The sequence below is a fragment of the Aquarana catesbeiana genome, linkage group LG02 (assembly GCF_042186555.1).
Source record: "Aquarana catesbeiana isolate 2022-GZ linkage group LG02, ASM4218655v1, whole genome shotgun sequence".
Classification (NCBI taxonomy): Eukaryota; Metazoa; Chordata; class Amphibia; order Anura; family Ranidae; genus Aquarana; species Aquarana catesbeiana.
In genome coordinates, this window is record NC_133325.1 from 696312943 (window position 1) to 696385031 (window position 72089).

A 72089-nucleotide genomic window follows, 5' to 3' on the forward strand; every position below is an offset into this window, starting at 1 on the left:
GCTCCCTTCATTAATCGGCTGCATTAGGTCACACGCATGAATTTATATTGGACCAGCTTATTATTATTATTACTGGTTAGCCATGCTGTACACAGTTTTATCTATAATACAAAGATATCTTTAATAAATAATGCTAAATACCCATACCCGATGAATTATGCTTTTTATATAGGAAATTCAGTTGGATTTAAAACCAGCATTCTACCACTTTTCAGTATGATTTTGCCCCAAGGGTCAATTTGCCTAACAAATCCTACAATTTAAAAAAGCTATGCCTAAAGTTCAGCCACACCTTTTTGGAAATTTCAGAAAATCTGCTGAAATAAATGGTGCATGGTCCATGTAAGTATAATTGGTGCTCCACAAGCAATATTATAATGTAATGAATAGAATAAAGTCATCCTTCATTGACAGGTGATTAGACTAATCTAAGCATCTATTGTGATATTTGGCAATACTGAATTTTCCATGTGAGAGATACATCATACTACCAAAAGTTTTGGAACGCAAGCCTTTACACATGCACATGAACGTTAATAGCATCCCATTCTTAGTCCATAGGGTTCAATATTGAGTTGGCCCACCCTTTGCAGATATAACAGCTTCAACTCTTCTTGGAAGGCTGTCCACCAGGTTTAGGAGTGGTGTCTATGGGAATGTTTGACCATTCTTCCAGAAGCGTATTTGTGAAGACAGGCACTGATGTTGGAAGGCCTGGCTCGAAGTCTCCGCTCTAATTCATCCCAAAGGTGTTCTATTGGGTCAAGGTCAGGACTCTGCAGGCCAGTCAAGTTCCTCCACACCAAACTCGCTCATCCATGTCTTTATGGACCTTGCTTTGTGCACTGGTTCCAATCATTTGGTGGAAGGGGGATTATGGCGTGGGGTTGTTTTTCAGGAGTTTGGCTTAGCCCCTTAGTTCCAGTGAAGGGAACTCTTAAGGTGTCAGCATACCAAGACTTTTTGGACAATTTCATGCTCCCAACTCTGTAGGAACCGTTTGGGAATGGCGCCTTCCTGTTCCAACATGAATGCGCACCAGTGCACAAACAAGTTCCATAAAGACATGGATGAGGAAGTTTGGGGTGAAGGAACTTGACTGGCGTGCACAGAGTCCTGACATCAACCCCCAATAGAACACCTTTGGGATGAATTAGAGCAGACCTGACCTCACAAATGCGCTTCTGGAAGAATGGTGAAACATTCCCATAGACACACTCCTAAACCTTGTGGATAGCCTTCCCAGAAGAGCTGAAGCTGTTATAGCTACAAAGGGTGGGCCAACTCAACTTTGAACCCTACGGACTAATGCCGCATACACGCGATTGGATTTTCCAACAACAAATGATCGATGGGAGCTTGTTGTCGGAAATTCTGACCATGTGTAGGCTCCATCGGACGTTTTCCGTCGGAATTTCCGACAAACAAAATTTGAGATCTGGATCTCAAATTTGCTGACAACAAAATCCGTTCTTGTAAATTCCAATCGTGTGTACACAATTCAGATGCACAAAGTTCCACGCATGCTCTGAATCAATTGCGAGACGGAAGCGCCCAGTCTGGTAAAGCTAGCGTTCATAATGGGGATAGCACATTCGTCACGCTGCAAATTTTTAACGCAGCGCATTCTTTTCTTCTTTATAATGCTAGAATAATGAAGTTGTTTTGCTGCAGATAATCACACAGAGTTCTGAAAAAATGATTTCTTTATTATTTCTCGTGAACTCATGAATAATATTAGTTATTTTTTTCGTCAGATCTCCATAATAATGTTTTGTATTTATTTTTATAGTGATTTTTTTTTTTTTAATCAAGATCTCATGTTTTATTTATTTTTTTCTAGTGATCTCCATATTTTTTTTTCGTTTTGTGTGTCAAGTTACCACAACACAATTATTATCTTGTATTTTTTAAGCTCAAGGAGGTTGGTTGGTGTCCCTTGTTAATTTGACATTGTAGTTTTGAAATCTACCTGCCTACTCACAAACAAACTGTCCTTTTAGAAGTAGAACACATAGGCAAGTATTTGTGAATCCAAAATAGCCATTTATTATGGGTGATAATAAAATAAAGAGGAAGGCAACGCTGGAGAAAATTGTGAAATTGGCGAAGCCTTTGTACCCCAGGGCACACATCAACTATTTTACAGCCAAAATTGGTAGCATGAGGAGTCCATATAATAGTGAGCACAATCCGGTCCCGGACTACAAGAGATCAGGAACAGCAGCAGATTACATATCCCAGGCTGTGGTCATACAACAGCCTGCATCTTTTGTCAAACCATACTGAAACCAGGCCATCACACTCTTGTCTTCCTTCCACTCTTCCTTCCAGGCTTGCTTCCAGGCTGTGGTGTTGGAGTTGTGGCAGGAGGTGGGGGAGGTTGGTCAAACTCACACAGGTGTGTTTTGTTTGTGCGTTGGCCCCTCCACCCCTTATTTAGGGACAGATACATAATTTCCTCACAGATGAGGCGTTGACCCTCCTCCATTTCCTGCATTTTGTATGCAGTCATGGAGGCAAAGGCCTCTTGAAGAGTGGGGGTGGTTGTGAGGGCAGCATTAGCCTCCCGAATCAGCCCAAGCGCTGCCTCCTTCACGTTACTCCCCTTCCTGGGCTTTTTGGTTGGAAGGCAGAGGGGAGAGACCTGGGATTCACACACAATTTTCAGCTCATGAATGTTGCAAATTGAACGTTAACAAATAGAAAAGACTATCATTCTGACCCCATCATTTTTCATTCTTGTCCCAAACATTTTTGGCCACTACTGTCTATTGATATGTAAAACACTTTATTAACCTCCATGGCGGTATGATTATTTCATATTTTTGATGCTGAAAGCGGTACCATTATTTTGCATGGAAATTTGGCGTTTTATATTGTAGGCCTGTAATTCTTAACAGGAATAACTCACTTAAATCTGTCCAAACAAGAGTCTAGTAGACATCTCGGGTATGATAAAGTTTGAAACACGAAATCATAAATTATAATATAATAAATAACTATAAATAATTATACCAAATAATAATATAATAATAATAAAAATTATTCAATAATGTAATCAAATCAAAAACACTGAAATTTGCTCAGTTGCAGAATTGTCGCTGTCATTACTTTTCAGTGTTTGATGACAGATCTCCCCACAAATCACTATCCCTCAATTCTGCGAGTGATTCTAATTTATTATCGCTGTTTTCTAGCTGGTCTAAAAACACTTTTGATGTAAAGGGACAGTTTTGGTTGCTATGGACAATCTCCAGTTTCCAGGCAGAAAGAACAGTTTTTATAATATAAAACTGCATGCAGGCCACTGGAGAAACCACTAGGAACAAAAGGGATGTGAAATAATTTCATACAGTAATGTAATCTGTAAGATTACAGTATACTGTATGTATTGTGTGTGTTTCACTTTTTGAATTTGGCGCTGTTCTCCTTTCCCGAGCATCGCAACGCTCGCAGGGTACGGAGCTCAGCTCCGTGATGAATCGAGCGGAGGACGAGCCGCTCACTCTACGGGGAGACATCGCAAGATCCAGGGGACAAGGTAAGTAAGCTCTGCCTGGATCCTGCGATGCGATCCTGAGTCTGGCTCGGGATTACCGCTTTTGGTTCTGAAATTCCACCCCGAGCCAGACTCGGGAATAACGTCAGGGAGGTTAAATCAGCAATTAGTGATCAATAATAACATCTAGTTAACATTATTAATTTTACGACAAGAAATATGTAGAACAATGCTTAACCCTGCTCAAGCTGGGCTCCTCCACTTCTTCCTGGCTGGAAGGCCCAGGTTGGATGTCGGAAGCCTCAGCTGGGGTGGAAGGAAGCGTGGAAGGAAGGGTTGAGAGTGATTGCCTGACTTCAGTCTGGTCTGACAGAAAATGCAGTCTGTCATAGTACCACAGCCTGGGGACATAAATGTCATCTGCTGCTGCTCCTGATCTCATGGAATCCTGGACCTTATTGTGCTCCCTATTATAAGTGCTCCTCAGCCCACCAATTTTTGCCTTCAAATAGGGGATGGTTGCCGTGGGGATCTGCGGCTTCACCAACTCTAGCAGTTTCTCCAGCGCTGCCTGCCTCTTTTGTTTATGATTATAATGCGGATGTTTCACCTGCCACAGACAGGGCAGCTCCCTGTACTTGTCTATAAATAGGGGGAGGAAGTTGTGATCATTGAAGCCATCCATTTTCTCTGCAAGACACAACACAAGACAAACCCTAATGTCAGGCTAAACTCTCCTATTCTTGTCTCAATATAGGCCTCAATCTAGAGGCAGTATAGGCCACTGATGCACCAAGTTAAACTTGTACCTTCGTTAGAACGATCGGCGCTTTTGCTTTTCCTTCCTCCACTCACAGATCGTACGTACAACGCACGCATGTTACAATTTATATACACTGCGCATGCTTGAAACTCCGCCCACCCCTAACATTCTTTCTAGTCTATTCCCTGCCCCTTGTCTTTCGGCACAGTGGGAGAGCACATGGCGGAGAAAGAGCAAGTGCATGCAGACAGCAGCAGCAACAACGACGAAAGGCCGGAGCCCCAAACGTCCCAATTCTGGAGGAGATTTAAGGCCTCAAATATGTCCTTTATAGAGATGGTGGAGATGGTGGACATCTTGAAGAGGGCCGACTATGATGGGAAGCATGGACCTTACCCAAAACCAAATGTCACAAAAGCCAAGATCATGGCTAAAGTTGTGAGAAGTCTGCACAGGAATGTGGGGTACGACGATCCAAGGATCAATTGAGGGAACGCTGGTCAGACTTGAAATTCAGGAAGCGGAATCAGTACAGAAAGATCAAGAGAGTTCTTCAAAAAAGTAAGTTGTTGTCGTGTGTTTCTATTATTATTACTTGCATGCTGCGCCATGTGCTTTTCTTTAGACCCCTTTCACGCTAAAAAAAGCGCCTGAAAAGCTCACGAAAACCTATTTTCATTAAAATCAATGAATGCTTGAATGCTTTCACACTGGGGCAGTGCGCTGGCAGGGTGGTGAAAAAACGCCCCTCTCCATTGAAATGAATCAAAAGTGCCTGAAAAGCTCTTCAACAGTGCACAGTGTTTTACTGGCAGTTCACAAGCGCCTCAGTGTGAAAGGGGCCTAACTGTTGTACAGTTTAAAATGGCAAGTTTCAGGTTCGTGGGCACAGTAATCGTTCATAGTAAACATCGTTTGTTCGCCCACGAATACGATGTTTGTGGCAGATCCAGGTTAACTACATTTGTTCAGGCCTATTTGTATTAAAAGAAGTTTATGACATTGTTGTCTAGATGGGTTTGTACTAAAATGAAATGCAAACCTGATTCAGTGTAAGGAGAGGACACTCAGCAGCTGTTTACACATCTGGACGCAGGAGCACTAGTGTGGGACACCAGAGCAAACTTTTTAGGGTGTCCCACACATGTGCTCCAGTGGATACTAGGGGTGTCTTCTCCATGTGTGAAAATTATACAAAAAAGGTAAGTATTCCAGCTTTATAAAGGGAAAAAAAATAACTCTGAAAAAAATAATGTAACTCTGCCAAAAAAGACAATTGTACAACACTTCCAAGCAATGTTTCATATTACTATTTCTGGCCTCAAATATCTGTGTGCTAAGTATACCTTTTTTTTATTCACATAGGGGAGAAAAGACTCTGGACATCTGAGAACACCAGGGACCCCCCACCTCCTAAAGAAATGCAAATCCCCACACCACAACCAGAAGATGTGGAGGAAGGAGAGGTTTATGAAGTGGGCGAAATAGTGACCACAACAGGTGAGTGTCTGAGACCACAGCTTCTGGTAATAGATGGATGCCTGCATATTTATAATACATGGTGTGTTTTTTTTTTATTTTAGGTGATGTGGATGTTGTGGAAGAAGAATCTCATTTCACAAGTGCAAGTGCACACGTCCTCATCGGGGAGATCATGATGTGCAATCGTGATTTACAGAAGATCAAGGAAGACATTAATGATGTGGAAAAAAGACTCAAAAACATCATTGATGTTTTAGGCAGAATCTAAAATACCCCAAAAGTCTTCTAGTTTGTTTGTATTTTTATTACTTTCACACATTTTAAATATTTTTTAGAAAGCCAAATTTTGAAGATGCACACAGTGTGTCAACATGTGCTATCTGCCATCACGGGATATCAAGGTGCACATTTGGGGGTGCAATCTCTTCCTCGCAACTAAAGTAGATTAAAAGAAGGGGTTGCACCCCCGAAACACGTCCATTGATCCCCCATGATGGGAGCTAGCACATGTTGACATTAGGCATGGGATCAGGAGGGAAATCCCCATTTTGACTCTCAATTTGTGTGCATCTTCAAAATTTGTCTTTCACAGGGGTGACATCACCCCATCTGATGAAGGCAATATCAACACAGTTTGGACATACTAATGTCTGATATTGCCTTCACTTTGTCAAAGTTGAACTTTGTAAGTTCCTGAATTGTGTATTGTTTTATGGTTTTAAACATGCCATGTTTTAACACAAAAAAGGCTATTTATACTGTCAAAAACAAAGATGTTATAACTAAAATATGTTGGTTTGTTCAAAACCCATTTTCTAACGCACATGTGAATGTGCACAGAGTAAAATGTTTTCTACTCAACAATGTGTGGTTTCTTCTTTCAATGCTCAATATCATTTTTTGGACTAAGTTAGTGTTTACACTGAAATGGGGATTATTTACTAAAGGCAAATCCACTTTGCACTACAAGTGCACTTTCAGTGCAGTTTCAAGTGCACTTTTGCAGTGCACTTGGAGTGCAGAGTGGATTTTCCTTTAGTAAATAACTCCCACAGTGCTTTATAATTTGCCACAATCATGCCATTTTCGTGACTCACCAAAATTCATTCATGGTGCTGAAAATGATGTATATTTTTAACAGTAATGCATTACATACATTAACAAAACAAAAAGGTGTGTGTGTAGCAGACCCACAACATAATAATAGTTCGCTGAAGAAGAGATTGTCACCTCATGTATCAAATTAATTACGTTTGCACTATTGAAGAAAATGCCCCCAAAAAAAGCCCATTGGAGAACCTAGGAGACAGCTAAAAGAAATACAAGCAGTAAATCAAAGGAAATATTATTTCAGTTTAACTAAAAAAATGTATTTTTAAAATGTTTATTAAACATTTTCTGGCATATCAATGGCCCCCCTACCCGCAAAGTACTCCATATACTTTATACGGACCTCGCATGCGTTTTGGGGGGCAAGCACTGAAAACCAGCTACGAACTCACAAGCACAAACTGAAGAGCAGTAACGATCGGAAAAGCATGAGGCTGAAAATCACCAAACTTCTACTAACACGAGATAAACACGAGATTAGCAGAAGGAGCCCAAAGGGTGGCGCACTGGCTATTGAACTTCCCTTTTATAGTGCCGTCGTACGTGTTGTACGTCATCGCGTTCTTGGCGTTCGGAAGTTCCGACAAGATTTGTGTGACCGTGTGATAAATTTGAGCCAACATCCGTCGGAAAAAAAACATGGATTTTGTCGTCGGCAAATCCGATCGTGTGTACGCGGCATAAGACTGGGATGCCATTAAAGTTCATGTGTGTGTAAAGGCAGGCATCCCAATACTTTTGACAAAATAGTGTAGCTTTGAAAGGGCTGATTAGAAAAATCTTTGTGATATTAGAGGATCATTACCGTTTCTGCAAAAAAAAAAGAGTGATCCTCTTAAGCCGTCAATAGATGGATCAAAATTCGACCCATTTCTGCTGAATTGGCCAAATTGAATTCCATCTATGGGCGGGCTTGTACTGAAGTCAATCTATTGATCGACTTCAGTACAGCCAGCTTCTTGTTTTTTTTTTTCGTGTGATTATAGCCAGCAGCAGTAATTAATGTATTCTGGTGGCAGAGGAAATAGAGTGGAGGGATTCCCCCATCAACACTCAATGTGTTTATAGGGAAATCAAGTGATTTTCTTTCCTTCAACCCATGGTTAAAGGAAAGAAAATTGCTTAATGTATGGCCAGCCTTATAGGGCGTACACACGGTCGGACTTTGTTCGGACATTCTGACAACAAAATCCTAGGATTTTTTCCGACGGATGTTGGCTCAAACTTGTTTTGCCTACACACGGTCACACAAAGTTGTCGGAAAATCCGATCGTTTTAAACGCGGTGACGTAAAACATGTACGTCAGGACTATAAACGGGGCAGTGGCCAATAGCTTTCATCTCTTTATTTATTCTGAGCATGCGTGGCACTTTGTCCGTCGGATTTGTGTACACACGATCGGAATTTCCGACAACGGATTTTGTTGTCGGAAAATTTTATCTCCTGCTGTCCAACTTTGTGTGTCGGAAAATCCAATGGAAAATGTCCGATGGAGCCCACACACGGTCGGAATTTCCGACAACACGCTCAGATCGGACATTTTCCATCGGAAAATCCGACTGTGTGTACGGGGCATTACTGTATTTGCTCAGTTTTTAGACAACAAATTTACTGTATATCTTGGTACATGTATTCAGTACCGTAATGATCAATATATATGAATTCATCCACTATTGATGGTGGTATGTTACCTTTGTTATTAAGAACTCTATCTCACTAGGTGTTGCAGGTGTTAAAGTTCAAATATCTTAACTCCATATAGAACAAAGAAGTACCGGTGTATTTCTGCAAGATGGAACAAGCACATTTATTCAGGCACCACAGCCATAAAACACAATCCCTGGAAATCAGACACTCTTTAGAATTATGTCATGCCTTTGCACGATGCCTGCGATAGAGCCATGTACCTATCAGAAGTAGGTACAGTTGTGCTCATAAGTTTACATACCCTGGCAGAATTTATGATTTCTTGGCCATTTTTCAGAGAATATGAATGATAACACAAAAACGTTTCTTTCACTCATATTTAGTGTTTGGCAGAAGCAATTTATTATCAATCAACTAAAATAGAAAGACAATCCTGCGAGCCACCAATTCCTAGTTGCTAAAACGTAAATAAAAATACCTAAAGCTGCTAGCGTTACACATGTCACATATATCGTGCAAAAACAGTTATAAATATATATACACTGCGCTAAAAGGCATGTGTAAGAAATGCACAGTAAATAATGGATCTCAAATTAAATCATAAATAATGAACCAGTGAATTATAAATGTTAATACACATATATCATACTATGGATATAGTTAAGTGCCTAGTGCATAACTGTGTATTACAAGCCAAAAAATATATATATATATAAAAAACAGCAATTTATCAAAGTGCTTCTGTGCTTTCATATAGTGTCCAAATAAGTCAATAATGACCGTGCTGAAAAATGATGCTGTAAGGGATTTAAATCATATAACAAAGTGCTCATGTGAATGTAAGTAGCGACCTATTGCGTCACTAATCCAGTATTGATAAAGGTCTGTGTAATCCAAAAGCTGTGATCCAAGCCGTGCTAAGGTGTCATCACTCAGGTGGCCCTCCTTAGGTAATAAATGCTCACCTTGCAGCGTGCAACTTTGCGATTAAGCTAAGTCAAAACACGCATGTGAACCACCTCTGGGCTCTATGATGGTATTGGCCTCCTGGATTCCTCAGCATACATCAACCGGGATATGAAACCGGAAAAGCTTGATAGTGCAAGTACAGTTTGAACCGTTTATTAAATAAAGCAAAAAAGATCCCCTTCAGGTGTACTCACACAGATTAGGTGCGTCAGTGCACCGCTCTATAGTAAGCCTATACTGGTGTATACCAATGGTGGTATCGGGATGATGCGGGCAACCTCCTCAGTGCACAAGATGCCTGCCCTGCTGTCCTGACCCCTCCCCAATGTGTATTGATGCAGGGATTACGCATCTACTTCCCACTGAATGATAGGTCGACTTGGCCTTGTGTTTGGATCATTGTCATGTTGGAATGTCCAAGTACATCCCATGAGCAGCTTCCTGGCCGATGAATGCAAATGTTCCTCCAGTATTTTTTGATAACATACTGCATTCATCTTGCCATCAATTTTGACAAAATTTCCTGTGCCTTTGTAGCTCACACATCTCCAAAACATCAGCGATCCACCTTCATGTTTCACAGTAGGAATGCTGTACCTTTCATTATAGGCCTTGTTGACTCCTCTCCAAATGTAGCGTTTATGGTTGTGGTCAAAAAGCTCCATTTTGGTCTCATCACTCCAAATGTCTTTGTGCCAGAAGGTTTGAGGCTTGTCTCTGTGCTGTTTGGTGTATTGTAAGCGGGATACTTTGTGGCATTTGCGTAGTAATGGCTTTCTTCTGGCGACTCGACCATGCAGCCAATCTTTCTTTAAGTGCCTGCTTATTGTGCATCTTGAAACAGCCACCCCACATGTTTTCAGAGAGTCCTGTATTTCACCTGAAGTTATTTGTGGGTTTTTATTTGCATCCCGAACAATTTTCCTGGCAGTTGTGGTTGAAATTTTAGTTGGTCTACTTGACGGTGGTTTGGTTTCAACAGAAGCCCTCATTTTCCACTTCTTGATTAGAGTTTGAACACTGCTGATTGGCATTCTCAATTCCTTGGATATCTTTGTATATCCCTTTCCTGTTTTATACTGTTCAACTACCTTTTCCCGCAGATCCTTTGACAATTCTTTTGCTTTGCACATGACTCAAAATCCAGAAATGTCAGTGCAACACTGGATGAAAGATGCAAGGGTCTGTCAGGGGTCCGGAAACTCATTGACCTTTTATGCACACACACTAATTACAAGCAAACAGATCACAGGTGAGGATGGTTACCTTCAATAGCCATTCAAACCCCTTTGTGTCAACTTGTGTGCATGTTATCAGGCCAAAATCACCAGGGTATGTAAACTTTTGATCAGGGTCATTTGGGTAGTTTCTGTTGTGATTATGATTTAAAGAGTAAACACCGTTGGTTGATAATAAATTGCTTCAGCCAAACACTAACCATGAGTGAAAGAAAAGTTTTTGTGTTATCATTCATATTCTCTGAAAAATGGCCAAGAAATCATAAATTCTGCCAGGGTATGTAAACTTATGAGCACAACTGTATATTCATTCATCACATGGAGGCATGGTGTGGATGGCACTGAGGCTGGAGTGTCCATACCATGGGCATTCCATCCTCACTTCATGTACAGACTTGAGGCCGCACAGTGTCACTAGTTGCCACATGGTGTCCAGGTTGCTAGGATGCTGTTGGCTGTGTAGCTCACAGCGTCCTACTAATGAGTGAGGGGTAGGGGGTGGAGCACACAAGCAAAGTTGTGTACACACCACAGCCCCACTTTGAGCACTCTAGCTTGTCTCAGAATGCGAACATATAGTTGGTCTTAATTACCTCTAGTTTGCTTATCTACAAATGGGAGGTAATTCTGTTTCAGTTTACCGACTGAACTACCTAAATAGCATACAACATTAATGATCACCCTACAATATTTGATCACTGTGACTGCTGATTGAACCAGTATGAAGCCACTTTCTCCATCTACTTGTGGGACCATATTAAATATATGCATGCTTTGTTGCAAGACCAGATCATTTACAGTAGGGATTTTCTGCTATACATTTAAGAGTATAATGGGGCTCCACCAGGTACATTGCCAAGGATATATTACTCAATATAACCCAAAAGAATATATGTGATATCTTGAGGACTCCACTAAGTTGCTTGTTGCGTCATTTAGGAAGGTTATACATTTTTATTCCTTTTTTTTTTTTTGCCAACTGCTTATTTGGGGACAGAACAATGCATTATTGCTTTATTATGTGTTAATTCCATTTAAACGCTGAATGTAGCAATTTCTTGTCGTAGTCTTTCTGTGCTTCAGCTTTCATGTATGAACCCCTGATAAGATAGGTATGTGGACTGCCATGGCTGGCCTACTTCTTGTTCCATTTGATTTCCATACCTTAAGTCACATATCTGGAACAAGCACGCTGAAAATGGGTGTCAGAATTCCGTATCTTTATGTATGTTGCAAGTCAGTATCTCAGGTAGCATTAGAGCCCCTCTTCAGGCTCCACTAAGCAATATGCTTAGTCAGTGAGCAGCTAATACTGTCTTCACAAACGCCACAACTGTGCCAAATCCAAATGCATCCAATTTATCTTAATATGCACTAAAATATGCAACTAAAGCCAGATTCAGAGGGTTTTTCACAATAAAATTTTGCATCATGCAGATCTTCTTCCAGATAACTACAGAGGCAGGGCTTGAATTAATTGAATACAGCCTGGTTCTTTACAGGTTAACAATAATTTAGCAATTGAGGAGTGTTGTGTTTTTTCTTTGCATTCTAATGTGTATTAGGAAATCTGTTTACTTGCAGATTTGCGTGTTTATATGCCAGACATGTGTTCTTATACATGCCGTCTATGTTCTTGCCAGAATAGCAGAATGCTAGCCTCCATACTTTTTTCAGTATGGATTTCCTTAAAGTGAACTTGGGGCCAAGCTATGAATATTTAAGAATTACATATGCATAACAACAAGTAAATAAGCTTTAAACAAGTCTTCACTGACTTCTGCTTCAGGCATTGTGGAGCAACTCAGCTTAAAAAATGTGTAAGTCTGATTAGCAGATGCAAGAAGTATGGTGGGGATTGTTTACCAGTAAGTTAGATAATATATATTTTTGACCACTTGTAATGGGGATGCTTTTTAAAAAAAATTGAACATCAACATGGGGACAAGGTGCTTTGGGGTGGGGGGGGCAGAGCTTCTCCTGCCCCAAAGCACTCACTCCTCCATGTTGAGGGCATGTGACCTGGTATGGTTCAGGAGGGGGCACGCTCATCCCCCCCTTCCTGACCTGCTGAGCTGCATACTCGGATAAGGGTCTGTCATGGATTTTGGGGGGGTCCGCACGCCTTTTTTTTAAAACATTTTTCTATTGCCAGCAATGGTATTGTATTTTTTTTCTTTAGAAATGTCATTTTTGCTGCAGCATGTTCTATACATGCTATGGATGCGCCACTATACAGACTAAGGGGACCCCCCAGGCACTATATTTAAAGGAATGTTTCATTTTTATTGTTAGTGAATTGTCCACTGTGTACTATCCACTTTAAGTGAAACAATTAAAAAAAGTGGCGTGGGCCCCCCCAAAATCCTTACCAGACTCTTATCCAGGCATGCGGCCTCATCCCCACAACCGTGGCCGGTGTTTATGGGGGTCAGTGGGCAAGGGGGCTTATCAGAATCTGGAAGCCCCCTTTAACAAGAGGGTCCCCTGATCCCGCCCAACCATGTGAATTAGTATTGGGTACATCGTACCCCTACTAATCCTTTATTAAAATAAAAAAAAATAGTGTCCTTCGATTTAAATCCATTGTCAATCACGCCGCCCGCAGACCCGCAAAAAAACCCAACTCCACCTCCTGGGAAGGCCTCCCTCTGAATGCCTCTTCTGCGCTTTGGCATTTCTTATATAGGTAAGGTGTGGGGCCACCTGGCAATGTCACCTGGTGGCCCCGCCTCCTTGTGATGTCACAGGCCCAGCATGCACCAGTCCGTGGCATCAGAAGGGACAGTGCCACTGGGTGACGATGCCAGGTGGCCCTGCCCCTTACCTATATAGGAAATGTCAAAGCGCAGAGCAGGCATTCAGCAGGAGTCCATCCCAGGAGGCTAAGCGTTTTTATTTTTCTTTATTTATCGGTTTGGCAGGCAGCGTGATTGATGATGGATTTACATCAAGGGACACTGTTTTTTAATAAAGGAATTGTCAAAAACTTGTCTCTTGTTTTTATTACTTTTTGACACTGTTTTGGTGAATGGGTATTGGTACTATGTACCCAAAACTCATTCACATCGGGGGCTGTTAAAGGGGGCTACCAGACTCTGATAAGCCCCCCGCCCGCATACCCCCACAGCCATCGGCCATGGTTGTGGGCAGAGCCCCCTGCCTCAAATCGCCCACCCCCCCATGTTGAGGGCATGTGGCCTGGTATGGTTCAGGAGGGGGGCACTCAGATAAAGGTCTGGATTTTGGGGGGCCCACACCATTTTTTTTTTGCCATAGGGATCCCCTTAAAATCCATATAAGACCCGAAGGGCCTGGTATGGACTGGGGGGGGACCCCACGCCATTTTCGTAAGCAATTTTCTATTGCCAGGGAATGCTGGCATTCTTTTTTTTTACATTAATATGTCAGTGGGAAAGCCAGCTGACAGATGATGCCAGCTCCCAGCCCGCTGCTAAACAACCAGCTATTCTTCACAGAATTCGAATCGGTCAATCGTTTTTCGAAACAATCCGAACTGTAATCATTCTGAAAAGTTGGAATTCATTAGAAAACAAATAAACGAAAGGAGTTTTAATGGATTTCAATGAAATTCGTCACTATTCGTTACTACTTACTATTCAAATTTGTATTCGGACCGAAACAAATTGCACATGTCTACAAATTAATATCAGCTGGTTCAGTCTCAACTTATGGCCTATAAAAAGGTGTCTCGTTACCAAGGTGTCACACAAGAAACATCTCATGATGGGTAAAAGCAAAGAGCTCTCTCAAGACATTTGCAACCTTCAGTTAAACATACTGATGGCGTTGGTTACAGAAAGATTTCTAAACTTCTGAATGTTCCAGTGAGCACTGTTGGGGCAATAATCCGAGGTAGAAAGAACATCATTTCACCATAAACTGGCCATGACCAGGTGCTCCTCAGATGATTTCTGATAGAGAAATAAAAAGAATTATCAGAAGTGTTGTCCAAGAGACAAGGACCACTCGTGGAGAGCAATAAGTAACCGCCATGGCCTGTATGCATGCTCACCATTCAAGACACCATTGCTGAAGAAAAAGAATGTTGAAACTCATTTAAAATTTGCTTCACAACATTTAGACAAGCCTGGGAAATACTGGGAGAATATAGTCTGGTCAGATGAGACCAAAATGTAACTCTTTGGATGCCATAATGCACACCATGTTTGGAGGTCAAATGCCACTGCACATCACCCCAAAAACACCCTCATACCAAACGTGAAGTTTGGAGGTGGGAACATCATGGTGTGAGGCTGTTTTTCAGCATACGGTACTGGCAAACCTCATGTTGTCAAAGGAAGAATGAATGGAAAAATGTACCAAGACATTCTTGATAAAAATCTGCTGCCATTTACCAGGATGATAAAGATGAAAGAAGGGTGGACATTTCAGCAAGGACATTATCCCAAACACAAAGCCAAGGCAACTCTCAACTGGTTTCAAAGAAAGAAAATAAATCTGCTAGAATGGCCCAGCCAATCACCTGACTTGAATCCAATAGAAAATCTATGGAAAGAACTAAAGATCAGAGTTATTTTAGTTCAAGCAAGCGCTGCACCAATTGATTAAGTGATTATTTTACACATTGAAAAGGGAATGTGTTGGGTGTTGGCAGCTTTTTTGCTAAAAAGTATTGCACATACTGTAGCTGCTCACAAGAGTGTAATATATATATATCTTAGAAGAGACCCACGGAGCCTTCAAGATTTGAAGACTGTGCGGAAGAATGGGCCAAATCATATCTGAACAATGCATGCGACTAGTTACTCCATACAGGAGGCGTCTTGAAGCTGTCATTACCAAAAAAGGATTTTGTACCGAGTATTAAATACATTTCAGTTACTGTGTTCAATACTTTTTCTCTGTGTTGTTCTATTTTATTACACATAACCTATTTCTGAACTTATTTGTTCTGTTTTCTTTGTATGTATGGATTGCATGGGTTGTTAGCGACATGTGGTGAAAATGTCATGTCAATAGCACCTTTAGAAATATATGGTGATGTATTCAATACTTATTTTACCCACTGTATGTACATGGGGGCTGACAAATTTTCACCCTACATTTGCTGGCTTCTTGATTAGCTGCAGCTGGTTTTTGTTTTTTAGCACAAATCTGTGGGTTACATCTGACAAAAAGTCAGCAGGCCTTAACCACTTGAGAACCACGCTATAGCCGAATGACGGCTACAGCGCGGACCTGCTTTGTCGGGACTACGTCCATTGATGTCGTCCTGTGCACGAGCAGCCTGCGCGCCCCCTGCAGGGCACGCGTGGCGCGCTCTGATCACAGATCGGAGTAAGGGGTCGATCCCGACCCCTTAACACATGATCAGCTGTCAGCCAATGACAGCTGTTTATGTGATGTCAACAGAGCCGGTAATCGGCGGCCGTTAGAGGGACATCAGTCCCGATCACGGAGATCTGCTGCCAGATCACCAGTGCCCACCAGTGCCCCCTGCCAGTGCCACCTAGCAATAGGCAGCAGTGCCACCTACCAGTGCCCACAGTGCCACCCATCAGTGCCCACAATCAGTGCCTCAACAACAGTGCTGCACATCAGTGCCCATCAGTGTCACCTACCAGTGCACATCAGTGCTGCCCATCAGTGCCGCCCATCAGTGCTTTCCATCAGTGGTACCTATCAGTGCCCATCAGTGGCCATCAGTGCCGCCTTATCTGTGCGCATCAGTACCGCCTTATCTGTCCCCATCAGTGCCGTCCTAACTGTGCCTATCAGTGCCGCCTTAACTGTGCCTATCAGTGCCGCCTTAACTGTGCCTATCCGTGCCCATCAGTGCTGCCTCATCAGCGCATATCAATGAAGGACAAAAATTACCTGTTTGCAAAATTTTATAACAAACTATGAAACATGATTTTTTTTTCAAAATGTTCCATCTTTTTTTGTTTGTTTAGCAAAAAACTAAAATCCCAGCTGTGATTAAATACCACCAAAAGAAAGCTCTATTTGTGGGAAAAAATGATAAAAATTTCATTTGGGTACAGTGTTGTATGACCGCGCAATTGTCATTCAAAGTGCGTCAGCGCTGAAAGCTGAAAATTGGTCTGGGCAGGAGGGGGGTTTAAGTGCCCAGTAAGCAAGTGGTTAAAGTGAACTGGTGGCCCAGCTAGGGACATTCAAGTATTCACATATTCTTAACAAGTAGATTGATTTAATTTTAAGTACCATGCTAGTAAAACTGTGAAGATTTGGGGTCATTTTATTTTCAAATAAGTTTTAAAATACCAACTCAAAGTGTGTCTTTACTAAAGATGGGAAGGCATTTTTGTTTTTCTTCTGGAAAAATTGGAAAAAAAGAAGAGCGGAATATGTTCTTTTACAATGATAAGTAATATATCTATGACATGGTATGCAAACTATATTGTTATTCAGGTATAAGACCTTAATGAAAGATTTCTGAGACTTTACTTAAACTTAAATTATTGCAAGTTCTCTCAGCTGAAGCCAAGCAAATCCTGGAATACATTTCAGATGACATTGTACCTCTCAATGCAGTTCCCAAACAAGAGAAATATGCAGTTCTGCCAGTAGGGGAGCACTGCAGGGGAAAGCCTCCAGTTTAGTTTGCTTGTGGGCTCCATCTTCTACCTTCTAAAGCTGGGTGATTGTTGGAATACAGAAGATGATAGTTTCTGTCCTCTCAGGCCTTAATTGACAGGTAAGAGGGTATATTTGTCTGACAAATTAGTTTCTCTTATTTAACCTTTGAATGATTCACTAAAGTCTACTCAGCAAATAGTTTTTTCTTCTCCTCCTCTCAGTAAAATGGTGAGACCAACATTTAAAGCTGCAGTTTCTTCTGAGAGCAAAGCTGCAATTAGCTAATATTGTGACTGAAAAGAAATATTCATTTCCAAATGCTACAAGGATGACAAAACATATCCTTGCATGCCAGAGATGCCCTAAAGACATTAAAAGATACTTTATGGAATTAAATGATGAGGACCAGAATGAAAGTCCGAGTAGCTTTCCATCCAGAGTTCTCATTCTAGAAAGACTCATTCTGCTGCTTCTGGATCATCACAAAGTGTTTCTTCACCCGCAGCATCTTCGAGTAAGGAAGTATTTGCAAACCACTGCCTCCCAAAAATACACAATCCCTTAATTTATAGCTAAAAGAACACCAGGAAATCAGGAAAACATTGGTAAAGCTTTTGCAAGAGCAATACACAATATGCTTCTGGATCCACATTGTCAATAACTGAAAATGCACATTGGCAGGAAGCTTCTAAATTATTATAGGGAAAGGGGGGTAGTTACCTGTTCTCATTTATAGGGGAATTGTTCTTATCATATACAGTCCTTGTTATTCCATTTGTAATAAAATGTTAAAAAGCAAGTTTAGTTTATATAATAAGCTTTACTTTTATTTCAAGCATAATACTTTGCGTATACTGTATTTTTCACATTCCTTTTGTAACAAAATGACTTTCAATTTGTAAAACTACTCCACACTGAATTTTTTTTCAATTTTTCCAAAAATGTACATTTGTTCTGGAAAAAACAGGGAAAAAATGTTTCCTTTTCTTTAAAGAATGTAATAGGATTTGGCTTTCTTCACAAAATTCTATTAGTTTGACTCTCAATCTACAGAACGGAAACTTGCATGCTCCCTACTTTGCTCGGCATCTGCCAGGTTTGGCTACCTGAGGTGCACAGACTAAGCCTTACGAAGGCCAGGTTGATGAATCTTCTCTCTTGGTGAGCACAACCTGCTCCCTGTTTCATCTCATCTTTCACCATTGATATATTGTAAACCTGGCCAACATCCAACGTCTTCCATCCCACTGCACATTCTTTCCTTGAAGCAGCTGCCAAAAGTATCACACAGAAATGCCTAGTAAAGAGAGCGAAACCAGGTCTTTTATTGCTGTCACCTCGGAGGTAAAGGAAAGGATGAGACCAAAGACAAATGTCCCATGCACTGTCAAACTTTATTTCTTTCATGCCAAAATACAAAATGGAATGCATTTAATCCCTCACTTCCTCCCCATATATACTGTTTAATCCTAATAACATGCCCTTGTATTTTGACAGTTGGGATTCAGAGTGGAATGTGCGCATGCTACTGTTGGTAGTCTGAACTGAGTAAGAAGGAGAGACATCACTGTCTAGAGGGAAAGTCAGCTGCATATGCTAAAGAAGGATTGTAGGGAGTGATGCTAATGTTTATTGGCCATGCCACTGCTTAGCAAGGGTTGGACCAGAGCCATGCAACCTCCTTGTCCATGGCACTCTGCCCTGCCTGCATTGCACCTCGTTCTGGCAAAAAATCTGCTCCTATGTCTGCAGTCTATATCTTCTTTGAGTGGTAAATGCTGATTTCCTCATAAACAAGACTATAGACGGTACCAAGTACTGTCCTGTAATAACTAAAGGTGAAAGGTATATATGTTGTAGTCTATATTTGAGTCATTAACATAAACTCACACACAATAATTAAAAAACAAAGTACAATTTTGGCAAAACATTTTTCCATATTAGACATGGCAAGAGAATGTTTAGATTATGGTAAATAGTGTCAACCCTCTGGATTATGCAAACTGAAACTCCAGATCCAAAGGCCCTTTTCTTCCCCCCCTCACTGCTGGTCACTGATGTCACCTGTCTTGGCGCAGGACCAATAGTGCACTCTGCGAGGCAGGAAAGGAGAGGACAAAGTTTCAATGCCAGGAGCTGAAATCATAATGGCCATAAATGTGTGCTACTGGGATTTTCGAGCATTCATAAAAAATTTCAAAAGGGAAGGGCAGGCACCTCTAGGAGCCAGCTTTGCCTCCATTTGACAGTGTAAGAGATTTAAAGTACTTACCATCTGATCTGATATACCTTCTAAAGGTCCTAATTATAACACTCCTTTAGTCCGCAGTGTTTCTGCACCCACCTTAAAATTTGTCTTATTTCACTTATATTTTTTGAAACTGATGCAAGACCTCTCTTGTTGCAACTGACAGTATATATTGATGGGTTTTTAGTTTGTAACTGGCCCCCTTTGTTGTCTGTCAACTGCAATAGCCAAATACAAATTTGAACAGAGTTCTGACAAGTGCATCTACCAAGCAGTTGTCTATGGACAGAAAATGCACATGTTGCAAGAGTCAACTTAACATAATAAACAAGTAAAATCTGTATGTTTTTCCAACGTTACATATAGAGGCAACTTCATTAAGCAATATAAAGCTACCATGTTCTACTGTTAACGTAAATAAAATGTCAAACTAACAACACGTTTTTGCATATCTTAGTTATTGCTCATTGATCAACCAATCAGAAATCTGTAGTTGTTTTTATGAATGGTTGAAATGCCTAAAAGGTAGAATGTGAATCTGATTGATTGTTTTGGATTACCCCTGCTCTAATCACTGTCCTATAAACTATATCAGCTTATGTTTCCTTATACAAAAAATAGCCAAGTTATAGGCTCTCTGATTAGAGCCACTGCACACACTTATTAGGGTGCCCTTACCCAGGCATGAAGATGTGAGATTTTTACACCCACTTTCCTACAATGACATTAACAGCTGCCATTGGCTGTCTGTGGGGCTTCATCTGAATAGCGGGTATTACAGGGCACCTCACAAACCAATGGACCTGAAAAGAAACCACATGTAGTGTGCCCTGTGATAACCTCCTCTCTTCACAGAAATAAAGGAAAAACCACAGACAGCCGATGACTGCCATCAATTTGGTGCAGGAAAGCAGGTATAAAGATCCTTAGTGCATATGGCTGTTTAAAGATGCTCCTAACCTGTAACTCATGTGTGTATAAAAAATAGCACATAAAGGAGTGTGTTTTTTGATCTTCTTATAAAATAGTTATGCTGACTTTCTCCAGATGGGTCCATATGTAGATGTATAATACATTGCCATAAATGTCAGTTTAGCCATTTTTATGAGAACTAAGAGGCATGTTTGTCCTTCATAGAACATTTATGTAATCTTTATTTTTATTGTCTGGGAAAAGCAAAATTCTCAAGAGATTTGATTAGATTTGGACCAGTTAGAACCAGTTCAGAACGTACAAGTTAGGACCAGGCTTTATTTACCATATGCACTGCAAATTATCAATTAAGTAACCATTTCTTAAACAATATCCTACTTAATCCTAATTTTAAAAATATATATATAAAAAAGCCCCTAAGCTGGTAACATAGATGAAAAACTAGACCTACTGACTTCTTGAAGAGCACTCCAGGAGTCCTAAAACCCAGCATACCCTGTTAATGGAAATAGTGATTTCACCTAGGAAGTTAGTGCTTGGCCCAACCCTTCTGACTATTAAACTTATTCATTGGTCCAGCAATGTGATGGGTGGCTTTAAACACCAAGGGACATCCTTGGTAAGTAAAAGGGGCAGGACCAAGAACTGACTTCATAGATAAAGTTGCTGTTTACATCACAGGATACAGAGGTTTTAAGGCTTTCAGGAATTTATAGAAGAAATGTGTAGACACCTTTGTGTACCTGAAGTTAATCTACATTAGCATATACAGTGGGTACCAATATTCGTTAAAGGGAGTTTTCAGTTTGGAATAGCAATTAGAAAAGCTGATGACATTGCACAGTTACTGAATGGTGGGGGTCTCTTTATTTGCAATGCTCATTGATGACCTGTCATTAGTACAAACAAAAGCAATTGTTCCTGAGTGGTAGTTGTGGTGTTCCAAAAAAAAAGCTGAGGTGTGGCAGCCTTGGGTTGCTTTTCTCTGCACTGTATGCAGCTGGCTGGCAGATTTGAAAGCCAACAACATTCTGCATCAGCAGATATGTCACAGGGTTTACAACATAATGCAGGACATCTGTTTAGTATTTCTTTAAGGACTAAGCATCAATAGCTCTGTCATCCTGCTTTATTTTTTAATCAAAATAACAGAATGTGATTGGTTAATCTAGGCAACACTTTTGTTCCAGTAACTATCAAACAGTTCTCATTAATGTTTGTATAAGTCATATTTCATTCCTATGATATGTTAATTTTGTCAATGCCTCTTATAACCACAACCCTAACAGAGCATAAATGTTTAAATACAAACATCTGGATAATACAAATCCCTCATCTACTGTTTATACCTGGGATGTTACCTAAGTGCTTGGTATTCACTTTGCATAAGCAATGCTCCATCAGTGACAGCCTAACATATATGTACAGTAAATTACAGCCTGGACTAGATGCAAAGGAGAAGAGGTGCTTATAGCAGCCAGGACCAGCATCCTTGCAAAATGGTCATTTTTTTTTAAATTTTTTTTTTTGGTTTCTGAGTTTGTGTTAAATTGCCCATCAAAAATACTAAAAAAGAGATTAAAAGTCCTGTTCCATTTTGTCAGCGAGGAAGCAGCATCATCCAAAACAGGGGGAGGTCACATGACATTGCGGCATGTGAGGTTCTTTCCCATTTGCGACCCTATATGTGGCAGTTTTCAGCTATATTATTGATTACAGACAATAGCTTTCATTCCTTTGATACAAAAGCTGGAAATAAAAAAAACGGTTTTGTGCCATCGCCTGAATGCCAGTCCCCAGATGCCACTCCATACATTGTCCATCTGTAGGTATTTCTGTTAGGAGGGCAACCTCAAGGCATCTCTCTGTCTTCCTTTTTAAAAGTCCCTCTCATGTGCTATGCTCCAAAATCTCTTATTTCTCTCAATTCCCAAGGGCGTGTAAAGTGCTGCATGCAATCCCTTGGACTTTGGAAAGAGCTGGGCCTGCTCCTTCCTCCAGCAAGCCTCCAAAGTGGAAGGTTCTCTTGCAGTGAGGAGGTGTCAACAAGTGAAGGAAAGGCAGGCCGCTCCCCGATTTCCCTCTGAGCCCCAGATCTTCGGTGGACTTTATTTGAAAACTGTAAACAAGATAAGTTACAATCATTAGAGCATAGCAATCACTGTTCAAACGACATATAGCATGCACATCTCATTAATATACATTGCTTTTCTGTGATTGGTACAGCTATATAAACTGATTAGATATGTTTATGTTTAGCTGGCATAGAAATGTTGACCTATGTTATGAAAGGCATACTCATCCTCATCATTCAGGCTGCTGCTGTTCTTTATGCTGCAATCTGCTGCTATGGGCTCTGGAGAACGGTGCCCAGCACAAGCTGCATGGAGCCAGGAAGGCGGCGATTTAGGAGGCGGATGCTGCTCCTGCTCACCCAGGGGCATTACTTCTCCTCACGGCCAAACAGGAAGTTGGTCCTATGGCTCCCTGGCCAATCGGGTCTCAGGACTTGCTTCATGATTGGCCGGGAGGAGAAGCAGGAAGACATTGGTGAATATTAATTCGCTGATGTCACACAACTGGGTGGGCTCAGGGCACAGTGCTCTGGCTCTAAACATGTGCTTAAAAAAAAAAAAAAAAACATTCATTGAAATCCATGCATCCGGCACCATGCATATAGATTAGGTGCCGGGCGCATGGATTAGGGGGCGGCACCCCTGCGCCCCTAATAGAGTAGCCACCACTATATAAATTGTTTAATGTTTTTAATGTTGTTTTTAAGGATCTGCAGATAAGCGTTGATGCAAAAGATTTTGTTTTTCCATTTCCTGTGCATCTTATTTTTACTTTTCTAAAAAAAAAAAAAAAAAAAAAAAAAAAGCACATTATGCTGTCCATTTAAAAGTTTGGTGCAATAATATAGAAATTGAATTAAAAGAATAGAGACACTAAGGGGCACTATTCCTAAAACCACACCAAACCAGCAATAGGGCCTTTATACAGCCTCTCTCAACCAGGGTGCTGTGGCACCCTGGAGTGCCCGCCTTGACAAAATGCCTAAAAATTGCCACAAATTGCCCAAAAATTGTCAATAAGCGGATCAAGCCTGCCTTTTTCTTACACAAAGCTATAGGGTTTTATTGTGCAGCATTAAAACCTTTGGCACAATGCAGGCCAGCCACTGGCATTCTAACAACCAGTGACATCATTGGTTAATAAGGAGGACATTGGGTGCCTGCACAGCATCCTTTTTTGTCCCCTCCCCTGCCTCTGTCTGTCAGCACTGGGGTCGCATTAGCAGAGAGCGGGAAAGGAAATGAAGGAGAAGAGAAATTCTAGAATACTAGTCAGTACCAGTGTGCAAAGATGGAGGATTAATTTACCACTATTGTTGGGTGTCCCAAATGTGTAGTTTCTGCTGTAAAACTTTTAATTTAGCTTCTTGCAATTTAGAACGTGGTGCCTGAAGATTGTGTATGATTTTAAAGGGTGCTTGACTGGAAAAAGGTTGAGCAACACTGCTCTATACCAGGATTTTTCAACCAGGGTGCCACAGCAAATATGACACAAAGCCCTGTGCAGTCCAGCCATGACCATCAAATCAGTTTCTTATAGTCTTTGTATATTGTATCAAATGAATTGTGGCAGTCCACATGTTAGCAGGTGCAGTTAGCTTACCAGCCGCAAGATTGCTCTGTTCTAATTATAGTCTAGCAAAAGGAAAGTTGTAATTGGGTGTTAGCTTCCCTTTTAGAGAAAAACCTCTTCTAGGGGAGGAGTTCTGGGAGGAGTTAGTGCCCATATAAATCCCAGCGTGGGAGGGACCGGTTCCCAGACAAGGCATGGAAGCAAGACAACCCAGAGCTGCTAAGATGTAGTCTCCTGCAGAGCTAATCTTAAGGGCCCTGTGCAGGGATAAAGTCCCACGCAAGCTGGAACAGCAATTGTAAATAGTCGTGGAAGCTTGGGAAGATATGCCATCTGGGAGTGTGCCCGGCTGAACACAGCCACGAAGGGATATTGGGAAGAGACTGGTATACCATAGAAGGCACTGTGATCTTGCTCAGTGATGGAAGCTACATGCTGTGGAGTATATATATGTAAGTGGTCCCAAATCTATAGTGCTCTCAAGGAGAGGAGGTGCAAAGGGAAGATGGCTTACAAATGATGTGCTTGTGTTCTGCAAAGAAATGACAACTACAGAATGTCTATTCCTTTGTATGGCGTTCTGGATTTAAGAAGTTTGCTAGTATGTCAAATGTGATGTCAGATGTCACAGAAATCTTTGGGAAGTTACAGTAGAGTGCTGAAATGCATTTTATGTGTGGACATTCCTTTATTCCTGAATATTAAGGCCTATAGTCAGGGATGTGGAGAGTGTGCCTATGGCCAGGAGTATGACAAAATATGACGGAGGGTTTCATTAACAACAGGTGGGTAACTGTGCTATCCAGGAAGAAGCAGGGAGAAGCAGGGAGGGGACTTGCTTGGTTTGGGGCTAACACCTGTCCAATGCTAGTCCCCCTTACCCACTTAGGTTTTGTCAACACTGAGTGATCAAGTAGCTCTGTCTGCTTTCGTCAGAAGGCTATGCCTGCAGGGATTTCATATATTAGGAGATTGTAAAACTTTGACAAAAGAAAATACATTTTTCTAACAATCTCATGTCCTGTAATTCCTGGGAATTAAAGAAAATAAACATCCCTGCTATGTATTGTGTGATTTATCGTGGCTGCCATATATTTTACAGTTATGGTTCACAGATACCATAATGGCTCAGAACACTACGGGATAGATTTGCATCTGTAAGTTGATGGTTCCTCTCAGGCATTTTCTGAAATGAAGTGATGACATGACAGATGAGGGAACAAGGCTTTTCCATCATGAATGACTGAACTGCTTCCTTTATGACATTTCTGTTAGAACTGATTGATACATACAGTATATAATATTTTTATATGTCTAGATAACATGGAGCAAGAGCTGCAGGTCCAGACTGACAGGTAACCTTCATTATTCTGCAGTTAATTCATTATGGAAGACAGCAACAATAGGCGCTGCGGTCCCCTACAGATTATGTAAGTTTGCCCACTTGAAATGGAGGGTCTGTAATTTTTATCACAGGTGTATTTTAAATGATAGAGACTATCAACCGAAAATCGAGAAAAAACACATGATACAAATGTTATAAACTGAGTTACAGTTTAGTGAGTAAAATAAGTATTTGATCCCCAAGCAAAACATGACTTAGTACTTGGTGGAGAAACCCTTGTTGGCAAGCACAGAGGTAAGACGTTTCTTGTAGTTAGTGACCAGGTTTGCACACATCTCAGGAGGGATTTTGGTCCACTCTTTTTTACAGATCTTCTCTAAATCCTTAAAGTTATTGTAAAAGCTCGTTTTTTGTTTTTTTTTAAATTACATACATGTCATACTTCCACTGTGCAGCTCATTTTACACTGAGTGGCCCCGATCCTCGACTTCTGGGGTCCCGCTTCATTGGATTTGATTGACAGTAGCGGAAGCCAATGGCTGCTATCAATCTATCCAATCAAGAGCTGGGACCACGTGCAGAGTGGGACAGCGCGTCTCCGGCGTGGGTATTACTGGGCTCAGGTAAATAAAGCAGGGGGCTGGGGGGCCGGTGACTGCCAGAAGTTTTTACCCCTTAATGCATAGGATGCATTAAGGGGAAAAAACATGAGGGTTTACAACCCCTTTAAGGTTTCTTGGCTGTTGCTTGGCAACTCAAAGTTTCAGCTCCCTCCAAAATTTTCTAAAGGATTAAGGTCTAGAGACTGGCTCGGCCACTCCATGACCTTAATGTGCTTCTTATTGAGCCACTCCTTTGTTGCCTTGGTGTTATGTTTTGGGTCATTGTCATGCTGGAAGACCCATCCATGACCCATCTTTAGTGTTCTGGCTGAGGGAAGAAGGTTCTCATCCAGGTTTTTTTCAATACATGGCCCCATCCATTGGCCCCTCAATGCGGCAAAGTCGGTCTTTGCCTATAGCAGAGAAACAGCCCATATAATGTTTCCACCTCCGTGCTTGACTGTAGGGATGGTGTTCTTAGGGTCATAGTCAGCATTTTTCTTCCTCCAAACACAGTGTGTTCCAATCCTCAAGAAGGCATACATACAGTCATGCTAATGAACATCTAAATGATTCAGAGAAGGATTGGGAGAAAGTGCTGTGGTCAGATGAGATCAAAATTGAGCTTTTTGGCTCAATTAACTTGACCCGCCGTGTTTGGAGGAAGAAAAATGCTGACTATGACCCTAAGAACACCATCCCTACAGTCAAGCATGGAGTTGGAAACATGCTTTGGGGCTTTTTCTCTACTAAAGGTACAGGGCGACTTTGCCGCATTATGGGGCCAATGGACAGGGTCATGTATTGTAAAATCTTGGATGAGAACCTTCTTCCCTCAGCCAGAACACTAAAGATGGGTCGTGGATGGGTCTTCCAGCATGACAATGATCCAAAATATACCGCCAATGCAACAAAGGAGTGGCTCAAGAAGCAGCACATTAAGGTCATGAAGGGACCTAGTCAGTCTCCAGAACTTAATCCTATAGGAAAATTTATTGAGGGAGCTGAAACTTTGAGTTGCCAAACGACAGTCAAGAAAACCTTAAGGAATTTGAGATTTGTAAAGCAGAGTGGACCAAAATCCCTCCTGAGATGTGTGCAAACCTGTTCACTAACTACAAGAAATGTCTTACCTCTGTGCTTGCCAAGAAGGGTTTCTCCACCAAGTACTAAGTCTTGTTTTGCTTGGGGATCAAATACTTATTTTACTTACTGAACTGCAACTTAAGTTATAGCATTTGCTTTACGTGTTTTTCCTGGATTTTTGGTTGATATTGTCTCTATCATTTAAAATACACCTATGATAAACATTATAGACCAGACAACTTAATTTCTTTGTATGTGGGCAAACTTACAAAATCTGCAGGGGATCAAATAATTATTTTCCCCACTGTATATACAGTTGTGCTCATAAGTTTACATACCCTGGCAGAATTTATGATTTCTTGGCCATTTTTCAGAGAATATGAATGATAACACAAAAACTTTTCTTTCACTCATGGTTAGTGTTTGGCTGAAGCCATTTATTATCAGTCAACTGTGTTTACTCTTTTTAAATCATAATAGCAACAGAAACTACCCAAACTACCCTGATCAAAAGTTTACATACCCCAGTTTTTAATACCGTGTATTTCCCCCTTTAACATCAATGACAGCTTGAAGTCTTTTGTGATATTTGAGGATGAGGCTCTTTGTCTTTTCAGATGGTAAAGCTGCCCATTCCTCTTGGAAAAAATCCTCCAGTTCCTGTAAATTCTTGGGCTGTCTTGCATGAAGTGCAGGTTTGAGATCTCCCCAGAGTGGCTCAATGATATTGAGGTCAGGAAACTGAGATGGCCACTCCAGAACCTTCACTTTATTTGCTGTAGCCAATGACAGGTCGACTTGGCCTTGTGTTTTGGATCGTTGTCATGTTGGAATGTCCAAGTATATCCCATGCGCAGCTTCCTGGCTTATGAATGCAAATGTTCCTCCAGTATTTTTGATAACATATTGCATTCATCTTGCCAACAATTTTGACCAAATTTCCTGTGACTTTTGTAGCTCACACATCCCCAAAACATCAGCAATCCACCTCCGTACCATTCATCATAGACCTCGTTGACTCTTCTCCAAATGTAGCATTCATGGTTGTGGCCAAAAAGCTCAATTTTGGTCTCATCACTCCAAATGACTTTGTGCCAGAAGGTTTGAGGCTTGTCTCTGTGCTGTTTGGCGTATTGTAAGCGGGATACTTTGTGGCATCTGTGTAGTAATAGCTTTCTTATGGCGACTCGACCATGCAGCCCATCTTTCTTCAAGTGCTACCTTATTGTGCATCTTGAAACAGCAACACCACATGTTTTCAGAGAATCGTGTATTTCACCTAAAGTTATTTGTGGGTTATTCTTTGCATCCCAAACAATTTTCCTGGCAGCTGTGGCTGAAATTTTAGTTGGTCTACCTGACTGTGGTTTGGTTTCCACAGAACCCCTCATTTTCCACTTCTTGATTAGAGTTTGAACACTGCTGATTGGCATTCTCAATTCCTTGGATATCTTTTTATATCCCTTTCCTGTTTTATACTGTTCAACTACCTTTTCCCGCAGATCCTTTGACAATTCTTTTGCTTTTCCCATGACTCAGAATCCAGAAACGTCAGTGCAGCACTGGATGAAAGATGCAAGGGTCCGTCAGGAGTCCAGAAATGCATTGGCCTTTTATACACACACATTAATTACAAGCAAACAGATCACAGGTGAGGATGGTTACCTTTTAATAGCCATTCAAACCCCTTTGTGTCAACTTGTGTGCATGTTATCAGGCCAAAATCACCAGGGTATGTAAACTTTTGATCAGGGTCATTTGGGTAGTTTCTGTTGCCATTATGATTTAAAAAGAGTAAACACAGTTGATTGATAATAAATGGCTTCCGCCAAACACTAACCATTGGTGAAAGAAAAGTTTTTGTGTTATCATTCATAATCGCTGAAAAATAAACAATAAATCATAAATTCTGCCAGGGTATGTAAACTTATGAGCACAACTGTGTAATATACACACACACGCACACACGCACACACACACACACACACACACACCTATATAGGCTAGTCCTGGCTGAAACTTAAATACTTTTTCTATTGGTCAGCCTTTATAAGGTAAAGAATGGGAGTCTCACTCTTCTTACTAAATACATATATGTAATATAAAATAATAAAATAAAGATAACAATGAGAGCAAAAAGCACTTGTAATAGCCATGTTGAGTGTCTGACGGTGAAAATCTGGTAGAGATGTAGCTTCCAATTTTCCCAATGAAAATAAGACTTCAGATGTGATTCAGTAAAACTAGCATCTGCCCAAGAGTGAAACGTTAGCTTTAGGTGGCTATACCCTTCTAGTAGAGTGCTCATTTAAGTGTGGAAGAAGTGGCTATTTTTCATAAATGTAATTGGCACCTATTTTGCTGAATAAACCACATACTCATGAATGTTGCTGACCCTTGAAAAGGGTTGGCTACATTACATACAGTTGACATATATACCTTTAGGAGATTTTAAGCTCACCGGTGAGACTGAGTACGCAAAGTACGATGATGAGGATCCCCAGCAAGATGGATACCACACTCAGGAGTCTGGCCAGGCGTCCTAATCTTCGAGCTCCATCCATATCTCCCTGCTGTAAGCTGTTTCTTGACTAGAAAGAGACCAAAAAAAGTGAATCAAATGTTTGCTGAAAAAATGTGAATTTAGTCAAAAATAATATTTGCATTTTTAATTTTGTTTTCCTTTTCTCTATTCAGAAACATTAAACATATATTCTTTTTTTTAAAACTTACTTACCATTGGGTGAGGTTCTGTTTGGATTGTTTTCCTTCAGAATATTATCATAGATTAAAATAAGTCATATATATATATATACTCAAGATACAAACCTAAATGCTACGTACATTCATATGTATAGGAAAAATGCCACGAATCCCAGCTGAAAAACAGAACTATAGTAGAACCTGCAGTTACTAGGACCATTATTACAGCAATGTCTGCCAGCATAATCGGTTATCCAGGCAGCAGTAAAATAAATGTATATACAGTATACAGTATTTCACAGTAGTTTAAGAACTGTCATGAACTAAATATTGTAAAGGATTAGTACAAGTCGTGGTTGTCTATTTTTTAAGATGAAGGATAAGGGGGACCTACATTAATTTTGCTATGTCAGTTTTTAAATCTGGCTTGTTATCAGTCTTTTGCAGTCTGCTATACAGTCTGTACAGCAGAGCTGGGAAAGGGAGAAGCAGCACAAGAATCCGGTCAGGTGTTTTGTAATGCAAGGAGCATGCTGCTAAGAAGGGAGTGCATAGTGACAGAGAGATTGGCTCACCGGTGTGCTGCTTCTCCTTTCAATGTCCAGTCATAGGGCGGCATAAAAGTGAATTTGCAGCAGAAAAAGAACAGGTTTCCTCACTTGCTTGAGAGAAAGAGCTGGGAACACAACACTCAAAGCCACCTGTGAGGATCTGATGAGCTGCTGAAGAGATCTGGGTGCCTGCTTGATCCGCAGCCAGGGAAATCCAATGGAAACAAAGAAGAATGGTGGCACATCCAGAAGTAAAATCAAAAGAATTTATTGAAAGTCCATAAAATCAAGCGAACATGACAAACATCAATCCAAAAAAGGTGCTCAGTGGACGCGTTTTACACAGACGTGCTTACTTCCTCACTTGCTTGCCTGGGCTGTGCATTGGGACAGAGCTGTGTAACTCTGAGGACTGGATGAACTGCAATACAAACCCTTTGACAGGTAAAGCAGCTCACATATATGTGGTTCATGTGTGTATTTAGCTGTTTGTCTGGAGTTCAACTTTAATTTTAGACATTAAAGTCAGCATAACCATCTATAAAGAAAAATAATGTGTGCAAGGTATCTATTTTTGTAGATTAAAATGATCAGTTTCTAACATATTCATAATTTCTTTACAGGCATATTCAATAAATTCACTTTTGCTAATTTACCACAACTGCAGAGAATCAAAATGAGCACAGTCATGTCACTAGTGTTATTGGAGGATTTTTTTTTTTTTGGATTGTTCTAACTACATACCTATTTATTTCTGAAAACAGAGGTTAAGCTTTTGATTTGTAATTGGAGTAAGTGGATTTTAAAAAGTTTACCCACAGTTTTAAAAAATTGTTTGGTCGTTATTTTATTTTTTTGTGTGTTCTCTTTTTGTTCCATCCAGTATTGTACAGAACAGAAATACAATTTACACTTGTGCAGACAGCATATGTTCCTACATGTATTGAAGCAGTATAAGACAAAAATTTACTGTCCTGTTTGTTCCCTGTGTGATGTATTGAGCCATTGTACTGAGCGGGGAGGTATTGTTATCTTGCTATTGACTCACCATGTCCAGACTGGATGTTGGTTTAATAGAATTACACTGGGTGATAGAAAGTAGAAATATAGAAAACTCTACTGGTAATCATATCTGTTTGTAAAAGGGGAAGGATGGTAAACAGTAAAGCATGTATCTTTATGTATGAAGGCTAGGCCACATAAATGGTGTTCTTGATCAAGGGAATTATCATCAGCAAATATACAGGTACATCTCAACAAATTAGAATATCATCAAAAAGTTAATTTATTTCAGTAATTCAATTCCAAAAGTGAAACTCATATATTATAAATATTTATTACACACAGAGTGATATATTTCAACCATTCCTTTCTTTTAATTGTGAGGATTATGGCTTACAGCTAGTGAAAAAACAAAATTCATTATCTCAGAAAATTAGAATACTACATAAGACAAATTAAAAAGAAGGATTTTTAATACAGAAATGTTGGCTTGCTGAAAAGTATGTCCATGTACAGTATAGTATGCACTCAATACTTGGTCGGGGCTCCTTTTGCATGAAATACTGCATCAATGTGGCGTGGCATGGAGGCGATCAGCCTGTGGCACTGCTGAGGTGTTATGGAAGCCTAGGCTGCTTTGATAGTGGCCTTCAGCTCATCTGCATGGTCGAGTCTAATGTCTCTCATCTTCCTCTTGACAATACTCCACATATTCTCTATGGGGTTTAGGTCAGGCGAGTTTGCTGGCAATCAAGCACAGTGATACCATGATCATTAAACCAGGTATTGGTACTTTTGGCAGTGTGGGCAGGTGCCAAGTCTTGTTAGAAAATTAAATCAGCATCTCCATAAAGCTGGTCAGCAGAGGGAATCATGAAGTGCTCTAGAATTTCCTGGTAGAGGGCTGCGCTGACTTTGGACTTCAGAAAACACTGTGAACTAACACTAGCAGATGACATGGCTTCCCAAATCATCACTTGACCTGGACTGAAAACTTCACACCTCATGCAACTTGGATTCTGTGCCTCCCCACTCTTCCTCCAGACTCTGGGACCTTGATTTTCAAATGAAATAGAAAATTTACTTTCATCCGAAAAGAAGACTTAGGACCACTGAGCAACAGTCCAGTCCTTTTTCTTCTTAGCTCAGGTAAGAGGCTTCTGACAATGTCTCTGGTTCAGGAGTGGCTTAACACAAGGAATTCAACAGTTGTAGCCCATGTACTGGATACGTCTGTGTGTGGTGGCTCTTGAAGCACTGACACCAGCCATAGTCCACTCCTTGTGAATCTCCACAAAATCTTAAATGGCTTCCCAATACTCTCAAGGCTGCAGTTATCCCTGTTGCTTGTGCACCTTTTTCTACCACAATTTTTCTTCCACTCAACTTTACATTAATATGCTTGGATACAATACTCTGTGAACAGCCAGCTTCTTTAGCAATGACCTTCTTCTGGACAACTGTCAAGACAGCCCCATGATTGCGCAACCTACTGAACCAGACTGAGAGACCATTTAAAGGCTCAGGAAACCTTACAGGTGTTGTCAGTTAATTAGCTGATTAGGGTGTGACACCATAAGTCTACAATATTGAACTTTTTCAAAATATTCTAATTTTCTGAGATACTGAATTTTTGGTTTTCACTAGGGGTAAGCCATAATCATCAAATTTAAAAGAAAAAAATGCTTGAAATATAGCACCCTGTCTGTAATGAATCTATATAATATATGACTTTGACTTTTTGAATTAAATTACTAAAATAAATTTGTGTTTTGATGACATTCTAAATTTTTGAGATACACCTGTAATGGTACATTTGTACTCTGTCATATTTAGTTTTCTCCTTACTCTAAAGCTAGACATATATGATTAGTTTCTTTTAATTCAGACAGCATGCTAAACATAACAAAAAAATAAAAAAACATATTCCTCCAGCCACACAAGTGAGGTGGATGGAGGAATTTCCCCTGCCGGAACATGGATTCTGACAGCGGGGCTCTCTACTGTTAAAAAGATCTGATCAGCGACTGCAGTTGCTGATCACCAAAAGTTTTCCAACATTCCTGTTGACAGAAGTCAATCTAATGATTGACCTCTGTCGAACTGGAACAGCTTAACATGTATCGAAATTTGGCCAGTTCTTTCTGAACCAGCTAAGTTTTGATCCATCTATGGCCAGCTTAAGAATATTGCCTCAAACCAATCCATTTTTTAAACTTATTTTACTCCAGAAAAGTCTTTGGGAAATTCTTGATGAATGTATAGCTGTAATATGGATTTCAATCGCTGAGTTATGATAAACACCAGCTTTTTATAATTTTCCCTGATTATAACACCACAATTATCATTGGCACCCCAATGGCGAAAGTAGGTTATTAGGTGACTTGTTACTTGCTTTCATTTTTTTTTTTCATAGCGATGCAATCTTATATCAGTCTGAAATAAGGCCAAAGTCTTATCTGCGATTTACATGAGAATGAGATAATTTACCAAAATAACATAGATGGGAAAAATACATCCCAAAATATAATTGATGAGGGAGAAGATTCTTGCTGACTTGTTTTTAAAGGGGCAGCTCTGGGACTGTTGCTTCTATCCTTGTTTTACTACTTGGCAAGTTAGTGACCTGGAACAAGAATACAGCTCAGAAGTTTCTGCACTTCAATGGTGGCATACTAAGTCCAGGTCAGTGACTCACTAAATAGTGAAGGAAGAATATCAATGAGTCCTGAACCTTGCACCTTTAAAAACAAGTCAGCAATAGCAGTGGTGTACCTGGCATATTTTTATCTCCCCCTCCCATACATCAAAATCATTTTCAGTAATAATCATGAAATGAAGTGTCATGCACACTGGGGGTGGGAGTAGAATTAGTTGGTGGAGAGCAGATAGCAGCAGCTGTAAGTACAGTTGCAACTTTATGTGCAGTTATTCAAGTTAGCATTGGCCCAACCTGCAAAAGCTCAAAGACTCTATAGCCTGTATTTGAAAATTTCGTTGGGGCTTCTTGAAGGTATGAAGAAGAAAAATGCATTGCATGTAAAGCGTCACCTAAAGAACACCTGGAGGCATAGCAATTAAAGTGAGTGTCATGGTATATGGCTTGTAGTGTGGGAGTTAAATAAGCCTAGACATTGGCGTCATTGGCAGCAATAATAACACCTGCTCTGATGTAAGTGGCTGTAATCATCTTCTGTTTACTGGTGGTCAGTGGTAGTAATGTTAACCCCCAGCGTTGTTGGTCTGTGGCTGGTGGTAAAAATACACCTTCTCAGCATTGGTAATCAGTGGCTGACTAGAACAATAACCACCCCTCCCCCATCATTGTTGGTCAGTGGCTGACTGTAACAATAAATCCTCACCCCCAGTATTGGTGGTAAGTAGCTGGTTGTAAAAATACCCTGCCTCCCCCAGCATTGGTGTCCAGTGGTGGGCTGTAACAATAAACCCTCACCCCTAGCATTGATGATCAGTGGCTGGATGTAAAATTCTCCCCCATCCTCCAGCATTGGTGGACAGTGGCTGGCTGGAACAATACATTCCCCCTAGCATTGGTGGTCACTGGCTGGCTGGAACAATATCTCCCACACACCTCAGTGGTCAGTGGCTAATGCCGCGTATACACGATCGGATTTTCCGACGGGAAATGTTGGATGTGAGCTTGTTGGCAGTAAGTCCGACCGTGTGTATGCTCCATCGGATATTTGTTGTCGGACTTTCAGCCAACAAATGGCTAGCAGGTTCTCAAATTTTCCGCCAACAAATGTGTGTTGTCTGACTTTCCGTCGTGTGTACACAAGTCCGTCGCACAAAAGTCCATGCATGTTTGGAATCAAGTATGAGCCGGAAGCGCTCGGTCTTGTAAAACTAGCGTTCGTAATGGCAATATCACATTGGCTCATCGTACGTCTTGTACATCACTACGTTCCTAATTGTTGGCCAACATTTGTGTGACCGTGTGTATGCAAGACAAGTTGGAGCCAACACCCTTCGAACAAAAATCCATGGTTTTGTTGTCGGAAAGTCATTTCGTGTGTACGGGGCATAAGAGTAACTGGCTGATCCACTTCACATATACATTAGAAATAACAGGATTCCCCAGATCAGAGTAAGAGAATGCAGATCCAATTGAATGTAGGCAGCATAAATGTTTATAAATGGAGTGAGCAGCAACCCAACAGGAAAGTCGCAAACAAACAGTAAAAAGTAGGTGAACAATAACATTTCCTCTCTTCAATCAGATCCTTTAGTATTAATAGTGTTATGAACGCCTTTGGGTTTATTTCACCATTGGATTAGAAACTGCTGGTTTTACAAGCTGACTATTCACTGAGGTTAGTGAATAAAGTGATGCTGTGTTTGCCTCAATCCTTCAATTATGTGAAAACAAAATTCTATTTTTTTTTTGTTTTTCCTAGCCCATTCTTGGGCAAAGTGAACACAGCTTTACCTTATTCAGTTTATGTAAGTGATTCACTTTGCCAAGGTAAAAGTCTCTACTCCTTTAGTAAATCAACCCTGTAGATTCAGTCATCTAAGGGATTCTAAATCAGTATACTGAAAAGGCTTCTTAGCTAAACGATGCTTAGGAAGGGTCTGCTCTGGTAAATGGAATACACCATGGATTTAGCCAACAGTAAATGATACAAAAAATTAAGGATTTGCAATATATTTACAAAACATTTAGCCGCTTTTAAATAAAATAAAAAAAGGACAAAGGACAACACATTTATAAAGCACAGACATGTACATAGCCCTTCATTTTATTTGATTCTTTGAAGTGAGTGGATCGCTAATCAAACTCATTCTAGAAAAAGCTGGGAGAACAGAAGTCTAGTCACATCAGGGACGTGCGGTGAGGTCAGTGGCTGGTGAGGCACTGGTTAGTATCAGAGCCAGATACACACAGGTTACATACGCCGTGATCGTTAGAGTGAAAACGATAATTCTAGCACTGGACCTCCTCTGTAACTCTAAACGTGTAACTCGTAAAAAATGTTAAAGCGTCGCCTATTAAGATTTTTAAGTACTGAAGTTTGGCGCCATTCCACAAGTGTGCGCAACTTTAAAGCATGACATGTTAGGTATCTATTTACTCAGCGCATCATCTTTCATAGTATATAAAAAAAAATCGGCTAACTTTGTTGTTTTTTTTTTTCAAAGTTTCTTTCCAAAAAAAATGCATTTGAAAAATTGCTGCACAAAGCATGTGACATAAAAAGTTGCAACAACCACCATTTTATTCCATAGGGTGTCTGCTAAAACAATATATATAATGTTTGAGGGTTCTGAGTAATTTAGCAAAAAAATTATAATTTTTACATATAGGTGAGAAGTGTCAGAATTGGCCTGGGTGGCAAGGGGTTAATTACCATAAGTAAGTAATACAAATAATTACTATATATTGTTTTTAAGGTAATTTACTATATTTTCAAAAACTGTACTCAAGCAGGTGGCTTAATGGACAAATAACTGAAGTTTGAAGTTATAACTTCAAACCAATAATTTCACAGTAAACAGATAAATAATAAACTATTATCTTATAACATATAGCATAATAATATATGATTTAGCTTGTAATTTTTCAGCAGCAGCAGCAGATTCTCATTTTCCCTCTTAACTGTGTGAGAAAAACATGGGATTGTGGGTAAATCTTTTACCCATAAACCCATGTTTTATCTTGTAAATAAGAGGGCTGGGCTGGAAGGGAGCATTTGTCTTTTAGACACATTCCCCCTTCTATGACACTGCAGTGAGAGGACAGCCTCCACTGTAGCATTTTTATTGGACAGCTTTGGCTATTGGTACTTTGCCATTGGTCCAACACTCCAAGCTGTCCATTGAGCTCAATGCCTCTGACAAGTGAGAGGCACTGTGAGCTCATCCTCTCAGTCTGCTGCAAACAGAGTGTGCCAGCTTGTATTTAAACTGGCCGCTCTGAGTCACGTGACCTGTCAGTTATGTGACTAGTCTCTCCTCCATTCACAGGGTTTTCTCCTCAGCATTACGTGTTAAGCAGAAAGAATTCTGTGGGACATTGCATGCTCTACACCCATGTTTCTCAACCTTTTTTTGCTCAAGGGACCCTTACAAATTATGCATAATCTTGGGGCACCCGATTCTAAAATGTAAAAAAACCAAACTAATAATTTTACATAATGTTGCAACATCCACACAGGTAGGACCCCCAATGTTAGAGCTGATTTATTCTTCCAAATCAAATACACCTTGTCACACTGTTACTGACTAGTGTTCCGATGTTTCTTTTCTCCCTCAGTTTTCCACTCTCATTCAGCTAATGTGACTCCAGTGCTGAATGATAGGGGCAGGGGAGGGCAGTGCAATGCAGACGCCCAACGTTTTCCTTATTAACCAAATGCGTCTTTGGTTGTTAGGACGCCGAGAGCTAGAAGGTTGTAATGATGCACAATGAAAACATGTGGGTTTATGTAATTAAAAGTCAGGCTTGATCCACCAGCTGGCTTGTATACAATTTTTGAGGAATTGTAGGCATTTTGCCAAGGCACCCTTGAAAAACCTGAAGGCACCCAAGGATGCCTGGACACCCTGGTTGAAAAAGACTGCTCTACACCACCTACATTGTGCTGCCCCATCCCATGTAAATTCTGGCAATAGGGCCAATCCTCCCCTTCTTTTACAGAACAAAACTCCCTTTTCCCTCCATTTATCTGCTTTTTAATCCACTTTTATCTTATCCTTCCCCATTCAAAGGAACGGACCTACCATTTTTGCAGACTACCCAACTGTACAATGGCCTACTAAAGATTGGGGGCTACTTATATTTAAAATCTATCTATATATAGTGAATTAGTCTTTATACTTGGGCAACAGTAATACAAGAAAGGGGGGAGAAGCAAAAATTGTCCTTACTTGCCGATTGGTCTTTTGTTGACCTTGTCTGCCACTACCCACATCTCTTCCACTCCTTTGTTCTGCATTACCTACTATTGGCTCTGCATTTTTCCATTCTACTTTTCTTTACTTTGCTGTTTGCTTTAGTTGTAAATACGCCACATTACCAAATCATTGGTTGAAATAAGGCAGAGGGTCTTTTTTCATTGGTCTGGTGACTTCACTGGGATATCTACTGGCATATCTATTAACAATGGATGTTTTTTATATTTTCCTTCTATTCCATTTTGCTCGGTATAGAAGCTCTGATGTTAAATATTTCATAAACAACAGAGTGGTACGGAAGATTGCAGAGGCTCTTTTCTTGTTAAATCTCAAGTTCACCTTTAGAAGCCTTTTTACCTACACTCTATGTCCTACTTATCATGGGTAATCTATCAACACAAGGAGTTTCTTTGATGACCAACAAATTGGCTGCCAGAATCATTTGGCCAGGTCAGGGAACATATTCATGTATATAACCAGCTGGAGACACTGCTGTCTGAGAGATTTAAAGAATGATTAAAAAAAAAAAAAAATAGATCGCTGTTTTTCTTCAGAGATGAGCTAGAGCTGTCTGCCCACACCTTCCTCAACCATTGTTTTATAAACGCAAATTCAGCAAGATGGTCATGTTATACATCAGACTGTCTTCTTAAGTCTGTAGTGAGCTTTGCACTTTAATATGGAGCAGCCCGCTTGCTGGTTTATATGTCACATAGTTACATAGTTAGATTGAAAAAAGAGACAAGTTCATCTAGTTCAACCAATAGGAGCTCTCTCTTATTAGCTAAACCCACAACATTAAAATCAGTCTGTATACAGTATATCTGGAAAGTATTCACAGCGCTTCACTTTTTCCAAATTTTTTGTTGTTACAGCCTTATTCTAAAATGGATTAATTGTATTATTGTCCTCAAAATTCTACAAACAATACCCCATAATGACAACGTGAAAGTCGTTTTTGAAATCTTTGCAAATTTATTAAAAATAAAAAATTAAAAAATCACATGTAATTCACAGCCTTTGCCATGACACTCCAAATTGAGCTCAGGTGCATCCTATTTCCACTGATCATCCTTGAGATGTTTCTACAACTTGATTGGAGTCTACCTGTGGAAAATTCAGATGATTGGACATAATTTGGAAAGGCACACACCTGTCCTATATAAGGTCCCACAGTTAACAGTGCATGCCAGAGCACAAACCAAGCCAAGAGGTCCAAGGAATTGTCTGTAGACCTCTGAGACAGGATTGTATTGAGGCACAGATCTGGGGAAGGGTACAGCAGCATTGGAGGTTCCAATGAGCACAGTGGCCTCCATCATTCATAAATAGAAGAAATTTGGAACCATCAGAACTCTTCCTAGAGCAGGCTGCCTGGCCAAACTGAGCAATCAGGGGAGAAGGGCCTTAGTCAGGGAGTTCCAGCATTTCTCTGTAGGGAGAGTAGAACCTTTCAGAAGAACAACAATCTTGGCAGCACTCCACCAATCAGGCCTGTATGGTAGAGTGGCCAGACGGAAGCCACTCCTCAGTAAAAGGCACATGATAGCCCACCTGGAGTTTGCCAAAAGGCACCTGAAGGACTCTCAGACCATAAAAAAAACTAAATTCTCTGGTCTGATAAAATAAAGATTGCACTCTTTTGTCTGAATGGCAAGCGTCATGTCTGGAGGAAACCAGGCACCGCTCATCACCTGGCCAATACCATCCCTACAGTGAAGCATGGTGGTGGCAGCATCATGCTGTGGGGATGCTTTTCAGAGGTGGGAACTGGGAGACTAATCAGGATCAAGGGAAAGATGAATGCAGCAATGTACAGAGACATCCTCGATTAAAAACCTGCTCCAGAGCACTCTGGACCTCAGACTGGGACGAAGGTTCATCTTCCAACAGGATAACAACCCTAAGAACACAGCCAAGATAACAAAGGAGTGGCTACAGGACAACTCTGTGAATGTCCTTGAGTGCCCTAGCCAGAGACCAGACTTGAACCCAATTGAACATCTCTGGACAGATCTGAAAATGGCTGTGCACAGACGCTCCCCATCCAACCTGATAGAGCTTGAGAGGTCCTGCAAAGAAGAATGGGAGAAACTACCCAAAAATATGTGTGCCAAGCTTGTAGCACCGTACTCAAAAAGACTTGAGGCTGTAATTGGTGCCAAAGGTGCTTCAACAAAGTATTGAGCAAAGGCTGTGAATACTTATGTACCTGGGATTTTTTTCACTTTTTATTTTTAATAAATTTGCAAAGATTTCAAACAAACTTCTTTCACATTGTCATTATGGGGCATTGTTCGTAGAATTGTGAGTAAAATAATATCAAAGTGGAGGTTGAAGATGACAGCCCCTTGGGATACCTCCAACTCTTTTTGACTAATAAGGTCATAGAAAGAATTGTTACGGAGACAAACCGATACCAGGAGCAACAAGCTGCTATTCCTCAGAGGTTTTCAAGGAGCAGAAAATGGGAACCAGTGACCAAGGAGGACATCTGGAAGTTTCTGGGCCTAATTATTCTCCAGGGAGTGGTGGGGAAACCCCTGCAGAAATGGTACTGGACAACCAACAAAATATTAGCCACTCCTTTTTTTGGCACCATCATGTCGGAATACAAATTTTCTCTCATAATGAAATATCTGCATTTTCAAAATAATGACGAATTTGATGAGACTTCTCATCCAGCTCCAAAACTGAAAAAAATTTGGGACTTATATCAAATTATTCAGAAAAATTTCCAGCAGACCTATGTACCAGACAGAGACGTCAGTATCGACGAAAGTCTTATGGCCTACAAAGGAAGACTTAGCTGGATACAGTACATGGCATCTAAGAGAGCGCTATTCGGCATAAAATCATTCATGCTCTGTGAAGCCAGTACTGGTTATATATGGAATTCGGTCCTTTACACCGGGAAAGGGACCAAATTTAACGACAGATTCAGTCAATATGGAATGGCAACCGCTTCTGTTCTCACTTTGATTGAGCCATTGTTGAATCAGCGGTACTGTGTAACCACAGATAATTTTTATACTTCTCCAGAACTCTAATGCCCCGTACACACGGTCGGACTTTGTTCGGACATTCCGACAACAAAATCCTAGGATTTTTTCCGACGGATGTTGGCTCAAACTTGTCTTGCATACACAGGGTCACACAAAGTTGTCGTAAAATCCGATCGTTCTGAACGCGGTGACGTAAAACACGTACGTCGGGACTATAAACGGGGCAGTGGCCAATAGCTTTCATCTCTTTATTTATTCTGAGCATGCGTGGCACTTTGTCCGTCAGATTTGTGTACACACGATCGGAATTTCCGACAACGGATTTTGTTGTCGGAAAATTTTATCTCCTGCTCTCCAACTTTGTGTGTCGGAAAATCCGATGGAAAATGTCCGATGGAGCCCACACACGGTCGGAATTTCCGACAACACGCTCCGATCGGACATTTTCCATCGGAAAATCTGACTGTGTGTACGGGGCATATGAGTTCCTTCTACAACACAAGACGGATGCATACAGGACTGTTAGAGCTAACCGGCGTGACATGCCGCCAACCTTTGCCAATAAAAAGCTCAAGGCAGGAGAAATAGTTGCCTGGCAAAAAGGCAAAATGATGGCACTAAGATGGCGAGATAAAAAAGATGTGTGCCTAATGAGTACCATTCACAACACCTCTACTCTCATGGTACATACAAAAGGTGGAAAAGACGTTATGAAACCTCAACTCGTAATGGACTACAACAACACAATGGGAGGTGTTGACAGAGCTGACAAGGCCATGACTTTTTACCCTGCTATGAGAAAGCAACAAAAAAAATATTACAAAGAAATCTTCAGGCATCTTCTTGAACAGTGCCTGTGGAACGCTTTCATTCTTCTAAAAAAAAAGAGTGACAGGCCTGTGATTCATGCAGACTTCGTTTGGAAAGTTGCAGAACTCATATTTCTGAAGCACCAAACACCAACCACTGTAAATAGATCTGGACGTCGTGCTGCTGGCGTTGTGAACCCGGAACGTCTGACAGGTCGACACTTTATGGACCACATTCCACCAACAGAAAAGAAGGCAGCACCCACAAGGATGTGTGTGGTTTGCTGCTCTAAACGTGACGACACAGGAAGGAAAGTCAGAAAAGAAACCCGGTTCTACTGTCCTGACTGTGACGTCGGACTTTGTGCTGTAACCTGTTTTAAAATTTACCATACCCGAGACGTTTACTAAAGCAATATGACTACTAATATTGCACTCTTGTTTGGCCAAAAAAATTTCAGTGTTTTTGATTTATATTATTTACTAAAATTTATTGAATAAAAAGTATTATTACTATTATATTATTATTTGTTATTATTTATAGTTATTTATTATATTATAATTTATGATTTTGTGTTTCAAACTTTATCATACCCAGGATGTCTACTAGACTCTTGTTTGGACAGATTTCAGTGAGTTATTCCTAAGAATTACAGGCCTACAATATAAAACACCACATTTCCATGCAAAAATAATGGTACCGCTTTCAGCACCTAAAATCTGAAATAATCATACCGCCAGGGAGGTTAAAGGCACTCTGCACATGCTCAGTTTGGTGTGTATCGCTAGAGAGTTTTTTTTTTTTTTTTTGGGAAGGTGCATGTGCTCAGTACAGGGCCAATCAGCACTGCCCAGACAGAGGGTACGGGGTCCTGCAGCCTCAAAGGATAGTCAGAGGAGAATGAAAACTCCTCCTACACGCTTTAACAAGTGCTCGGCTGGACACTGATAGAAGACAAGCCTGCTATATACTGCTGATGAGAAAAGGTATTTAGCAGTTTATATTTACTAAAATTATTGCATTTCCATGTTTTGTGTACTGTGGGAGACCGAATATAGTGAATGCAGGGTCGTGGGTTTAGTAACACTTTAAGATAAGTGATCTTTTTGTTTTCATTGTTAGGCCCAAGCAGCAGTATCACAGATCGTATTATATCAGAACTAAACACTCACAAATACTCATCTCCACCTAACAGTGATGCAGCAGTTACATCCCTCACCGTCTGCTCTCATATTCCTCCCGGACCAATTATGGGTGCTAAGTTTTTGGTCTCTTGGTTGGCGGATGATGTCATCCTGCACATGTGCACGAGGGTCAGTCATTCTGGCACAGCCAGTGTATGCTGTGAATGCACACTGAGCTGAGCATGCCCAGCACAGTGTACATTTAATAGAAGACTGCAAGCAGACAGGTAAGTGTGTGTTTATTACAGATGATACATGAAGCAAAGCTAAAGCGGAACTTTACTATTTCAGTCAACATTGACTATTTTCAAACCTTATGCTGCTAGCATTAGTAAATAGATAGGAAAGTATATCATATTTACTTGTTTTTAACTTTTTTTTTTCCAGGCCTAGGTAAACAATGGCATACATCCCAGTCTTCAGGAGGGGAGGAGAGGTTTTCTCGGCTAAGCACATGCCTAAGCTAACGGCAGACAGATTCCGGGAAGTCAATGCTACATGAATTATCTTCCCTTCTTCAAGATGGCCACAGCCAGAAATGCTAGGGGGGGGGGGGGTTCAATTTGATTTCTCAGCAAAATAAAGCATGGAGACATAAATGGGTGAGTTTATTTTGAATAATAAAAATTATTTAAATAACATTTTCACTTTGTGTTGCTCAGATGCAGTGTAGTTCTGCTTTAAGTTATGTTCTGCTTTAATAAGTGTATAATTTTTTATTTTATTTACAAATGTCTACTGAGTCAGATCGGCAGTTGCTGTTGGGATTCAAAGTTTAAAGGCCAAGGACTTCAATACTGTATTATACCACCCTAGAGAAATGCCTTGTACCTTGATAAACTAGTGAATACAATAACACAGAAAGTCTTAGTGTGCATCTATGCGCGGTGATAAACATTTCATTTTAGATGCATTGAAATGATGCACTTCCATGGAACATTACTGACATTTTCTTGGCCACAAACAAAATCGCAGTAAGTTGTAGAGGACACGAATGAGCTGACTTGTAAATCTCGAAGTAATATTGCCAGTTGGTTGTAGACGCAAGGAAATGGTGCCAGCAGACGAGAGCATTTTTCTACTGCATTCATTTGCAAAGTGGGTAAGCTGGCTTTAACAGCAATGTTAACTCCTTCAATGCCTTAAAAAAAAAATTTCAGGTTTCTACTTTTTATTTAACCATAATAATACTGCTGGTGAGATTCAACAAAAATAGGAGCACCCGTTTTTAAAAGAAAGAGGTGCCCACCTAAAGCCTGGTACAGAGCATGAAAAAAACCTGAAAGCTCTGGTCGGTAGCCACTATACTAACCATGCGAGGTTAGTCCAGTGATCCCCCCCACTGAGCTGTTGTGTCCTGACAGGGGGACGCAGGAGACGCCCCCCCCCCCCCCACTAGAACACTTCAATCAGCTCTCTCTGCTATTGACTGAGAGTGCTGATTGGGAGTCAGTCGGCTGCTGGTTTTCCAGCATGCACGTCCGACAGAAGCTGGCTGAATGGCTGGCTTCTGTCGGACAGACCGACATACACATGGGCACAATGTCGGATGGTATTTTTGTACTGGCAAATGTCTCCCAACATTCTGCCCTTGTGTACAGGGCTTAAGGCTAGGTGGTTGTTCTTCACTTTGCACAAAGCCTAGGCAGAGTTTGGGAGGATAAGAACCCCTGTCACGTTTAGATTGCTCTCTGTGTCCTCATTGGGGAGATTCTGTATTTATTTATCCTGTATTTACCATATTTATCCTTGTGGCCATTGTTACAGGTAGTGGAAGTGAGGAAAAATCCAAAATGTATAGCTGTCATCGAAACAAAAATAGAGGGGAAATCTTCCAATGGGGATAATTGATCTAGTGACAACTCTCTAAATAAAAGCTACCTCACTTTGAAGAGATTGCTAATAGTGACAACAGTGGACAATGCCTGCCCCATGTATGTCAGTTTGGCCACTTGTAGTCTCCACCATGTGACGGAGTGACAATGCAGGAGTACAACTGGAAAACAGTAGACACCCTATAACAGAAAATGCCTTCACAGGGACCCTTGCAGCAGGATCACCATGTAATATTTTGGGGTGCATTTACACCTGCAAATTCACCCTGCCTGCGATTAGATGTGAGAACCCCAGCAGGGGTTCTGGTGGTTAGCTGCATGTAGACTGCCCCATTGAAAGCAATAGGAGGCTGCTGGCTATTGCAGTAATTGCACCCTCTCGCATTAAATTTCTCAAGCAGCAATCACATAGGAGTGATCAGCCCTGGATGCAGGCAGTCTGCATGTAGTGTAAAGTAATTGGATTTTATTCTATTTTTTGGAGTGCATGGGTGGTAGGACCGGAAAGGGTCCACCATGACCGCTTACAAATATTGAATGTAGAGTTTAAGTGGAGACTAAAGCCGGCCGTACATGGACAAAATTCAGCAGGGAACAGCCAAATTATGATCCCTGTATGGGCTAGCTGGTTGTACACAAGTCGATCTATTGATCAACATGTATACAACCAGCCCGTTGTTTTTTTCGTGAACGATCAGTGCCGCCTGTTGGCAACACTGGTCATTATATTCTCCTTGCGGCAGAATACAATAGCTCAGCGGGAGTGATTCCCCCATCCACATTAAATGTGTGGATGAGGGAATCGGTTCTTTTTTGTTGTTGTTCAACCTGAACAAAAAAAAAAATTAATCATGCATCTATTTTCTTTCATTCAAGAAAGAAAGAAAGAAAGTAAATTGACTTCCCTATCCACATGCCCGAGAGATCAACTTCTGTACAACCAGCCTTCCCATAGAGGGATCAAAGTTTAGTCAGTCTTTGCTGAACCAGCTGAATTTTGATCCATCTATGGCCAGTTTAAAGCCTGGAAATACATACATAATACAGCCCATGACAGTTTTTTTTTTATCCAGGTATTGCTGAAAAGCACCAGTCCACCCCTTCAGTAATTGGATGATTGGGAACCTCTTTTGCATATATATTTGTAATGCAGGAGAGGTATTCCTTAACACATAAATAAGCTGATGTACACCTTATTACCAAAAGTATTGTGACAAAGCGCTTCTGGAAGAATGGTCAAACATTCCCATAGACACACTGCTAAACCTTGTGGACAGCCTTCCCAGAAGAGTTGACGCTGTTATAGCTTCAAAGGGTGGGCCAACTCAATATTGAACCCTACAGACTAAGACTGGGATGCTATTAAATTTCATGTGCGTGTAAAGGTGGGCGTCCCAATACTTTTGGTAATATAGTGTATCAAGGTGACAGTACCAAGATGTCTCTCAGCCACCATTTAGATTTAGAATTACCTTTGAAGACTGAATCTGATTGGGAATACATCAAGCAATGAGAAAAAGGAATTTACACATGTAAAGAGCTGTCTGGGATCCTAATAAATTACAGAGTGACATATTGTTCACATTTCACTGATTCACTTAGTTTCACCTTTTGCCATAGCCATTTATTTTACAGTTCCTGCACTATACATAGCTATCATAATATAGACCTACATTGAAAGAAAAGGTTGCAATAAAGTTACTAATATAAAGGTTTAAAAAAATGTGAGCACACAAATGATTCTTATTTCTGGACGATCCATCTATCATTGGTGGATAGTATTCAATGCAGGAAGAATGTGACAACCGCACATAAATGTAGCAGAGACTGAAATTAAAACATATGAAATATGTGACATTGTAAACTGTTACACAGTCAGGAGTGTTCCGGTAACAACAATGAAGGCATTATCCATTCAAACTATAAAGCAGGAAATATTAGAACAATCCTTATAGTGGAACTGAACTTGGGAAATAAAATTGTTAGAAGAACAGACTTTGAATGTCTTTTGTGCCAAGAAAACTCTTTACCTTTTTACTAGCATTTATTTTAATGTACACTGCTTCCAGCACATGTGGGGAAAAAAGTGGGCACTGGATCAGACTACAAGGCGGTGTATGGATGCAGGCAGCCCACTCCTCTGCCCCTTCTACAAAAGAATTAATTGACTGCAACTTCTGAGACATTGCAATTGGAACCACTGCCAATCACTTACCTTAGAGAAGGAGCAAAGGCATGCTTTTTGTATGTAGTACTGGTTGCCTGAGTGGTCCCCTTGTTGGTCAAATTTTTTAAATGCAGGGGCACACATGTGCACTGGTGCAAAGAATGATGGGACATGTAGTCCCTAGATTTGTGACATAAAAAGGGCATGCTTACGCACCCGGAAGTACAAGGAAGTGCACTGGATCCCGGAAGATGCGGCTATACGCACACAAAGAAGTGTTTCTGCACTTTAAATTAATCTATTAAATTAATCTATACCAACGTGTTGCTATTAAAGTGATATTAAGGTTTTTTGTTTAAAAATAACAAACATGTTAAACTTACCTGCTCTGTGCAGCTGCTCTAAGCAGCCCAGATCCTCCTCTTCTCGGGTCCCTTGCCGACTCACCTGACCCCTTCTTCCTGCCGAGTGCCCCCACAGCAATCACCTTGCTATGGGGGCACCCAGACTGAGCCGCTGCTCTGTGTGTCTGTTTGGACACAGATCCCCTGCTTCGCCCTGCCCCCTCTCCTCATTAGCTCATTGACATTGATTGACAGCAGCCGGAGCAAATGGCACCCGCTGCTGTGTCTCAGCTGATCAGGAGGAAGAGTCCCAGACAGCCATGGCTGTTGTGCAACATTGCTGGATTGGGCTCAGGTAAGTATTAGGGGGGCTGGGGGGGGGGGGGGGCTGTTGCACAGTTTTTTTTTTTTTATCTTAATGCATTATTTGCATTAAGATAAAAAAAAAAAAAACCTTCTGCTTCAGTACCACTTTAAAAAAGACGAGGCTTTGGTACGTCTTCGCACCACAACTTCGCCCTTCTGTATGCGTTTTTGCATATGCACTCACATGTGTTTTTGATGCATTTTTTGGCACATTTTCAATGAGATACAGTGCGTTTTTTTCCTCTTTTTTTATTTTGACATATGAAAAATCTTTATTTTCATTAGGGCAATGTGCATTCTGGTGCATTTACAGGCATTTTGATGCATTCCAGATTAAAAAATTGCAGCCCGTTGTAGTTTTGTTGAATACGCTGGAACTGACTGCATTGATGTGAACTAGGGCCATTGGAATACAGGGCAAACTTTGTGCATGCATACTGCATGCAGTTTAAAATACGTTGGAAAGGATCTGGTGCAAACCAGCCCTAAGTATTTTTTGCAGCAACAATGCTAAAATTAATAATTCGCTTATACAGAAAACAACCCCATAAATAAAATGAATATGCCTAATAAATAAAAAAAATATGTTGCAATGCTTAAAAATTACACTCTTATGCCCCGTACACACGGTCGGATTTTCCAATGGAAAATGTCCGATCGGAGCGTGTTGTCGGAAATTCCGACCGTGTGTGGGTTCCATCGGACATTTTCCATCGGATTTTCCGACACACAAAGTTGGAGAGCAGGAGATAAAATTTTCTGACAACAAAATCCGTTGTCGGAAATTCCGATCGTGTGTACACAAATCCGACGGACAAAGTGCCACGCATGCTCAGAATAAATAAAGAGATGAAAGCTATTGGCCACTGCCCTGTTTATAGTCCCGACGTACATGTTTTACGTCACCGCGTTTAAAACCATCGGATTTTCCGACAACTTTGTGTGACCGTGTGTATGCAAGACAAGTTTGAGCCAACATCCGTTGGAAAAAATCCTAGGATTTTGTTGTCGGAATGTCCGATCAATGTCCGACCGTGTGTACGGGGCAATACAGTTAAAGACGTTACAAGCAGTCTTGCATCAATGTTCTAATAGATCACATAGAGATGAACACACTGCTGTCACTTATTCTATATTATGATAGAAAAGGTCCATGGTTTGCAGGGCAGTTTTGTTTTCTGTTTTTGATAAGGACAAGCTGTAAATAGTAATGATCTTGTTGTCTTTTTAACATATTGACCTTTTAATTGAGTCCTTTAGCAGTCGGTGGCCTGGGGTTTTTTCTTTAACTGCTATGCCCTTGAGCTGGCCCTGCGACTAGAATACATGCATGTGTCTGTTTCTCTCTTGATAAATTGGCACTGCTACATGTCACTGGCTTGTGGCCTTCAGGATATTCATTAGGAAAATCTTCTTTAGGTTGACATGAGATTTGAATATGTCAATTTGATCGGATGCAGCGTGCATACAAAAATTTAAATGACAGAATAAAGAAAACTTCATCCTTTGTATACATATATTACTAAATACTACATATAAACAAAATTCAGTAATAAATCCAATTCAATTAAAATATACAAGATAGGAGATAGGAATCGTGAGGAAGGGTATGTAAGCACTTGTTACCCTTGTTATACCCAAAATACTAAAATTAAACAGTCCAACAAAGGATACTTTTGCCTTAAAGCTGAACTACACGCAGATATAAAAGATATATATTATTGTAGGTCAAGGGTGCTCAACCTGTGGCCCGAGGGCCACGTGTTCCTCGACCCCAAACCAGGGAAGTGCACTTCAATTTTATACTGTGCATTTGGTGCGCTTTCTAAAAGCGCACCAAAACTTCTGAATGCAGGAGATCTGGTGCACTTTCAGAAAGTGCACCACACCCGCAAAATATAATAGAATTCAATGGCAAAGTGCAGTTAACTTGCAGAAAAGCTGCAGGTGCACTGCGCTGCACCTGCACTGTGGGTAAACCTCAGTGCATCAGTGTGCAAGCAGCATTATAGGGGGCTTAGGACAGTAACAGTTCATTTACATTTGCAGTCTGGGGGGTGGTAAAACCCCATAGTGGAAACATGTTTTTTCACACCCTCCCAATCACCGGTGTAGCATCAGGTGTCGCAAAGGGGCCCCGACTCCTGTTCCAGGGGGCCTGTGCGGTCTCCCTGTCACGTTCTGTTTTACACTTGGACAGAAGGACCTGTGAGGACACCAAACACTGGAACTGTTGAAAGCCAGCTTCTCATCCTCTCCCCCCCCCCGCCAGCATTCAGTGGCTGCAGGAGAAAATTTTCCATTATGCTATTCAATATGAACATTTCAAACAAAATTCTGAACCATTTAATTTAATTGTGGCTGGTTACCAAATCCCTCAAAGGAGCAGTAAAGCCAAATCTCAATTGGCTGTACTTTTACTATGGATCACAGTAGTGCAGTTTGTTCTCAAGCCTGATGTCGGCTGACGTCACAGAGCCGGTCCAGGCTCGAGGAAGATCGTGACCATATGGTAAGGATCCTCCCACATGCCTGGACCGGCACCCAGAGCCGATGAGAGCCTGAGCTGGCTGCTCCCGCCCCCTCCACAGCTTAGCGCTCCAGTGAGAGAGGAGGTGCAGAGCAGAGAGCGGTGACTGACAGTCATCAGCTCTCTGCTCAGGGAGCTGTGAGAACAGAGCGATCAGTGGTGTTAGATCGCTCGGCTCTCAGTGTTAGAGCCGGTGGGGGACAGATGCAGCAACAGACCGATGCTGCATACAGCTATGTAAGTGAGATTGGAGAAAAAAAATAAAATTCCATACTTCTTTTTTAAGAGGCCATCGCTCTTCAAAAGGTTGCGCACCCCTGTTGTAGGTCTATATTTATTAATAAATCAATACATGTACTTCTATAATGCATGCAGTGTAATTATCTGATTTTGACTTAGTATCAGCCTCATGCAATCCCTGTGCAGCCGAGTATAGACTAGTAGATGGAGGCGCACCACAAGAGGTCAATTCATTGAGAACAAAGCAACACTGAGATGGGCTTCCCATTTCTCTGTCCAGTCACATGTTGGGGCAAGGACAAGATCTAAAATGTTTACTTAACTGCACACTCACACAGAATGCAGGGCTATTTTCCTGCATTGTACATAGAGGTGGCAGGCATCAGACCATGAACAGAAGCACCTTAGAGAGGAGGCGCTTTGCAGGAGTGAAGCCTACAGGAAGGAGGAGTAAAGTAAGTATTGCTCCTTAGCCCCGTACCCCTGGACTGTTGGGGGTGAGGGGGGGCTGCATGGGTAATTTCTTTCTTGTGTCTGGACAAGGGCTTTAAAAAGCAATCAGTAAATACAGAAGTGCCTAGGGAAGCCCATAACCAGCGGGTTGAACAAAAAATAGTACATGGTTCGGCCAGACAATATCAACAATTAAGTTATAAAAGGAAATTTTCATAAATCAAAACACCTGTATGAGAAATCTCAAATAGATCTTCAAACTTCAATAAATCTCAAACTTCTTGACTGTGCTCTAATTTTGTAGCATTGGAACCAATTCAGCTGTTCTGCCCTGGAACTAGTATACAAATGCTTATATATATATATATATATATATATATATATATATATATATATATATATATTCTCTAATGCCTCTCTGTATGTCAGACACTAGAATCAACATTCCAAATAACTGAGGTAATAAAATCAATCACAGCATCAGTCACTTAGAGAGGGAATTGGTTTCAATAAAACCACAGAGTTGAGATAAAAGGGAGCATAAAATTAAAATGACTTTCTTGTTTGGCAAAACAGATAGAGGAACCTGCAAGTGTAAAGAACAAATGCAGTTGTCCTTATGTACACATATACTTAAACCTGATCTTTGGGATAAGTAAATATTGATTAAATATCAGTCATGTATATTCCTACTTGAATCTTAATATGTTTTGTGTATTTCTTTTAGATGTGTAGAGTAATCCAGTGGGAACTTTGCCTCTGTGCAAGAGCTTCCTGTAATAAAGACCGGTCACTGCTGCTGCTCCTCCTTCTCCCTGTGTCGGGTGACTGGTTTTGTCTCCACCCCCTCCTGTAGTTCTCTGCAGGCAGCCTGTATTGGGTGGAGCCTGCAGAGTCCCTCCCACAGCTCTGCTCTCTGAACATGCTATGTACAGTACAGTGATGATGTCACCTATACTTTATGGAGAAATAACTATGTTTGCTTTTGCTCCAAAAATCCTTTGTAGCTATTGAGGAGTATGCTTAAAGTGATACTAGTCTCATATTTTTTCCTGCTAAAGATAACAAACATGTTATACTTACCCTCCTGTTGAGCAGCTTGCTATGAGAGCACCCGAACCGAGCCACAGCTACCTGTGTCCATTCAGACACTGAGCTGCGCCTGGCCTGCCTTCTCTCTCTTCTCATTGGCTCACTGACTTTGATTAACAGCAGCGGGAGCCTTTGGCGCTTCGCTGCTGTCTCAGCCAATGAGTAGGGAGAGTCCTGGACATCTGAGTCTCTCTTGCAACATCACTGGATCGAGATGGGGATCAGGTAGGTAGAAGGGCTGAGGGGGGCTGTTGCACACAGAAGGCTTTTTATTTTAATGCATAGAATGCATTAAAATAAAAAACCTTCTGCCTTTACAACCACTTTAACTGAAAGTTTATGTGCCCAGAGTTCAGCTGTAAATACTTACACCAAAAAAAGTATGAGAACACATATACAGTATGTTCTATACATTATTTACACACAGCTCATCACATTTACATATGTATCTAAAAAATTTATTTAGAGACTATAGATTCTCTGTAGTAGATTGCTCTCTAAAGCTGGATACACACTATGCAATTTTCTTAATTTTTTTTCCTTTAGATTTACCAAAAACATATAATATGAGGTCAAACCTTAAGCGTTTCAATTTGTATGCAATCAGGCAGGCCCTTGCACTACATGGTTTTGGTAAATATAAAAGAAATCAGACAATAAAAGTTGTAAAGTGTGTATGGGGTCTTAAGCATTGACTGGAGAACCTGAAGCTGTGACTAAAATCATAATCCAAAAATGCCTTATTATTATAATTATACAGGATTTATATAGCGCCAACAATTTATGCAGCGCTTTACAATATAAAAAGGAGACAATACAGTTATAATACAATAACATACAAGAGGATTAAGAGGGCCCTGCTCAGAAGAGCTTACAATCTAATAGGGTGGGGCAGGTGGTACAAAAGGTTGTAACTGTGGGGAATAAGCTGATGGAAGTGGTAAAAGATTAGTTGGAGACGTGATAGGCTTCTCTGAAGAGATGAGTTTTCAGGGATTGCCTTATAACTTCTTATGCAGCCTTTATCAACCGTTTTCCCCATAGAAACCCTTGAAATAATTTCCAGGTCTCAGAAAACTCCTGCTAAGACTAGTCCATTGTAGATTATTGGGAAAATGTCCCTTACATTGGTGAACACTAGGAAGAATGTTCCCCCTTACAGTGGTGGTCAAACTGCCACCCTGCAGTCATGCTGATAGCTATGCTAAATGATGTTGAACCTAGAATTATGTAGACACCATCAGATGAGAGATCAGTTAGCAACAGCTCAAGGAACCCCTAGAAACCTCTTCAGAGACCCTAGAGTTCCATAGAACCCTGCTCTACTGTGTTAGGAAGCCTATAGATGTAAGAAATATGTTGGGCCTCCCCCTAACAATGTGGCAATTGTGAGGGAGGGGCTCTCTATCACGGGAGAAGACATTCTCCGATTGGGTGTTGTCCGTGGTGTGCAGGTTATTTCAGGGTAGCCATGCTGTGCAGCGGGGAGTATGCACATGCTGTTTAAGCCAATATCAACAGCGAATGCCTTGTACAGTTGGACAGTAGTGGGTCTGCTTGGTTTTATAGTAGAATCTTCCTTCTAGGTATAGTGCAAGTGCAATGAGTGTGCACAGTGTCTGGTAATGGTGAACTGCAAAGAGATTCCTTTGAGTGGTGACAGACCTACCCCACCGACAGAGCAGTGTATGACTGCCAATTGTAACAGTCAACATAGAGAGTAGTTCTTGGGACTGTCATCTATTATTTTATGAGCTCAGCAGTTTGTGGAACTCTCATATTCCTTATGTGAGTAAAAACTGTAATTCAGAGAACAGACACAAGAGAATTATTTTGTCCTTTTTCAGGGGGTCAAAACCAGTAAGCTGCGTGTCTCTGATCAAAGTCTGTGATTTATTCCTGGGACAAGAAAGGAAGGATCACTTCCATATGCTAGCAGTGGGCATCAGCCAGAGTTACCCAACTACCTCGGAACCTACTCAATATGTAGGCAAGAAGTGCAGCTAATAGTAACTATAACTGGAACTGTACAGATAAGTGCTAAAACAAACCATCAAAGAACAAAGCAGGCTGGTGATTTCAGCAATAATGTGATCTTAAACAAGAAACTTTGGTCTTTCCAGGACCCTCTGCAGTAATGTAATTAGAATCTACACTGTGTGTCAATCTAAGGGTGGTGTGATTAGTGGAGGCCTGGTCATCAAATCTCATTGCAGCGCTCTTAGTGCTTTCATGGTTTTGCGCAGCAGCATAAACCCGGTTAAACTAGGTGCGCAGATTGGTAGTCTGTATTACACTTAAATATTTATGAACCCCTTTTAACAATGAGTCGGGTGATCTAGTCAGGGAGGTGCATCAGAACTAGCCTCACAAGATGAGCATACTGGAAACAGGACCATGGACAGCTCCTCCTGAGACTCCCATATCATCTTTCCCTGCATCTTACGTCATTCTTGTCCCTGTATCTAACTATTCTGATCGTTTCAGTTCAAATTCCTGTAACTTTTTGCTGGCTCTTTTGTTTTTCATTTGCAATTTAACACCCATACTTGGAAGATGTCCCATTTACCCAACACACAGCCACTCTTATGTTGTTTCATCAGATTATGAATATACCAAAAAAGCACAGCTAAGATGAAGAGAGAACTGGACAACACTTTCAGATCCATGAGATCACTTGGAAAACAGATGAAGTTCTTTTGATGCGATCATTTATATTCTATATTCAACTTTTCACATGGCTGTTCTATCGCTTCTATACAATATAAGACAGATTTAAATGTTGCTTGGGTTAATCAGATAGTTTATTACTTACAAACAAGTATAATAAACATGAAAGTCAGTACCTTGCCAGGGGATCAAAGTTATATGAACATGATAAAATGAAGAATAAGGTTTAGAAGAATAAATGGAGACAATTGTAAATTCAGCGCACAATCACAGTAGCTAGTGGTATTGTGCTTAGCAAGAGTACCCTGCGAATCTGAGGTCTATTTTCATACCCGACACTATCTACTTGAAGTTTGTATAGACATGCCAGGTTTTTGCTGGTTTGTTGGCTCTTACCAACAAATCGAAATCATAACAATCGGTTATTTGGTTTATGATCCAATGGGTCTAGTGTGTGGCTGGACTGTATAACTACAGTAGACATCAGATTCTAAGCTTCTTTGAGGCAGCAAAACAATGCACAGTACTAAGTATGAGGGCAGTACACTAAAAATGAGAAATAAATACACATTTATGGTTGTCATGGGTCAATATAGATGTGGTGTGACTACTCTGAGAATAAGTAAAACCTTTGCTGTAATCTTTCAAATAACTGTCTTTGTATGGCTGCCCTAAAATTTGAACATTCCTTGCGGTCACTTTTTTAACATATTGATAAAAACAATCACTTGACAAGTAAAAGCTTTTATGTCTGCTAAGCTTGATCCTAATGCCCTAAGAATGATATATTATTAGATTGTAAGCTCTAACGAGCAGGGCCCTCTGATTCCTCCTGTATTGAATTATATTGTAACTGTACTGTCTGCCCTCATGTTGTAAAGCGCTGCGCAAACTGTTGGCGCTATATAAATCCTGTGTAATAATAATAATATACAAAAAAATTGAGCATAGATATTAGATGGAGCCCAGAAGGTATAAACCCACCCTGACCTCCAACCTATCTTCCTCAAATGTTTATCGGACACAGCAAGCACCAGACTTGGACAAAAAAAATCAAATGGCAGGGAAAATCTTATTCAAGGAACCAATTTTTTGCTTAGAATTGGTTAACCACGGATGTCTGCTCAATTTGAAGATGTCTTTGGACACAGTCTTCAATCATCTAATAACTATAAGCACCAATTATGGATCCTTAAATAATCTTTTCTCTGGGCAGACATTTAAGAGTAAAACATAAACAATATTTAATGCCTGTCTACAAATTCACATCATTAAAAGGCAGCTGAGTCAGCAAGGTTACACCTCAGTCTCCAAAATGGTTTTTCAATAAGACAGCACAAAGAACAATAGTCATCTGCAAGTATGGTAACCCATGGCAAGCAATCAGAAATAAACTTTTAGCGATATGACTACGATAAATTAAAACTGAATTGGTTGCGAGAGGTTTCTGCACTTTGCACTGCCTTATGGAATTAACGCATATATGGCAACTGCCAAAATATCAGATTTTTTCTTTGATTGAACAATCTGCCCTGCCTAAGGTCATTTTATGTTTGACTTTCTGTTTTTTTTTTTTGATCTTTTAAATATTTAATATTTAAATGTAATTCATGCTGTGACTGTTGACAATATTTATAGCTTGCCATAAATGTAGCTAACCTAATTATTGTGAATAGGAAAGAGAATGACTCCAATAGCCCCTGGCACCCTCGCCTAACTAAAATCACTATAGCTGCTGTCAATATGTGCATGATATTATTTTGAGCGCTTGACGTGAAGCTTCCAGTTCATCTGTATAAAGAAGCCATCTACTGTATATTTTTTTCATGCCACAGCAGCAGTAGTGAATGGATGTGAAAATGCAACCCATCCTAGTCTACTGCTCTGATGTAAATCCCAAAGCTCTATGTATTGATCCACATCTTTCTGGCAATCAATAGCAGTGTTTTATGAGGGCATTAAAGGCCCTTTCCACCCTCCAGGCACCGGGCTGGACCTCTGTGCTGTTTAAACAATCAGATCCACGTGACCTCTCAGTAGATTACATGGAATGCCATTATTTTACTAAGGGATTCCCAATTACATAACTTGGGATGTGTTTCTAGTTCTTGGCTATTAAATGCTAAATATATGAATATACTTCATTATTGCTCTATACCTGGTGTAATATGTTAAAAAAGATCATTATTATGTGTGTTGGGTGGGGCTGGAATCCCCAGGGTTACACAGATTTTTACACTGGCTTCCCTTTGCACAACTGTGTAATTTAATGCTTCTGATGAGACAGACACATGTATAAATCACCAAAATGTATGTACTTCTTATTGAATAAAGCAGTAGAGCGATGATAGTGTGCAACTTGCAGTGTATAACAACCATATATCCAGATTTTCTTTAATTAGGATCTGTCAGAATATTGAGAAATAGTTGTTGGTGGGCTACTGTTGACTTTAGTACTTTGCAGCATTAGCCTCATTAAAGCCTGATTGTTTGCAATCTTTCGTCTGGCTTTAAAAGATAAATAAACCATCCATAATAATTTTGTGAAATGATGCATTACACACATGCAGCTTTTTTTTTTTTTCCTGACGACGCTTCCCTTTCAGAAAAATTGAAAGCATGTACTGGGAAGAAATTGACGAAACCAAGCTACTAATTTGGGGCAAACTTAGTCAAAGTCTAAGTGTATCATTAATTCAAAATATCTGGTCATATTATACAAATGAACATAGCACTAAGTTGTGGTTTGCAGATTCAGACTTGGATACTAATAAGCTAATTTAAAGCACTACATACGTTCTTCTAAATTGAACAAACTGACTGACATCCAGCTGACAGGCAATGCTGTCTTCACTAGTTTATATCCTCGAGGGGGTATTATAGACAAATGTCACTGTCATCACTCTAAGGCCAGGACAAAGGCAGCTGAAAGTGCAATTATTGTTCAGGATTAAGAGTGTGTGTTTCCATAGTTGACTGTATGCTAACCTATCACACTGTGTTAATGAAAGTTCCTTCTCATGTGACCGTAGCATGGGTTAAATTGTGCAAATCTGCTAACAATGACACATAAATCTTCATATGCTTGTCAAACACCATCCCTCCCAATTTCCCAGTCTGATTTATAGAACAGACTCAATCTTCAAATGCTGAGATGGTCAAAAAGTATATTGGATGCGGGAAGCAGCAGGGAGGAGTCTGAGCCTTGCCTTATCCCATTAACAGAGGCAGCATTTGTAATGTGCTACGCTGAGCAGCACATGCTCCCAAGCAAAGATGAGGGGGCACCATGCCAAACCCAGCCTTTACCAGGAAGGCAGAGCGCTATAATATATGGAAATGCAAAAAGATTGATAGCAGGCACTCTGCTAATGTGCATCCAATGGCATACCGTACATACACTTTGGTCATGGTTACGCTGGGCTCTTTCTTAAGCATGATATGCAAAGTACAGTAACCTATAATAGCCAATCAGATTTTAGATTATATTATAAAACAATCAGATTAGTGGAATCTGACCTGTGGTGGTCACAACACTTTAATCTTCCCTTTCAATATAAAGCTGACCTGATACGCAGTATTGAAATATGTTTTGCTTGCATGCTCCAAAAAAAAGTGACTGTTTAAATTAACCATTCCTTTGCTAGGTGTGGTTTATGAGGCAGTTGGCATCTTTTCTACTACCTAAGGTTAAGTAGTCGGAAAGGAAAATACCTGTGTGATTAGGCTTTGATGGAAGCAGTCGTTCCCTAAATCATGTGCCGCATACTAGTTCCAGGGCAGTGGCTCACCCAATGGGTTTAGCTTCACTGCCTAAGAACTAGTATGCGGCATAGGTGTCATGGAATGGCTGCTTCCATTAGAGCCTAACTGCACAGGTGTTTTGCTATGGGACAAATTTCATTTAGGTATCATGCACAAGCGGTTAGGTTTGTATACACTGTATCATGCATTTTATAGAGCTCTATGTGTAATTTTATAAAACCACCAAGCGCTTTCTGCTGTGAGTTGTGTGCAGCCACCTAGATGCAAGGCAATTCCCATCCGGGACCCTACTCACCATGATGGAGAAGATCAGTGCCACTATGTTGACTGGCCAGACTGGGCAGAAGCAGGAGAAGATGGCCAGGACCAAATAGTCAGTGGGCCTGCCTTGGTCCTGGGCGGTGGTAGTGGCTGTAGAAGAAGCCCTGGCAAGGCTACCCCTGCTTGGAGAGAGGGGGGCTGACTCCAGCTGCCCTGCGGACACTGACTTGTAGGGCAGGCTGTGCCCATTCTGGTCTAGGTCTCCTATGGACTTCTCGCTGGACATGGTGACTGAGAAAGACTTCTTCATACCATTCTCTTCTTTCGCCTCGTTTGCAGAGGTGAGGAGTTTTTCAGTCTCGTGTGCCTCTGCAGGGAGAGGGTTTCCTGAGCCCCCCAGCGCCTTTTCATACTGGGCATCTGTGTTTATGGCCATGACGGTGCTAGTCCTTTCCTCACAACTGCCTAATGCAGTATATTATTCAAAGAAAAAGTAATAAACTTCTCCCTTACAGCTGCTAAAATTCCATGGAGACAGTTCAAGAAGTATGTCGTAGAAGTGGCAGTCTGAGGATCTTTGTCAGAGAGAAGATGCTGATCACTGGCAGAGGAGCTGAATGGAGAGTTGGGTGCTGTAGGATCCTGGAAGAGGCTCTGTTTGCTAGATCTGCTGCAGACTGCTGTTGCCCTGCCCCAGTCTCTGCTAAAGGCTTCTCAAGTGGAATCGTCCTCTCAGGACAAACCAAGTCAGATGCTGCCTGGGCTGATGACACAAGCAGATTATTGCAGTTTTCACACTAAGCAGCATCACAGGATTCTCCTGAGTGTTAACTGAGGAATTCCTCGGAGCTCTGTTATACAGTCATTTATTGCCGAGAGATTTTCACTGACATTGTTCTGAGACTTTGTGCAATTATTTGTCACTGTCTGCTGCTTCCAAATTAAGTCTGTGTTTTGTTTTTGATTTTTTTAGGCATACAGATTTACCTGATCTGCTTTTTGTCATATGCTTGTATTTAATAAAACTAAAAAAAAATAAGAGTTTATTTTAGTATATTGCCCTGGATTAACCCTGCACCAAATACAAAGTGATGTTGTTTAATGGCCCTCACTTCCCATTTAAAGCAGCTAGAAAAAAATATAAAACATAAAAAAAAATGGGAAATAAAGAACAGCAAAGGAAGGGGGTTGAAACCCAACCAATAGCACTACCTGCCTGGAGTTTGCATGTTCTTCCTGTGACTGCGTGGGTTTCCTCCCGGTACTGCATGGGTTTCCTCCCGGTACTCCGGTTTCCTCCCACACTCCAAAGACATGCTGGTAGGTTAATTGCATCTAAATTGGCCCTAGTATGTTACATATGAATGTAAGTTAGGGACCTTAGCTTGTAAGCTCCTTGAGAGCAGAGACTAATGTGAATGTACAATGTATATGTAAAGCGCTGCGTAAATTCACAGTGCTATATAAGTACTTAAAATAAATAAAAAGGAGCACAGTAGGGCTTAGCTTTTGTAGCTTTAATCTTTTCACTGCCACACTTGACTTTATCTGACCTCTTCGACTTTAAAGTGATATTAAAGGATTGTTTTGGTTTTTTTTTTTTTGCACAGAATGGCCCTGATATTTTTATTCTGGGGTCCCCTGCCCCATGCAACCATAGGAAGCCGCCTCTTATAGTGACACAAACGTGGACTTGATCCTGAGCCAGGCTGTGTGCGTCTATTGACACACACAGTACGGCTCGACCCTACCCCCACTCCCTCCTCACAGGATTTGATTGACAACAACAGGAGCTAATGGCTTCTGCTGCTGCCTCAGTCCTTGTGAGAGGAGAGAGAGCTAGAGCAAGGGATACAACCATTGTCCATCAGTAGCATATTGACTGTAGCAAAAATATATATGTATCTAAGTCCATTGATAGTTGCTGCATTAGCAAACTATAAGTGTAAATATATAAGAGTAGTCTCCATGTTATGTAGTACCTGTGGCGGTATGGTCAACAATACAAAAAGGGAAGGAAAAGTGAGAAAGACAGTCAGGGTGAACAAGAGTAGAAAAAGTGAGAAAACGAATGAAGATAGCCATATTGAAAGGGCTATGAAAGTGAGAAGGTGATGCAAGAGGTGTAAGTACATGAACCACATGAGATATGTGTACTAGTTATAGAAATGTAGGGATATCACCATGGATATCCAAAGATAATGAGTGTCATAGTGCTTACCAATATTGTGTGTCCTCAAACATGTGGGATGAAAGACCAAATGAGAAAGAAAGCTCGCCATGCCGGCCCTCAAGCCTAAATCCCGGGCGGGTGCCGCAGGCTCCGCCCCAATGCCATGCGTCAGGTGGCTATGGTGCGAGCTCACAGCAGGCTCGCCACCAGATGGGAGCACGTGGGCGCGGACTCCTGGAGCCAAATGGATGACGTGCTACACCCCAGACGTAGAGACGCCGATTGAAAATGGAAGTCCCACAATGGTTATAGGAGCATGGCTCCAATGTGGCCCCGCCCATCTGGAAACCAGAGAGGAGTAAATAGAAGGGGGGATACCTCCCCATATGTACATCGCAGGTCCCGGGAAAGAAACAAGCCACAACCACCAGCGGGGAACAGCACAGTGGAACCAAGCTCGAAAGCTAACCAAAATCAGGATTGATGATGAACATGCCTATAGCATGTGACAAAATGTTATTTCCTCAAAAGTTGGAAACATAAACTACATACACATTATTAGGACAAATGATGGAAATTGTGCAAAATTGTTGTATTTGCAACTGATATAGCGATTTGCAGGTCTGCACTTATACATGCTAAATTTGCAGATTGCTGATCCGCATACCAAGTTGACAATCTTTAGTGTTTTTATTGAAAAAAAAAAATCGAATACATTTTTTTGGAAAACCTGGGAACACATTACAAACAATGAAGAAAATGTAAAATATGTCATGCATTTATTAGACTATAGTGCAGACAAATACTTGGAATTACACTACGTCTATTGAGTTGCACTATAGAAATATGAAATAAGACATCTGTGTTTTTTTGTGTGTCAGAATGGTGTACATGGTAGGGGGTTATTGATGACAAGAGCATGGTGCGACAGGAACATGGGCGACACTGCTTATTCAAGATGCTGAACTTTCCTTTTATTTGTCAAGCAAAACCCAATCACGCTGGGTCTGTAAAATAAAACTGCTGAGCAGGTAAAGGAGTTTTTTGATCAATAATCAGACTGAACAGGGGGCTGGGATATTGAAGACAATATGGATTTGTTTCTTAGAAAAGCACGCTCAAAAAAGCCTGAGACAGTCACTTCTCCTTGCTGGGCAATGTTCTGCATTAGTAGTCATACGTGTAGACCTTACCCAGGTCCATTTTCTTTTTGTTTTAAATTTTAATCTACTGCTCTTGCCATCATCTCATGCTGTCCAGGGATTATGTTACTTTATATTGATATTTCAATGATTGCAAGACAGAGTTATTACAAGTTCACAGCTTGATTCATAAATACACCAGACAACCTCTTAAAGCAAACTTGTACTTTGCTTTTACAGGACAAAACAATAAGTTTGCTTACTAAACCCAAGACAGTAACATCAGTCAATATATGCAGTAAAGCATGCTTGTTATACTCGCTGTGGAACCTAAGGGGTTAATCCTCTGCATTGTGTAAAACGGCTGTTTGATCCTGTGTGCACAGATCCTCTCCTTCTTGCATTGCCCTCAAAACATGTCCGGATAAGTCAGAGTTAGTGGCATCAGTCTGCACATGCTCAGTTTGGTGTGTATTGCTAGAGAGTTTTTTTTTTTTCTTGGAAGTGTGCATGTGATCAGCACAGGGCCAATCAGCACTGTCCAGACAGAGGGTCAGGGTCCTGCAGCCTGATAGAACAGCCAGTGCAGTATGAAAACTCCTCTTACAAGCTTTAACCACTTAAGCCTCGGACCATTTGGCTGCCCAAATACCAGAGCACTGTTTGCGATTCGGCACTGCGTCGCTTTAACTGACAATTGCGCGGTTGTGCGACGTGGCTCCCAAACAAAATTGATGTCCTTTTTTCCCTCACAAATAGAGCTTTCTTTTGGTGGTATTTGATCACTTCTGCAGTTTTTATTTTTTGTGCTATAATCAGAAAAATAGCGACAATTTTGAAAATAATGCATGATTTTTTACTAAAAAGTTTTTTTCCTAAGTTTAGGCCGATACGTATTCTTCTACATATTTTTGGTAAAAAAAAATCACAATAAGCGTTTATTGATTGGTTTGCGCAAAAGTTATAGCGTCTACAAAATAGGGGATAGTTTTATGGCATTTTTATTAATTTTTTTTTTTTTTACTAGTATTGGCAGCGATCAGCGATTTTTATCGTGACTGCGACATTATGGCGGACAGATCGGACACTTTTGGTGTGATTTTGGGACCATTCACATTTATGCAGCGATCAGTGCAATTAAAAATGCATTGATTACTGGGTAAATGTGACTAGCAGTGAAGGGGTTAACCACTAGGTGGCGCTGTAGGGGTGAAAGTGTGTCCTAGGGAGTGATTCTAACTGTGGGGGGGCGTGGCTATGTGTGGTGTGACACGACACTGATCACCGCTCCCAATTACAGAGAGCTGTGATCAGTGTCAGTGTCACTAGGCAGAACGGTGAAATGCTTGTTTACATCAGCATTTCCCCGTTCTTCCTCTCCGTGAGACGATTGCGGGTATCCTCGACAGGACCCGCGATCACACTCACGGAGCTCACGGCGGGCGCGCCGGCAAACTGCTTCTTAAAGGGCAACGTACAGGTACAATAATCTGCCTGTACGTGCCCTTCTGTTGATGTATATCGGTGTGAGCCGGTGTTCTGCCGAGAAAGTTACGCTCGGCGGATAAGGACCCCCCTCTACTGCGCAGGCGCTGCGCCTGCGCAGTAGGATCCGGCGCAAGTAGCCGAAGGTGAATAGGTGAAAATCAGCTGTACACGTCGCCTGTAAGAGGGCCCCTTGCAGGTTCTCTTCGCTCTCCAGGCTTCGGACACGGCCTCGCTTCGCTCGGCTCTTTTTTATTCCCCCTCTAGGTCCACTTGGATGGTGGGGAAGGAACCTGGACCTAGGGAGCAGGCGCCGTGTACAGCTGATTGAAGATTTTGAGCTTCGGCTATCTTCGGCGGCTCATAGTAGTTCGTACTGCGCAGGCGCTGCGCCTGCGCAGTACAGGGGGGGTCCTTATCCGCCGAGGGAACTTTCTCGGCAAGACACCGGTCAGCAAGCAGTTAACCAGGCACTGATAGAAGTCACAAGATTGCTATATACTGCTGATGAGAAAAGGTGTTTAGCGGTTTATATTTACTAAAATAATTGCATTTCCATGTTTGGCGTACTGTGGGAGACCAGATATACTGAATGCAGGGTCCTGAGTTTATTAACACTATAAGTTAGATCTAAACCCAATCACTAAAATCTCATATAGGCATTAACATTCTGATATTATTCTTAAAAGCTGTTTTCAATTTTTTTTTTTTTTCAATCTACAGCTTTCATTAAACAAATAATTAGTGAGCCTGCCATGAACATCTTTGTTCATCTACTTTTCTATTATGGGCTGCCAACTGTCTGCCAACTGTGCTCCTGATGTTGTGATGTAGTAAGGGGTCCTGTGTGGAAGCAGTTGTGCTGACACACATATTAGGAAGGCATGCTCCACCATTGTCACTATCAGTAAGCTGGTCTAGAGCAACAATGTGCAGAAGCACATGCATTTAGAAAGGGCTGAAAGAGATCCACATTATATCCACAGCATTGAGATGCAAACGGGTTAAATAAAGAGTATTTTTGAAAAAAAAAAAAGGGAATTATGCATTAGCTAGGGATTATTTTTTTTTTAATAGCCAACGCCCTACACTGTTAATTAGAAGTGCGCCGAAGGAACATTTTGGTGCCGAAACCGAAAATGCAGGATGCACCTGGCCGAAAACCGAAACCAAAAATAACTGTTTTTAAAAAATATTTATATTTTTATATATAATTGTATTATATTGGACTTTTTAATTAATATCATGAATTTAAACGAATATGAATTTATTGTCCGCCATTATCGTCACCTTTAGTGCAAGAAAAGCTCAAGAAAAATGCATCCCTTTAAATTCTATGTATGGCTTCACACTGGACCGTTGCGCTTCCATTGTGGTGTTAAAAATCTTGCTTGCTGCATTTTTGTTCAGTTAAAAAAAACTACACCAAGAACGCACCTCTCCATTGAAATGCATTGAAAATGCAACAAGAACGCATCAATAATGCACCTGTGTTACGTTTTTGATGTTGTTTTTGAGTCACGTAACCTATAAAAAACACACCATAAGCACAGTAATGTCGCTGCAAAATTGTTTGGGTCTAAATAGCTGTAAAATTGCGTGCATTTTTGGCGAAATTATCGGCACCTCTTTCTTTATTTGCAAGAGGCCAAAAACACAATTTTTGGCCGATATGTTTCAGCCGCCGATGTATCTTGGTGTATCTCTTCCGGTAATATTTATTTTCCCTGGGCTCCCTCCCCTGCTTTTCTGTGTATTCACTGGAGCTCCATGAAATGACTGGTACTCGGGGAAATCAGAAGCACATGACTATCTCTCCTTCCTTCCACAATGCAGTGCTGGGTACCTGAGTAACTAGTGGGTACTTAAAGCTGTTCTAAAGTCTGAAGGTTTTTTTACCTTCATATATTCCCTCCCTTATTGTTTGATTCTTCACATGACTACAGCCTCTGCCTGATCCTGGGCATTGGTGAGCACGCCTTCTGGCGAAGTGTTACCCCATGTGCACAGTAGACCCTGCCCACACATCCTCTATATTATTGTAATTGTTATATTGAAAAAAATAGTTGGGTCCATGCTATCTCAGAGCTTATTGCCCATCTGAAAAGCAATCTGTGGTGGAGTACTTTTTAGATTCATATGACAGGCGGTGGGGCGGTGATGTGTCCTCACAGCCTGGTTTAACCCTTTCAAATTCTGACCCACATGATTTCAGGGTGGATGCGGCATGGGACCATTTGCTTGAATCAGTCATGTTCAATGATGGTACTGCCCACTGAACACGGCAGAGGGGATAATTTTTGCTTTTGGGGGGACATTAAAAACTCGGGTCAACGGCCTGTTTTTAAAGCCCCATATTCACAAATGTAAATGAACCCTAAAGGGAAAGTAGTGGTAAAAAAAAAACACTTTTGGGTTTAATCATCATTTTTGTGTATTAGTTGATCCTGATCCTCATCAGCAGAAGCATGACAGGGGGCCTCCTCCTACACGCTTTGTGCATAAAAGTATACATATTTCGCAGCTTTGAATGTGGAGTAACAGGATGTGCCAATAACATCCCCAATGACATCACCACTCTTCTCATGCACAAGAATCGTGATTTCTTATGCTGCTATGTGCACTCTTTAGAAAGCGATCTGTAGAAGGTTCAGAAACATCTGTCAATCTGTTGGAGGCTGACACTGAGATTGGAAAAGGCCATACTTGACACTCCTTCCTCAGCGCACTCCCTTCCTGGTCACTGCTACTGGACAGGCAAATGGCCAAGGAGTTTTTAGTAGAGGTGGTAGAACTTAATGGGGAACTTAAAGACTAGTGCCCTATTAGGTCCCCCTTGCTTGTGATTGACAGTGCACAACAGTGGGTGGATCCATAGCCGCTATTCAGTCCAATAGCAACTTTAAGAACCTCCCACTGCCAACCTCTGTCAATAAAAGCAAGGCGAAGCTGATGGGGAACTTGTCTCTCAGTTACCCATCAGGCCCTGCCTACCCAACAGGCTCTGCTGCCCTGGGGACTATTTCTCCATCAGGTCTGCCTATCATGTGTGCTTGTCATTTGCCAAATATGGGCATTGCCATATCTGGGTAATGACCACTATCCCCGACCCCTATGTTTATATTTAGCTGTTAGCCAGGGAATCTGATGGGATCCTAGTTCAAACCCACCAAAGCAATCTCGTCAGCAAGTTGTCACCTGTAGTGAACCAACCACCCATGGGTTGGGCATTTCCTACCCTGCAGCCACACATATGCAAATGGACATGTATACGTGCAGCTGCAGTGCAAGCGAATGCCTTGGTCACTTATGATTGGCCCAAAACAGTGACAGCTTCTTGGTATACTTGCTCAGGTGAATTCGGACTAGGATCCGAACACACCTGAGCTCATTCCTAGTTTTGAGTTACTGCACTTTCATAACTTGTTTTGCGTTTAAATGCTCTGAAACTAGGGAGATGTTTGCATACAGTGTAATACAGTATAGCCATGACCTCCAGAAGGAGATCTATGTAGGGGATGTCAGCTGATCTAGACCACTAGAGACAGTAGAAAATTCCTAGACTGGCTGTAGATGTGTAGAAATCACAGGTCAGAAATTCTCAAAGATATTTAAGTGAGGCCTCACACAATAAAATAGGGTCACTGATGAATATTGTTCCTTATATTTAAACCTTTTGCATTTTAACTGATTCAGGACACTGCCTGCCTGTAAACTGAATCTAAAGGCTGGTATAATCAGATGGAAAATTGGCCAGTTCAGCAGGAACCAGATGAATGTTGCTCTGTGTGTACTGCTGTCTGCTCAACAGAAGCTGGTCTAACGACTGGTTTCTGCCGAATGGTCCTGCTGGAAAACCATCATCCAATCAGTTGCTGCAGTCAATGGCTGCAACGCTGATCTGTGTATTCTGACAGGGGAGGAGTTCCAGTGTCAGAATGCAACAGCTCAGTGGGGGAGATGTGTGGATTCAGGAATCAATGAGTTGTTTTTTTTTTTTTTTTTTTCATTTTTCATTCAACCCTGCTCGTTGAATGAAAAAATCTGCTGTGAATACCCTGCTTAAATTTAATCCTGTGCAGCTTGGTGTTCTGAATCTCTATCCCTGAATTCCTGACTGGTTCTGCATCTGAAAATACAAAAATACATTATATTATTATCATTATATTTACTGTTGTGGAGCCCTGTTTTTTTCCGTAGTGGATAAAGGCGGGTCACTGCTAGGGTGCAAAGAAAACAATTGTTTTCTATGTGCTCCATCCACACTACAAGACTGTTGTGGAACAGTGTAGCATATCTGCATATTTCTGCACTGCACTGGATGCCATGGCAATGCATGTGTGAATGAAGTATGTTACACTTCAAATAAAGTTAAAAAAAAAAACCAAGCAGTGCAATGCCCTAAAATGCACATCACACTTCTCCCTGCCAGAACCAACATGGTCCTAGCCTGCACAGTAAAACATTGTGTTATACCACATAGGCTAGTGTGAATGTAGCCCCAAAGCTGATGGTTTTTATAGCTACCCACTGACATGACATGACTGAAAAAGCTAAATGCAGAAATATAGTTCTCTAGAATGATCACAACGTAAGTATGCACACTCATATTAGCTGAGTATATATTATTTTGCATTACACAGATACTCATGACCAGCTTCTTCAGGAACAACAGAGGTCACCCTGATTGATTTCTCCGTAGATAAAGGGCAAGGGTGTCTGCAGATGTTGCTCCCCAAACTAACCATAATTGATTGGATCAGGCACGCAATTATCTCACATTTATAGGATGTGCTTTCTGCTTATTAGCGGTGTGCTGTTCCCCTCTCTCATTGAGTCCTGTGTCAGCAATCCTGTAACATGGGTGCTGACTACACATAGTAACTAGAGGTAGTATCTACAAGTAGAAGAAGTAAAAGAATCACAGTATAAACGAGCAAACAGGTAAAAAGTGACATATTTTCTTTTTGGGGAAAAAGCTACCATAACAAAACACAGAAAGTTTGCTTAGCGAACACAGCTTCACTCAACATAGGGATGGCGTCTAGGTTTTATTCGCTTTTATTAGGCAGCCATTGTTGTATTGGTTGGCAATTCTATATGCTTTTGATCTTCTAGAAAATGTATATTGCAGTCAAATATAAACCTTTGCATTTTAGCTGACCCACATGTCATCCTGGCATTCATCCTCTTCACCTGTACTGTTCATTGTTTCTCTTCTCCCTTTCTTTCTCCATCACTTAGCTAATGAGACCCCAAAGCTGATGAGGAGAGGCAAGGGAGGGTCAAACAAGGATGATATGCAGGCAGCTGACATCCTCCTTATCAACTGCTGGTGTCATTGTTCGATAGAAAGTTGGCAGCTAGAAGGTTGTAATGATGCACAACGAAAACCTGTGCCTGGGCACCCTGGTTGAAAAAGGCTGAATTAGGAACTTGCAGCAGTTACTATTTCACTCTAAAATAGAAACTTGCACATGCAGGTTTCCCTTCTGTCCTGTAGGTGGCACTGTGCCATTATTGCAGATGGAGTGGTGTCTGTCTTCGTCAGGTCTCAGGGAAGCCAGCTGTCTAACAAGTACACAGCCTCCTGCACTTGAGAGTGGACCCCAGAGGTAGCAGTTACCTATATTTCCATCCTGGCTTCTGTGGACATGCCTCGCCTTGCTCCCCTTTCAAGACTGAGGAAGTTGGATACACTGAAACCATCAACAAAACAGAGGGCGCACCAGCCTAGGGCATTATTCTTAAACCATGTCTTTTATTGTTAAAAAAGTGCTAAATATATTGACAAACCGTCAGGTGCATCAAAGCTTGTCAAATTATAACACCATCTCCAAGACCTTGATGTATCACATCTCACGATAGGATGATAAAAGTACAATAGGTTAACACGTTTCGAGGGGCTTCCTAGAGGGCTCTAAAGAAGAGGGAAACTCCTCAAAATACATTACTTCCCATTATAAGATGTGTTGCATCGAGTTCTTCAAGATGTTATGATAATTTGCAATAATTTGACAAGCTTTAATGCACCTGTTGGTTTGTGAGTATATTTACCACTTTTTTAACAATAAAAGATATGTTTTGAGGATAATGCACTAGGTTGGTGTGCCCTCCATTTTGTTTATGGTCTCAGTGAAGCCAGCTGTCTGATTGGACGCTGCAACAGTGAGTGGTAGGTTGTGGACAGAGACTCAGTTGGTAAAGGAAAGTATATAGCACAAGGTAAGGTTCCTGGCAAGTAGGGTAAGAACAGGGACAACGTCTGTCTTGAGGAAACCTTCCAGTATCCGGACCAGTAACATGGGGATCTTCTTAGTGACATTATAGTACCCTCCCTGCAGCGGAAACTGTCATCCAGTAATACAGGCCCAAGCCTGGTGCCACTATAAATACCAACTGCTAGATTGCCTTATATCTGTGCCTACAAAAACTGTCTTTATTCATTACCACTAACCTGTATACAATCTTCAGGATAAATTACAACATGAACTGTGTGTGGTCTTTCCCTTATTGGGTACTCTGGGCCTAAGCCCTGCTTACACACATGTGGTGCAGATAGTCCATAAACGGGCCTATCTGCCTTGTCAATGTGGCCTACGTCACTTGTGCCAATTTCCTGCACCAAAATAAAGCTTTGTTATTCTCCCCATAGTGCAGAACAAGACATGGTAAGTCAGTAATAGGGAAAGATCAGCTATAGGGAGTCCACAGGCAATATTGGCAAGTCATTTTTGGCCCTCTCCTTCACTTTTTTGGGCTTAGCTTCCAGAGTTCGGTTCCTCCTTAAAATGGTTGTAAACCTTAGACATCAAATATGAACAAAGCATATCCCTCTGTTGTGTATACTTGTCTCAGTTAAAAGCAATACGTATAATTTCTGTCTGCTGCTATGTTCCTCTGCTATCAGCATGAATCACTTCCGACACGTTTCCTGATAATAAGAGAAGAATGGTGACAGGGGAGGGACCCCTAATAGATTGACAGCTTCAGCTTTGTTCCTGTAAGCTTTGTGGAGGGGGGTGAGGGGGTGGGTGTGTCTCTTCTCTCCAATCATCTCTCAGACCTCTCCTTTGATGAGTTCTGCAGAGTGTAACTTCAGCTCTGCGCTCCCTTTTTCTGAACTCTCAGATAAGCTTTATAAATTCATCTCTTGTAGAGAAAAAAACTGCAGATAAACAGGTACAACTTATGTAGGAGGATTTGTTTAATGTCTGTGTATCACCTAAGGATAATCCCTTCACTGGGTATACAGTATGTAGGGTTTACAACCACTTTAATGCCTAACTCCAGGAATCAGACAAAATGTACCCTTGCAAGTGGGCACTACAAAATGTAATTCTTCATTTGTCTAGGTTGTACAGGATCAGGTATTATTACATGCCCTATTATTTTTCCCAAAACTCCAGGTTGTGGGTGGCTCCCCTGGGCCATTACAAACAGTGCAGGGCTGGACTCCACACTGTACATTGAGGAGGCGAGCATGCGACCTCAGCAGTGAGCGACATAGAGAGGAGGATGCAGGGGCCTGCTCACACTACTGGAGGGACCCTGCTGAAGCGCAGAATAAGTTAACGTAAAACTATAGCAAAAATCTTTTTTTTTTTTTTTTTTGGATAGAGTAAGGGAGGGTTATAGACCCTGTAAGGCCATCTTTGTCCCATTGTGGAGATTTCTCTTTACTTCCGGTCTCATAGCCAAACAGGAAGTGAGAGGAACTCCCTGGGACTCTCTTTTGGCCCCCCAGGTCACTAGAACTAGTGTCCCCATTGGAGGATTTCTCCTCTTACTTTTCTGGGGACAACCCAAAATTTTGGACTTTCTTTTACTTTTATTTTCAATGATAATGGTAAACAGGACAAATAGAGAGGGTGAATCTCCTTAACGGGGGCACAGACAGCAATACAAACTGACAAGTGTTCTAATCCCTCTCCACTCTATCCAAAACTAAAAAAAAGTTTTGCCTTTAGTTGTACTTTAAGTGTAACCTAAGGTTTGACCTCATATTATATGGTTTTGGTAAATCTGAAGGAAAAAATCAGCAGAAAATCTGATAGTGTGTATGGGGCTTTAGGATTTAATTGCAACAAGATAAATCTAATATGATATCAGAAATGTGTGTCTGTATGAGGGATTTCTCTCCTTGTGCCCATTATACAGTATATCCTGTCAGAATACCCAGTGATGGGCATCGTAGGGTGCCTCTCTAAATGTGAGCTGCCAGACAAGTAAAT

The 72089-nt window shown here is 41.0% G+C and overlaps 1 protein-coding gene across 2 annotated transcripts; it reads right to left on the reverse strand.

Moving 5' to 3' along the window:
• Window positions 1–18674: 18674 nt before the first annotated feature.
• TRARG1 (trafficking regulator of GLUT4 (SLC2A4) 1) lies at window positions 18675–59912 on the reverse strand. Of its 2 annotated transcripts, none has more exons than XM_073616859.1 (3): window positions 59090–59912; window positions 29599–29750; window positions 18675–22597 (listed from the first exon to the last, which is right to left on the reverse strand). In XM_073616859.1, the coding sequence occupies exons 1-2, from the start codon at window positions 59489–59491 to the stop codon at window positions 29601–29603; spliced, it is 552 nt and encodes a 183-aa protein (XP_073472960.1). In that variant the 5' UTR covers window positions 59492–59912; the 3' UTR covers window positions 18675–22597; window positions 29599–29600. The 2 variants fall into 2 exon arrangements, with proteins under 2 accessions (XP_073472960.1, XP_073472961.1); XM_073616860.1 differs by having other exon boundaries at window positions 29621–29750; window positions 59090–59892.
• Between the last annotated feature and the right edge of the window lie 12177 nt (window positions 59913–72089).

Bases quoted from the DNA above. Each gene is read 5' to 3' on its own strand.
- TRARG1 (XM_073616859.1), bottom strand. From the start codon at position 59,491: ATGGCCATAAACACAGATGCCCAGTATGAAAAGGCGCTGGGGGGCTCA. The intron at 29,751-59,089 runs GTGAGTAGGGTC...GTCTCTTTCTAG, and splicing joins CACTGATCTTCTCCATCATG to TCAAGAAACAGCTTACAGCA.